We start from the raw sequence: 71,703 nt of genomic DNA, 5'->3' as shown, positions 1-71,703 counted from the left end.
TTTATGATTAGTTGTGCTTATAAAAAAAATTTCTTGTTTAATATAGAAAAGACAAATTAATCGAATAATTATAGTGAACTTGGGTTAAAACATACTGCCTGAATCTTACGCATATAACTAAGGTGCATGTGTTGTCACATGCCGATGGAAAAGTCTTAGTAAATGTTTTTGTTCTTCATTTTAGTACCCAAAAGGCCAAAATAATTATTTTAGAGTTTTTGTTTCCAAAGAAGATTTTAATATTAAAATTAAATTCCATTCCGTCGCCTCTCTTATCCTTCCTACCTCAACCTTCAACAAAACAAGCGTTTTTTCCTTCCAAATATCTTGGCTTGTAAACGGTGTGCGCATCAGTAACTCAAGCTGATTGGGACCATTACCAACTGAAGTGACAGCATTAAATAATGCTTTGTAATCATCGAAAGGCATATTATTTTTAAATACCAAAGTTGCCCATGCCTAAATACTGCCACGATTGGTTCTACAAGGGCAGTATAGTCATCTCCTGTAGAAAAACCATTGGCTCCCCAATCCCTAGACTCCAAAACCACCGGCAAATGCCATATTGTCCCCATGGTTTTGCTGCACAAACTTCCCATGGCTCTCCCAATCTATATATAAGGGACCTCCCCTCTATCATTTGCTTCATCATCAAGTTCAAGCACATATATCCTTCTTGGATCATCAGTTTTGTTAGTCACACAAGGTTTGTTCAATTCGTTGTTTTTAAGTTGAAGAGCAAATTAAGAAGCGAGTTGTGAAGAGTATATATATAGAAGATGAGTCAAACAAGCAGAGCCTTTGTAGCAGCCAGTGTAGGAGTTGTGGAGGCCATGAAAGACCAGCTGGGGATCTGCAGGTGGAATCATGTCATCAGATCAGCGCAGCAAAATGCCAAGAACCATCTCAGGTCCATGTCTCAGGCCAAGAGCCTTTCTCCTTCAAGTTCTGCAATGGTTTTGAGCAAAGCAAGAGAGGAGAAACTGAGGCGGTCAGAGGAGTCTTTGAGGACGGTCATGTACTTGAGCTGTTGGGGTCCCAATTGAATTGAGGCACAAGTCATCCAATTTTCGTCGGGTCAGGAAGATTCAATGACTACCCACCTGCAGACTTCTTGCAGATGCATGGCATGGTAGTGGGAAATGTCAGTCGGAGCTGGTCATGGGGCAAATTGTAGACTAAATTTAGTATTTGGGTGATGCCAAAACTACCCCAAATTGTAAAGCGTTACTGGAAGTTGCTCTAGTATATACACGATTTATAAACAATTTTGTCTTAACTCTTGATGATTTTGTGAAGCCTATATATTGATCGAAAATCAAGCTGAGCAATGTGTTGATTACTGTTTCTTGGTGGCAAATGGTAAGCGGTAAGCCTATAGATAATCAAGTATATTGATTCGTCAGGTTTGGCAAATGGCAGACACATCCCCAGGAAAGGGCTTTCCACTGTTTCACATCCAAGATAGATTGAGAATAAATTTGCCAAGCTAAGTCTATTTTTTCCACAACACTATCAAACATTGCACTATTACAAATAAGATGGATTGAAAGGAGTAGCCATGAGGTGCTTTTTTCCCTGTCATTTGCCACAAAGTCTGTACTATAATAATTAAAAAATAAAAAATAAAAAATCTAAAAATATCACATTAAAACGTTACATAATTTTTGTCACATATACAAAAATGGGAAAGTCACCTCCGTGGGTGGTGGTGAGTTTTCTAACTACCTAGTACCAATCTTGCGTAGGGTGGTTCATCCGGACCTCCACTTTGTGAGTCTAACAAGGTGAGACCACTCTACCTCCATGGGGTGGTCATAGGGGACTCCATTTTCGCAACCACTTCCTCCCAACCTAAGAAGCTAGTCATAAGGGTGGGGGAGTCCAGATGACCCTCCCTCTCCCGTCCTCTGGGGTGGGTCTTGGGGAACTCGATCCCTATAGCAACTCACATAGGAAAAATACAAAATTAAAAATAAAATCTATGGAAAAATAAGTAACATAATGAGAATAGAGAAAGATTATGTAACGGATATATTAGTTAATGGGCTGCCTTAATAGTTTAATGGGCCTTTTTGCCTTGGGCCTTATTAGTTAGTGGCTTATTAGTTTAATGGCCTTTAGGTAGGTCTATATAAACAAGACTAAGTAAATGTTTTAGGCATGAAAATTGGTATACAGTCTTTGACTGAAAATGGAGGGGGAGTACCTTAAATCACTCATGGAGGTTTTAGGCATCCTCGAATTTGCCTAATTTCAATATAATATCATTTTCCAATTTTGTTGTTCTTCATTGTTCTTCCATTTCTTCCTCAGTTCATCATCAAATCTATTTTCATTTCATTTCCGTTTACAAATCCTATACTTAAACCCTAGAAATCAGTAACAAGATAAAATACTTGTTACAATTGGTATCAAAGCCTAGATCCACTGATTTTCTATTTTGTTCATTTCCAAACCCTAGATCTATGGATCTTCACCATTTTGATGGAAAAAACATCTCGGTTTGGATGTTCCAGCTTCAACAAAATTTCCTCTACTACAATACCCCCAACGATCTTCACAAATATATGATGGCCTCATATTGAGGCTCTCGATTGGTTGGTAACAATGGAATGGGGTGGAGTTTTTACAATGGATGCTGATTGGGAGAATTTTGTGCGTCTCATTCACCTTCGATTTGGACAAGAATCGGAGGACCAACAATGTCAGCAACTCAGTGATTTCATGGCAAACTGTGAGCAAGTCCAGAAAGGAGAAGAGGAGAAAAGCGAAGACGGAGCCACAGAATTGGTTGGAGAAATGGTTGAGGCTATTCAAGAACACTTTTCGGTTTCTTAAACCCTAGAAATCAGTAACAAGTAACAAGTATGGGATTTGTAAACGGAAATGAAATGAAAATAGATTTGATGATGAACTAAGGAAGAAATGGAAGAACAATGAAGAACAACAAAATTGGAAAATGATATTATATTGAAATTAGGCAAATTCGAGGATGCCTAAAACCTCCATGAGTGATTCGAGGTACTCCCCCTCCATTTTCAGTCAAAGACTGGATACCAATTTTCATGCCTAAAACATTTACCTAGTCTTGTTTATATAGACCTACCTAAAGGCCATTAAACTAATAAGCCACTAACTAATAAGGCCCAAGGCAAAAAGGCCCATTAAACTATTAAGGCAGCCCATTAACTAATATATCCGTTACAGATTATGGCGTAATAGATGGAACACAAAAGGCCCAAAGGTTTTTTGGTCAAGAGGGTCTTGAGATTGGACAAAAAACCTTTAGAAATTCAAACAAATTCAAAATTGTGTAATGTCGTTCCAACGAGATTGGGTCTTGTTTGAACAAAGAAAATCTCCACATCGCATTCAAAGCATGCCCATGAGAAAAATGGTGGTTGAGATTAAAATCTTAGGTATGTCTTTCGAATGGAAATTGCATCTCCACCTGTCATCGCCCCCCGAGAGCGTTAGGTGAAGATCAACTACCAGGGTTAATGCACGTGTGGGTTAAGTGAAATATGACACTCAATTTAATGCAAGCGCTACTTCTTGTTTGAATGAGGTTGAATCTCGTTCAAAAGATATTAAATTTTCAAGCTTAAATCAAAAGCTTAAAGCATGAAAAAAAAAAAAAAAAAAAAAAAACATTTTCCAATTATTCTGTTCAAACACAAAGAGGTAGACAAGGGAATGGTTGAGAGAGAGAGAGAGAGGTACGCTTGAGAGCCCTAGGTCAGGTGGGGTCGTACACTGAACAACCCTAGGTTTAGCAGGGTCATATGCTCGAAAACTCTAAGTTCAGTAGGGTCCTACACTTGATAAGCCTCTTAGCTCACAAGGGAGAAGCAAGGAAAACCTTTCTAGAGGTCTGTAGGTATGATTTCATACTAGGCTCTCCAAAAAACCCATAGGGCTATACTATTTATAGGATTGGAAAGAGCGAAGCTGAAAAGATGTCAAGGAAATTTAATTTTGAGTATAATCTCGATATCTTTAAATCTCGACTTCTGATGAAGGCAAAATGGCATTGGAAATATGGGGCTTGTTTGGCAAAGACATGTACAAAACAGAACAGAACAAAGTAGTGGGTTGTTAGTTTTAAAATTAGTAAAAAGTGATGATATGATATAAAATAAAAAGAATTTGTATAAAAAAGTGAAAAAGTTTTGTATTGTAGTGAATTTTTTTATTTGAATAGTAATAAAAAATTATTGATGTGATATAAAAAGTGGAAAAAGTGGGAATGTTTTGATGTTGATTGGTGGTAGAAAATATAAAAAAGTGATAAAAAAAAAAAAAATTACATGAACAGTAACAACATTATTTTGTTCTGTTCCGTAACCTATCAAACAAGCCCATGATTCCCAGATCTACAACTTTGTATTTAACAAGATTCTGTAGTCGCACCGCAGTGTCATGATGCCCAAAGAGCTCATCATGACGTCTAGGAGAATGAGAGTTTCTGTTCTGGAACCGGTCATGACACCCAGATGATGTCCAGGTGATCCTCAAGTGATGTCCAAGTACCGTATTTCTTTGTAATACTTCCATCAGCACGTCCAAGTGACGTCTAGGAGAATGAGAGTTTCTGTTCTGGAACCGGTCATGACACCCAGATGATGTCCAGGTGATCCTCAAGTGATGTCCAAGTACCGTATTTCTTTGTAATACTTCCATCAGCACGTCCAAGTGACGTCTAGGTGACATGAGTTCTTTAGAGAACTTAAAAGCCTTCAAACAAGGGACGTCAACACTTCTAAGAATCATTGTCAAAATGATACTCTCTAGCACTCCAACATCATGGCTTCTATTTGACAGCCATCTAATGTCTAGTACTTGTAGTTGTTCAAAGGCATCAAACAAAAGATGTCAAAACGTCTATCTGACAACTACGTGACATTATGCACAAAATATAATACCCAGATTATTAATTTAAGTTAAGTGAGCTTTGTTACTGCTAATGGGTTTAATAAGGATTGCTAGAGGGAAGAGAAAATCTTGACTTTAGTTTCAACCGAACATTCGAAGTGTGATAGTGGAATGCTCAAATCTAACCCTAGTGTTGAACATTTGATGTTGGATGCTTGAACGTTTGACTGTATGTCCCTAGCACAGCCCAGACGATCATATCATGTTTCAGAGAGCACTCCAAACATTCGATCAAACCGACAGACGTTCGCTCAAAACCCTAGGACCGTTGGTCCAATGGTACACTGAACTTTCGAAGGTGCATCCCGAACATTGGACAGGCGGTAGTATTATGAAAAACACTTCATCCTTATCCTTTGACCTTTGGGAATCTATAAGTAACCTTCCCTTTGCCTTTTTACCTTATCTTTGTCCCTTCCAGTCAATTTTCTTCTAGGAAAAGGGTGTGAGAGAGTGCCTTGATGGAAGGAGTGTTCTTGGCCTTTTGTGCTTCTGAAGAGGTAATTTCCTAGTCCAAATTAATAAGTTTGTTGTTGTTATGTTGTTGGTTTGTTTTCATAGCATAAGCTCGTAGGTTTAAGCCTGTAGATGGTTTTGTTGGCCTTAATACTAGCTTAATGATGTATTAGCGTATTGATAATGTTGGACATATATTTTCCTGTATGGGCTCATTATTGTAGGTTAAGACTCTGTTAGAGATAATGTTAAAACCTTAGGACTTGCCTATAATATGTTTTGTTAGTTTTTGGTTCAGAAAATGGGTTTCTGCACAGCATCGAACGTTCAACATCCTCTCAATGAACGTTTGATGTTGTAGCCAAATGTTCGACCTCTTTTGTCTAAACGTTCAATGGTCAGGAAAAAAGAATATTATGAGCATATAAAGATTTAGGGCTTGTTTTAGCTTGGGTTTAGAACTTATGGTAGGTCTTTTTTCAGATTTCAAGGTTGTGGAGCCTCAAGTGGATTTTATAAAGGAACCCTATGACATAATTGAGAAAATCTCGCACGGATACTTGTTATTATTTTCTCCCTACATAGCATGATTATTTTATGTATTAAACGTGCACGTTTACAACTTTTATGAAATACATTTTTATTACTGTGAACTCTATTTTGTGAAAATGAGTAATGAATAAATAAGATGATGAAAATGAAGATTTGTAAATGCATGCATGTAAAAATACTGCGAATAAAAGTGTATCGTATGACATGGTACACCAATATGTGCGGGGTAACGGTCATGCGCTTACTATATAGGTTAACCCTATGGTCAAAGATTTACTTTTATTATTTGGCATTGGATCCAATGATTGTTTTGTAACCGGTGTAACCATGTTTGATTAGTGATCTCTACAGACGGACGTCGTTAGCGGTGTGGGCCACCTGAGGTTGAACTCGGATGGGCTACTAGTGATGGAAGATATGCGTCAATATCCAAGGCGTCTGTATTGTACTATAGGTCCATCGGGACATCACCAAGGAAGGGGTTAACATCTCAGATAAAGCACATGGTGTTGAACTATGACACGTTTATCTTAATTATCATGTATTATATCTATATTGTATCATCAAGTCATATGATCTTTAAATTGATAATCTTACCTAATATTTTGGCATGTGATTTATAAATAACTGAGTTCATTGCATGATTACCGGTACACCATGCATATTATTACTGACTAAGTCTTGGACTTATTACACTTGTATTTTTTTCACTTATGAAACCTGTGTTTTTTTTTTTTGGTTAGACTACCTTTAGATGTTGGATTTGATATGTTTCTTGAGGCTGATGCAGCCATTTGGCGTAGTGACATCGATCTGGTTAATGCTTGAGAACTGATTGTAGGATTTTGAATGCCGCTCATGGTAATTAGTACTTTTGGGTGATGATGTAGGCTTAAGATTTGAGGCTTGAATGTGCATTAAGATTAATTTGGATCTTTTGTAACATTGATGTGTATAGTGATTTTAGCTAATGTGAGGATGCTTAGTAGATTTCAGCTAATGTTGATAGAATGATAGAAAATCATAATGTTTTCGCTTTGTAGTATTCTCTTTTTTAGGAGTAAATATGCATGAGTCTTATTCCTTGTGGAATGAGATTGTGAGGCAAACCATGAAGTTAATTAATTTTTTGATGTACTACATAGAAAGCTCAAAAACCCATCTTTTTCACACCAAGACACTTAGGAGATGAAAGAAATTTACAAGCAAAGTTTTGAATACCGAATGTAACTAATCTATAAAACTTAACAATAATTATAAAGGATCACACATGGCGACAATCTAATGCTCGGTCATGATGTGGTCTATTTTCCATGAAGATAGTCTGGTGTTTGGTTAATAACCGCTTTTTAATAACTGCATAACCACCGATTGCTAATAACTAGACTAGTTATGGTTGCAGTTATTTAAAAGTGATTAACCGAATATTCCGGTTGCAGTTATGAGGAAATAACCGTATTCGCAACTGGTTACACATTCCTACCGGTGACCACCCCATGAAGGTGGGGGTGGTTGCAGGGAGGGAAGATCTCATGCAACCCACCCTTTGAGGTGGGTCGCTGGGGACTTCCAACCCCCGCAAACACCTTTGTGGGGTGAGAGTTTCCAGTAAACCACCTCCGCGAGGGTGGAATTAGATCGCCAGGAGCCTCACTACCACCCGCAACAATGTTTCTGTCCTCACAGCCAGGCCTTCCTTTTTACTTAATTTATATATATATATATATGACAAGATTTTAATATTAAAATTTGGTGTAATTCCGTTTTAACTGCACCATAGACAGAGCTGGCAGTCCAATAAAAACTCACTTGAAACTTTGAAAGTGAGGCAAACTAACTAAAACAAGTGTGGTTTTCGTTTTTGTACGTCTCCATCCAAATCTCCGGGCTTGACGGGTTTTCATATTGAAAACGGTGGACGAATCATTTCAACTGGAGTGATAAGATTGCTTTGTCATCATCGAATAGAAGATTTTTTATATTAAAAACAAAACTTGCCCCTACCTAATTACTGCCACGGTGTGGTTCGTTCTACAAAAAACCACTGGCTCTCCAGACGCCAAAACCACCGGCGCGCAAATGCCATAGTCCCCACAGTTTTGCACAATCTTCCCATGGCTCTCCATATCTATATATACATATCATTCTTCGATCAGTTTTATTAGTCACACAAAGTTTGTTGAATTCGTTGTCTTTAAGTTGAAGAGCAAATTAAGAAGAGAGTTGGTGAAGAGTATATAGAAGATGAGCCAAACAAGCAGAGCCTTTGTGGCAGCTAGTGTAGGAGTTGTGGAGGCCATGAAAGACCAGCTGGGGATCTGCAGGTGGAATCATGTCATCAGATCAGCGCAGCAAAATGCCAAGAACCATCTCAGGTCCAAGTCTCAGGCCAAGAACCTTTCTCCTTCAACGACTTCTGCAATGGTTATGAGCAAAGCATGAGAGGAGAAACTGAGGCGGTCAGAGGAATCTTTGAGGACGGTCATGTACTTGAGCTGTTGGGGTCCCAATTGAATTGAGGCACAGCTACAAGTCAGCTGAAGAAGGTGACCGTACTTACGAGAAGCCAGTGAGTTCTGTGGTAGAACCTCGTTGAGTGAATGAAGATTCAAAGACTACCCACCAGACTTTTTGCAGATGCATGGCATACCAGTGGGAAATGTCAGGCCGATCGAGTTTAGTATTTGGATGATGCAAAACTATTCTAACTTTTGTAAAGTGTAACTGGAAATTGCTCTAATATATACACGATTTATAAGAGATTTTGTCTCAACTCTTTGATGATTTTGTAAAGCCTATATATTGAAAATCAAGCTGAATCAAGCTGAGCAATGTGTTTAATGGTAAGCCTTAAGGTAGGTACGTAGGATCAGTTAATTATTAGAAAGATAACCTAATTAAGCTTAATTGTTGATTTATTGGTAACGAGCCTATAGATAATCAAGTATATTGATTCGTCGGGTTTGGTAAATGGCGGACAAGAATAACCCACATCCTAGATAAGAATAAGGCAGGCATCTCCATGCTTATCCTCTTCCAACCAGGTCCCATATGAGTTTTTTTTTTTTTTTTTTCTTCCTGAGCATTCTAAATCTATTTTTTATGCAACACTATCAAATTTTCACTATTCCAAATAAGATAAAATTAAAGGGTGTTAGTTTTTTAATGTTGGCAAATTCGGTGTCAAAACTTTTTTTGTTTTAATCAAGAAATAAAAGAGCCGAGTGAAGAGATTATTGCAGAATATTCAATCAAGAAATGAAATGGTCAACTATCAGATGTCGTTCAAGAAGGAAAGAGGAGATTATTGACAGGTTATAATTTGGAAGATATTATGAGCTTCCTTACGAGGATTTATGAGCTTTTGCTTGTTAAGCTTTTTCTCCTCGCCAAACATGGTCTTAGGCTTGTTCAATAGAATGTTATCACACACAAGCATGGGTTGACTAGAGCAATTGCTTTACTTTTGTTAAAGAAAATTTTTATCCATTCATCTTTTGATTCTCATGCCTACTTCGCACACTTTGAGCTTTATTGTGTTGGGAATTCATTATTTAACACAAGAGCTCTTAATGCATTTTTCTTGTGTACTATCTGGATATTGGATTATATTTTAAGTGGGATTTTTTTTTTTTTTTTTACAAAATATTCATTTCTGTATATCATGTGTTTTACTGTTCATAATGTTGCATTTCATTCGTGCTGCATTCTATGATTTGCTCATTATCATGGTTGAGATTAACATATAGTGAGAGGTCCATTGTTTTTGTGCATTGAGCATTAATGTTCCTCTCGTGCATAGGTAATTGTTTTGGTTTGCTTTTTTTGCTGGACACTGTGTTTGGTTGTTCTTTTAAAACGTTTGTCATTTCTTGACAAAAAGGGGAAGAATGTTTGAATTTACTTTGATGTCTTTGATAGGGGAGTAATTTTTTTTTTTTTTCTTGTGATTGATTAACATAGTTGTGCTAATGTGTTTATTGGATATATATATATATATATATATTCAATTATTCATCTTTATGTTAATCTAAGTTTTACTATTTCAAATCTCTATGCGTTTAATGGTTTGTTCATGTTTCAGAAAACATGTTAGACTCGGTATTTCATTTAAGTTTATGTTGGGTTTTGGGTTTTATTTTTTTAACTTGAAGTTTTTGTTGTAATTGGTTTTGTCACCGAATTACAAAAGGGGGAGTTAATTTGTTAGTAATTTTAGTGTTAGCAAATTTAGTGTCAAAACTTTTTTTGTTTTAATCAAGAAAGAAAAGAGCCGAGTGAGGAGATTATTGCAGAATACTCCTCAAGAAAGGAAAGTGCCAAGTGAGGAGATTATTATAGAATAGAGTAGTGATTCACTACCACCTAAATATACAACTTTTCACCACCTTGTCTATGTGGCAAGGTGGTCCCCCACTTTAATTTATTTTTAAAAAATAAAAAAACTCAAAAAATAGTGGGGGACCACCTTGCCACATAGGCAAGGTGGTGAAAAGTTGTATATTTAGGTGGCATTGAATCATTATTCTATAGAATATTAATCAAGAAATGAAATGGTCAACCGTTCAAGAATGAAAGAAGAGACTATTGACAGATCATGATTTGGAAAATATTCTGCATAATAAACTTTTCTTAAATTTCCTGATTTCGCTTCTACTAAACAGATTTTCGTATTGTGTCCGGACATATAGTTTCCCTGTCTGGACCGTAGTTACAGAAAGTTTTATTTCTACTTTTTGTCCGGACACGATAATAACCTGTCCGGACACTGTCGCCTAGAAATACGTTCCTGACTTGTATTAAGATTTCTAAAGCCGATTTAAAGAGGTTTTTAGGCAGAAGTTTATTAAGAATTCTACTCTAGAATTCTGTATGCTAAGAGAAGGTTTTAGACCTAAATAGAATTATGATGTATCTCTCTTAGAGTTTTTAGTTCAACCATCAACCTTGAACAATTGAAGCCAATTGGAGTTCCAGTTAAAGAAGATCAAGAAGAAGAATTTTCCAGACGTTCTGGGAGAGAAGCAGTCAAGTGCGTCACTTGTTATAATTCAAGAGTGTGACGACTGTAAAGGTTTTGTGAGTATTAATATCTTGTAATTCGTTGTTTCTTCATATTAATTGATTATGGGTTTGGCTACCCTGGAGTAGTTTTCCTCTTTGAATTCAAAGAGTTTCCACTTCTTAACCAAATATCTGTGTTAACTGTTTTACTGCTTTACACTATATATTATTTTCAATTAATATCTGTGTCAACTATTTTAATGCTTTACATATTTAGTGAATTGTTTGGTTTTAGTTGGTTTGGAGTCTATTTATTATTTTCAAAGGGTAGCCATGAGATTCTTTTCATTCACATACTACTCAATAAATCATTTTCAAAAGTATGTAGAGCAAAAACAATAATAATAATAAACATTACATCAAAACATAACAAGTTTTTGACATATATATAAAAATTCATGTATACCTATAAAATATTGCTACATGCCCATTCCTGCCATATCAAAATATCAATTCAAATCTACCCTTTGATCATATTTTTTATATACATATAAAATATGATTGAAGGGTTGGCTATAAAAGAAATTACCTTCGTGGATGATGGTGAGTTTCCTAGTGACCCAAGCCCATCCTTGCGGAGGTGGTTCATATCGATCTCCACCACGTGGGTGGCACAAGACCACCCCACTTTCATAGGGGTGGTCATAGGGGACCCCATCCCCACAATCACATTCTCCTGTCTTGAGGATGGTGCTGACCCTTCCTCTCCCACCCTCTAGGGTGGTCGCGGGGGACTCCAAGTAGAGAGATTATGGTGTAATAGATGGAATACAAAAGGCTCGTAAGTTCTTGGTTAATAGAGTGTCCAGTTTGAATGAAAAACCTTTAGAAATTCAAAAAATGTGTAGTGTCATTCAAACATGCGAAATCTCCACATGGTTGAAGAGTTCAAGGGGAAAAGTGGTTGGTTGAGATTAAAATCTTAGGTATCTTGTTCAAATATGCCACATTTTCGTTTGACGAGAATGACATCCCCATGCCTTTGTCATCACCTCGCGTGAAGATCAACGTCCAGGGTTAACGCACATCCAGACTAGGTGAGAAATGACACTTAATTTAATGGGAAACTACGTGTCGTTCGAATGAGAATAAATTTTCAAGGGTAATCAGAAGCTTAAGAACGAAAAAATGAAGGAAAAACCATTTTTGCTTCATTCTGTAAAAACACAAAGAGGCAGATGAGAGAGAGAGAGAGAGAGAGAGAGAGAGAGAGAGAGAGAGAGAGAGAGAGAGAGAGAGAGAGAGAGAGAGCTTTGAGGGGAGCTTAAAGAAAAGGCTTCAAAGAGGTAAACTTCTAACCTATTTTTCATGAGTTGTATTAAGTTTTAGATGTTTTAATTGTAAAGTTTAATCGAGTTGTTGGTTGTGGATGTTTTGGTGATTATATGGGATTATTTTTGTATTTTGAGGTTATAATGTTAAGTTTTGAAGAGTGGGTTCGATTATTGTTATGTTTTGATGTTTAGAGTTTTTGTGTTGCGTAGATGTTTTCATTGTTAAGTTGGTGTTTTGAGGTTATGGTTGTGTTATTTGAGTGAGGATAATGATGTTTTTGTGGTTGTCTTTGAAATACCCTGAAAATCAAACCACTATTTTAATAAGTTCTAACAAGTAGCGCATAATTAGTAACTAAAATCTTTTAAATATAAAAGACCCAAATAATTTCTACCTTAATTAGTTAACAAAATAATCAATAGTCGAACGTTAGACTTTACCTTCGAACGTTCAATATGGACCCCCCTCAAACGTTCAAAGCATCTCTGGACCGTTTGATGTGGACCACTTATGTGCATGTTCAAAACAGTACATCAAATGTTCGAAGCACTTCTGGAACATTCGATGTGAACCCCTTCTTTTTTTTTTTTTTTAGAACAGTACATCAAACGTTCGAATAACCTTTGGAACATTCGATGTGGACCCCTTCTCTTTTTTCAGAACAGTACACCAAATGTTCGATGTCACCTGAAAAATAATTTTAACCTACTATCTACCCATTCCTCACCTATATAAACCAACCCTCACGCATCTCCATCCTCTTCATGCATGCTTGCTATCTTATTTCTTGAATAAGAGAGTGATTCTAGAGAGAGAATGAATGGCTTTGGTGTTGCTCAGCTTCATAAGGTAAACCTCGAACCCTAAACTTTTTTTCATGTTGTTAGTACCCTAAACATGTGTTGTACTAAAACCTTAATGTGTTTTTAATTAATCTCTCTTGAAAATTAATATTTTTTCTAAGAATATTGAAGTCTACACTTATTTTTTTATGAAAATTCACGTTGGCATGATTTGACATGTATACAAGTTAATGTAAGTCCTGGTTTTGAAAGAAAGTTGTTGGAGTTTTGAGTTTCGATTTTTATGCATTCTGGAGAATCTCGAACATTCACTATAAAGGACTGAACATTCGATCCTCATGATGATCGAATGATTGACCCAGACACTGAAAGTTAGACAATGGCGAGGAAAAGGTAATTAGGGTTCTAGTGACATATTAGAGTGCTTAAGTCATAGTTAGGCTTTTTACGTACATAGGTCAAAACTTTCGTAGTATTTTGTTTAATACTAAGGTATGATTTTGCAAAAAAGGGAGTTTGAGATGTCCGAACTTTTGGATGACCGTTTGAGGTAAGTAAATACTTGCAAAACTGGCTTCATTTTAACGTGTGATATGTGAGCTGAAATGACACATTTTATTCTTTGTAATAATATGTTGTGAGCTTGTTGTTTTAACAGTGAATTCATGTTGAGTAATATTTACTTTATAATGTTAACAAATAAATTATATTTGCATCGTATGGTATGGTGTATTGGTACGTGCGGTAGAACGGCCATGGGATAACTATACGGGCTTGACCCTATTGTCACCAAGGTTACTTGGAATGATATTTGGCATTGAATCCAATGGCTGTTGTGACTGGCGGAGCCACACTTGAGTGGTGGTCACTATATAAGGACTTCACTAGTGGCGTGGGTCACCCGGGGTCGAACTCGGTTAGACTGCTAATGATGGACGATAGAGTATAATACGTAGGACATCAGTATTGTATTTCTAGTTCCTCGAGACAGCGTCAACTATACCTGGAAGGGGTTAATATCTTATAATAGACCATATAAAATAGAGTGATGATTATATATATAATAACATGAATTATTCACATTAAACAATATCATTGTTATATCGACCCTTTGAAATAAAACACATTTTTGCGTGGGCATAATAACGGAAACTATATACATCATTTGTCAAAACGTATGTTGAAGATTCCTATGATATAAGCCTTAACTCACGGCTCGAAAAAGAAAGAAAATAGTAAGTTCTGTGAATATTATCTTACAAAGTTGTGGACTTATACAACTATTTCTCTTCCACTGTGAAACACCTCAATGTCTTTCAGGTTAGCAGGTCTCATGAAGTTAGAGTGAAGAATTTGTCGGGATGAAAACACAAATGAATGACTCTTACGGAAGGGTTCAGGTACCTAGAATTTAATTGTTGAATTAATCTCTGTTTGGAAGCTTTGAGCCTGTGCTTGATGAAACATACTTTTGTTTTCAATTCAGAACTACAAAATCTTAGATCATGATTTCGTTTCCGCATGCCCATTTTTACTTTGATTTAAGTTAATGGTAAATCCTTCAATCAATTACCATTTAATTTAAATTGTGAAATTTGCCAGTAACCCACCTTGTTAAGTAAACACAATTATCTAATTTTGGGGGCGTTACAGTCTTGTTTTTTGAGTAACAGAAAAATTTAGAAAGACTTTTAATCAAGATGATCTTCATAGGGTAAAAACCAATGAGATTAAATGTAGCACCTGACATAATTGAAGTGCACTTAATGCTGACTAGTGCGTCGCGTTCGAATGGGCTAAATCTCATTTAACAAGAACACTTTCAATAGTCTAAATTCGAAGTTTAAAAAAGAGAAAAACTGAAGGAAGACTATAGAAGAGAGTTAGAGAGTGAGGAAGTGAAGGAGAAGTATAGAGGGAGAAAGAGAGAGAATCAAGTGAGAAAAAGGAGGCTTTGAAGGGAGTTGGAATACAAGCTTCATGAGGTAAGATTTTCTAAAAAATTGAGATTTGGAGAAGTGTCTACGTACAAAAATTGATTACAAGGTTTTCGATCGAACAATAAGGTTTCTATTTGAACAAGACTTCCCCAGAATGCCCCAATCGAACCCTCAATCGCATCCCGTTTGAACGAGCTCGGCATAGAGTGCCGCATTTGAACGAGATAGCCTAGAGTTGAAAAATGAGTAGAGGTCTAAGGTTTTAAATAGTGTAGACCCAACTAATAGTGTGATAACTTGCAGACAATCACGTGACACAAGTCAAAAGTCTTAGTAAAGAACTAAGGGAAAGTAGTAAGTAAATTCCCACTCAAAATTTATGTACTCATTTTACATGTTTTAATATGCATAGAAGTAAAGAAGCATACAACATTTCATCTGTGATATTGTGATATGAGACCATGTTTCACGTAGTTTTCCATGATAACCATTTGCAATATATAGTTTCTTGGTTTTTGAAAAATGAGTTTAAGAACAGTTTTAAGAGAAAAAATTAGTATCAGATTTATGTTTTGGGAACGGTTTCAAGATCAGTATTGTAACGCCCCTGAAATTAATTAACTTGTAGTTAATTCGGTGCACCTCTCCGAACCTATTTACCAAGTAAATCAGCCTCAAAGGATACATCTATTCCTAAAAAAGAGAATATTAAGCCACCTAAATATTTGATTTTTCTTTTATCTATCAACATTAATCATTACGGTAAGAGTTTTTACTAAGAATCATTACCTTAACTAAAAACATTACATTATACACATCTTCACTATTAAGAATATCTATACTAAACCTTAATACACAAACACATCTCAAACCATTAAGTCTGCAATGTCACAAAAAAGTACAAATTACCATGAATTGCCTATGAAATCCTCCAATGAGCTGTCTTCAAGTGATAGCCGGATCAATATCATTACGCCAAACGGCCTCATCTGCCTCGAAGTCCTTATTCAAATCCTAGTTGGCTTCTTTGTAGATGTTTTACAGGTGAAGTAAGTAAAGCGTGAGTCCATAACTTAGTAATTAAGCAAATAAACTGGTGCTAATGTGTAACTATGAACATTTCACTATGCATATAAAAATATTTCTAATGTAATGTTCTTTTCTAAAAATTAATATTTTATAAATATTTCTATTCAAACATTTATTGAATACATTCAGCTTTTTATTATCATCCTTTCATCCGTAGAATATCCATATAAATATCACTTCATACGTAGAGTATCCTATATCTCTACAAAAAAGAAATATTACTTTTATAACACTAATACAACATGAATACAACACCACCTTATAATATGGGCACAACACCCCATGTACCCATGTTGTGGGGGGCGTAGGGCAGCATTCAGTCCTCTATTTTTATATATATATATGTCGAGCAGTGATAGGGAGAAGCAATATTTTCGGATCATTACCCATGCATATATGTCTCCTTCCAAATCTCTTGGCTTGTAAACGGTGTGCGCATCAGTAACTCAAGCAGATGAGATTGGGATCATTATCAACTTGAAGTGACAGCATTAAATAATGCTTTGTAATCCTCGAAAAGCATAGTATTTAAAAACCAAAGTTGCCCCTACCTAATTACCGCCACAATGTGGTTCTACAAGGGCAGTATGGTCATGTCATGTAGAAAACCATTGGCTACCCAATCCCCGGACTCCAAAACCACCGGCAAATGCCATATAGTCCCCATGGTTTTGCTGCACAGACTTCCCGCGGCTCTCCCAATCTATATATAAGGGACTTCCCCTCTATCATTTGCTTCATCATCAAGTTCATGCACATATATCCTTCTTGGATCATCAGTTTTTTTAGTCACACACAGTTTGTTGGATTCGTTTTTTTTAAGTTGAAGAGCAAATTAAGAAGAGAGTTGTGAAGAGTATATAGAAGATGAGTCAAACAAGCAGAGCTTTTGTGGCAGCCAGTGTTGGAGTTGTGGAGGCCATGAAAGATCAGCTGGGGATCTGCAGGTGGAATCATGTCATCAGATCAGCGCAGCAAAATGCCAAGAACCATCTCAGGTCCATGTCTCAGGCCAAGAGCCTTTCTCCTTCAACTTCTGCAATGGTTATGAGCAAAGCAAGAGAGGAGAAACTGAGGCGGTCAGAGGAATCTTTGAGGACGGTCATGTACTTGAGCTGTTGGGGTCCCAATTGAATTGAGGCACAAGTCATCCAATCTTCGTCGAGTGCAGGAAGATTCAATGACTACCCACCAGGCTTCTTGCAGATGCAGGGCATGGTAGGTGGGAAATGTCCGTCGGAGCTGGTCATGGGGCAAATTGTAGACTAAATTTAGTATTTGGGTGATGCCAAAACTACTCCAAATTGTAAAGCGTAACTGGAAATTGCTCTATTATATATGTACACGATCTATAAGTAATTTTGTAACTCTTTGATGATTTTGTGAAGCCTATATATTGAAAATCAAGCTGAGCAATGTGTTGATTACTGTATCTTGGTGGCAAATGGTAAGCGTAAGCGTATAGGTAATCTAAGTATGTTGGTTCGTCGGGTTTGGCAAATGGCCGACACATCCCCATTAAACTTGCTTTTTTTAATCACCCACATCCTAGATAAGAATAATTTACAGGAAAAAACAAGAAATCAGAATCACATCGGCAACGTCTAGACTCTAGAGGCTTATCTTATCCTTAAAGGCCAATCCATTCATTCTTGCCACATCAACTATCATTTTAAAAAATAAAAAATTAAGGGTCGCTGTATGAAAAATCATCTCGGTTTGCATGTGATGTTTAGGCTCAACTACATGACACCTCTCTATAAACAGTTTGGAAACTGCCTCTTGAAGGTCGTGACTTATGGTCCTAACATAATGGAGAAAAAGTATAGTTTTTAGGTCAATGTCTGTTTAATTAAAAACACAAGCCATTAGAATTTTAGGAGAAAAAAAAAATCAGTATTGAGGTACCTCGATTGACCGAGCTTCTCTCAAGAGATGGATCGAGTGAGACTTTGATGCATCACCTCGTTCGATTGAGCTTCCACCCAAAGATCTCCCGAGCTTCTCTGTCTAGATTTTTAAATTTCCCTTGTGAGCCCATTTTGACCCACTAAAATTTAGAATTGGAAACTCTTCGTAAACTATAAGGTTCTATAATTTTGAGGCAACTTTCTAATGCTACCAAATTATGTCTAAATGATAGAACAATTCTTACCCCTCGTAAAATTTGTTGTTAAAGTATTAATTAAATAATGTTGAGATAAATGATGATTTATCTTACCGTTTACCCGGTCAATTTTAGTTAATTATTTTATGTGTAAATTAAATCACATTTTTTTTTTATCAGCTTAAATTTGTAAGATAAATAATGATTTAACATTTACATATACACTTAAAAACAAGCTCTTAAAAGAAACGAAACAACACTAACATCATTGGAATGTGACTCTTTTTGAACCAAATGATTCTCTCGATCGGAAATCCTATAATCTAAGACGAGTAGTTTTTGAATCATAAATAATTTCTAATTTGTTATGAGTATAGATTGCATCCTTATAAGTTTGCATGTCCTTTTGCTATTACTAGCAGCTACGTTAACATATACGTTATTTGCACAATTCTTACACAACAATTGCACAACAATGCTAATGTGTCTAGCATTTTTTTAAAATAAAAATAAAAATAAAATATTAAACACATCAACATTGTTGTATAATTGTTGTCCAAGTTTGTAAAACAATACTGATGTGTTCAATATTTTTTTTTTTTTATTAAAAAAAATATTGAACACATCAGCATTATTATGTAATTATTGTATAAGAATTATTCAAATAACATATCTATTTCGGAAAAGCCTCAAAGTCGTACATGGTTCTGAATATGGTTTTACTCAAAGGCCACACATATCCAAAAGGTCAATATATTCTGCCAATAGTGATCTTCATGATCTTACGTGACCTTTGGTTGCAGTGAAATAAAAAATAAACAAATTGTAAGAGTATTAATCATTGATCTTCGTAGAAGATATTTTGTGATCTTCATATATGTATATATATGAAAAATCTCCAACGTAAGTGTTAGAGCACTTAAAGGGATGGCGGAGCGGCTGAACTCCGGGGACTTGGCGGCCGAAACCAAGGCTTCTCAGGGAGTTAATGGATCGGAATCCAGCAAGTGTTCTCGTCTTAGGAGCTTTCCGAGCTTCAAAGACTTGGCGAGGCTGGTTGGGATGGATGAAAGGCGCAGGTTGTTAAGGGAAGCTGAGAAGGCTGACAAAGTCATGCACCTCATCTGCTGGGGGCCCAAATAGTCCTTAATTGCCTTGTATATTTTGTTTACATGGGAAGTTTAGTAGTCTTTTTTTTTTTTTTTCTTTTTTTTTTGGAAATGATGGGATTTACAACATGGTATGTTTGTTAATGTTTTTGGGGTGTTTTATGTGACATAAAAATAAAAATTATTTTTGTATTTTTAAGAGTGTTTTAAGTTGTTTGTTAATTTATTTATCTATAAAACAGAACAAAAATGCAAACAAACTTGATACCTTTTATGTACCACCGGTAATTTTATAACCAAACTGGTATGCATCCTCTTTTCTCAAAAGAATATGGGAAGATGGGTATTATTTATTCAATGTTGCAATTTTCTTTTTCTGGCCCCCACCAAGGAGGCAAGGATGTTGGCCCCTTCTCACTGTTGGGAAGAACTTAGAAGGGGCCGAAGACTAAAATCCCAATGGTCATGTTTAGATATCAATAGAAACCAAGCAAAGAAGGGCTATAAAGAAGAAAGTTGTTGGTACAGTTTCCGGTATGGTGACGTGTCGCCTAAGGATTCACTGCTACCGAACACTTTGACCCTACAAAAAGGAACAAACAACTCGTCGGGGGTGCCGACCACGCCCACTCCGATGCCTAAGTCAGTCTAAAAAGTTTTCTGTAGAGAATTCTTAATCTTAATCTCAAGAGCTTAGAGAATTCGTCTCTTTATACCTGGTGTGACGGTCTTTATTTATAGGCCGGACCCTCTTGACATTGAGTTGGATTAGGAGTTTGAGTCCTAGCCTGGTTTGAGTTTTAATCATATCTCCTGGGAATTTGAGTAGGAGTGTTGAATCCGCAGTTGATTGCGTTTGTACTTCTTTAAATTCGATTCCATGTCAATAACCATCTTATCCCATAAATCATGGATCTGTAGTTTATCCCTGATCTCCTGGGATTCTATCCTTATCGAATTCTGAGACGGGTATGGCGGATGGCACCTTCTTAGGAGACTGTAGCACATTTCAGCTGACCTCCGAGGTGATGATATCCGAGACGTTTCCGCTCTTACCTGGAGATCTCGGGATATATCCTCACCATAACAGGGTTGTGTAAGTCCGAGATGTTTATACTCTGAGATGTTGACTCATCCAATGGATATCACCCCGAGAAGATACCGCACCGACTCGATATCATACCGAGGTGTTATTACTCCGAGGCACAAATATCCGAGATATGTTCACTCCATCTTGGCTGGGAGATCACGGGATATTTTATATACCGTAACCTGGAATGTTAAGACCGAGACATCGTCATATCTCCGAGATGTCTTCGGACCTAAACGACCTTCCCTTCACTGGATGGAACCACGCGGAACAAGTAGCCGAGACATAACTCCGAGATGTCATTGGATCCACGTGTCTCTAGGGTTGATTTTATCCCTAACAGTTACCCCCCTAATTCTCTAATTTCAGAAATAAACGGAAATAAGAGAATTACTTTCCGGCTACCAGTCTGTATCTGATGTTTGCGCAGGGCGCGTCTTTTCAACAGTTCAAATTTTAAATTTGACCGCTTCTTTTCCCAATGTCGACGTCATCTCTGCACAGCCGCCTTTTTGTCATCATTAAATGGTATTGTCGAGGCAGCGTATTTAATGCTGAATTTATGGAAGGCGCGCCTTTTCACCTTCGGAAATTTTGAATCGACAGCGCCCTTTGGCATTTCGGACACGTGGTAGTGGAGGCGTTTAAAGTTGGGATATTGTACTGTTCACTCACTGATACTTCCTTTTCTCGATACTCCATTGTCGTCTTCCTCCCCAAACTTTTCCTTTCTCTGTATTTTTCTGTTTCTGCCTTTCTTCTTTCTTCCATGGCTCCCAAGAAAGCTGTCTCAGCCTCGTCTCGGGCTCGGACAAAGAGATCCGACGGCTCTGTGGATCTTTCTCCTTTGGAGAGCAGGGTCGATTCCATCATCTTCGCGAAGCATGAGGGTGTCCTTCGCTCGAACTATGAAATTTCTCCAACTGTGAAGATGTTCTATCAGGCGCCTGGAGCTCGGTCCATTAATGGCGGCGATATTACCCTTTATGAGAGGATGTTTCTTGCTGGGCTCCGATTACCGTTTCCGGAGATTGCTCGAGACTTCGTTCTTTTTCTGATGATCGCGCCCAGTCAGATAATGCCAAATGCTTGGCGGTACCTGTTCGCCTCTTACATCCTATGGAGGCTTGTGTTGAAGAAGGAGATGAACATCCTGCAATTCTTCAACATCTATAGGCCGAGGCAGACTGCAGAGGGAATGATTGAACTCTGCGTCTGTCACCCGCCTGTTTTCATCAAGCTCAAGAGTGGGCTGACGAACAACAAGTTCTGGGAGATGCAGTTTTTCAGAGTTTCCGGGGAGTGGGAATGCCCCGAAGGTACTCTCCTTCCTGAAGATCGTATGATGCCTCGGACTTGGCAGTTGTTGCGACCTGACCGAAGTGACCCCCCTTCGCTCACTGTATCCGAACTGGAGGATGTTAAGGAGATAAGTGGGTGGTCCGCTGCCAGAGTCAAGGCCGACAAGTTTGAAGAAGTCGATTTTGACAATCTTGTCACCGAGGAGAATATGAGGCAGTTTCTCGGATATGACATTCCGAGAGAAAAACAGTTAATCACCAAGAGGGGAGCTGTCAAGAAAAGGAATGAAGCCCCTCCATCCCCGAGACCTACGACTAAGAAGAGGTCACCTGAGGAAGTTCTCGGGGATGTTCCTGCACAAAAGAAACAGAAGATTCCTTTGGCCGCTTCAGGTGCGAGGAGAACTCCTCCTTCGGCTCCATCACCTAGGGTAAGCGTTGAAGAGGGGTCTGCCAGCTTTCGGGGTTTCATTCCCGAGGCTAGCCCTGCTCCTTCCTTTGTTCCACGGGATGAGTCTGGCTCCGAGGCTTCGTTCCATGGTGAACAATGTGCGGTACCTGAGAGGTCTAGAGAAGGAGAAGGAAATGTACCTGAGGCCCGAGATGTCCCAGTTGCGCGTAGGGTAAAGCATCCGGCCAGGAAACGGAAGCTTACAGGCCAGGACCGAATGGCTCAAAGACTCGCGGACGCCGGGCGATTGTGGGGCAAAGCGGTTATAATACCTTCCGACAAAGAGGAAGTGCGCCAAGAGCCTGTCGCTTCAAGTGGTGACTTTCTCGAAGAGATGGATGAAGAAGTCGGCACCCCCCGAGACGAGCCTTTGGCTGAAGAGTCTGAAGTAGAAGGTACTCCCCGAACTCCTTCTTCGGAACGTCCAGAAACACCACCACCCCCTGAAGAAAATCGTGAAACGGGGTGCTCCACCCCCCAAGTTTCATGTTCTGCGCCTATACAAACCGAGACTCCTACTGGAATGTCCGAGGCTGAGGACGTTGAAGAGCCTTGCCCCTCTCGGGAAGTGATTGATCAGGAGGTGCCGGGATCTGATCCTGAAACTCAAAGTCCCGGTCAACCCGAAACAACTCCCCATGTTGGAGTGGCTGAGGAGTCTCGGATCGATTCCGAGAACGTTATTCCTGAAGCTGGCGTGCTCCCCGAGACTTCTACTAGGAGCGAGTCTCGTGCTGAGGCCAGCCCAAGCACCGGGGCTGTACCTCAAGTGGGTCCTAGCTCTTCCTCCAGGGTCTCGGCCGGCTTCGAGATTTTGGGCAGGGGTCTTCTGGGTCATCCGATGGAGGCCATAAAGAACTTAATCCCCGAGGGATATCTGGGGAATGCAGGGGCGTCTTCTCCCGAGAAGATCGCCCAAGGCATTCTCATCTCTCATTATCAGGTAAGTTTCTGGAGCTAGGACTTTTTATTCTGTTTGCATCCCGATTCTGACTTTGCTTACTTTTTTCTTGACAGCTTCTTGTGAAGATGACTGCCCTCTGGCAGAAGTGCGAAAATCGTCCTGCGTCTCCGCCCACTCCTTCCCCCGAAGTGCAAGCCCGCATCTCGGGTTTAGAGGATGAAGTTGCGGCGCTGAAGTCTCTTCTTCAGTCCAAGGACGAGGAACTCGCGTCCCGGGACTCGATTATATCCGAGATGCGTTCTGCTAACGCTCGTTTGAGTAACGAAGTGGCGGAGGCCAACGGTCGGTACGCTCGCTCTATTGAAAGTCTTTCTTCCGAGCTGGATCGTGCGGATCAATTGTCTACCCGTTTGTCGGCTGTGCAGAATGAATGCTCCGAGGCGTGCAAGAATGCGTTGAGTGCCGAGGCTGAAAAGGACAAACTCAAAGATGAGGTTGAAAGACTTACAGCCGAGAGGGATAAAGCTCTCAAGGCGCAGGATCACTCGGAGAGTCTCTTGATTCGTCTTAGGGCCAGATATGACGCCGATCGGGCAAAACTCAAACGTTATCAGAAGCAGTTGAGCTATGCGCCTTATCTTCGGGATCAGAGTTGGGGTCGGGGTTGTCATTGGGGTTTCGAAAATTTTCGAACTTTGGTGACAAATCCTCAATATAAATTTGATCCCGAGACGGTTGATCCGACGTTGGTGGGTTTTCCCGAAGAAGCCATTAATGAGATGGAGGAGTTCGGTAAGGACTTCATGCCCGACGTTCCGAATTGGGGTCTTGACGCGCCAGTTCCCGAAGAAGACCCTCTTGACGATCCTGCCAGCTAGAAGCTGTTTTCTTGAATTTTTATCTTCTCTTTTCTTTACCTGTACATTTTTCTTTGTATAAAACTTCGAATATGATATCTTTTGAATGAAATTTCTACCTTTTGCTTAGGCATTTTCTTTTCTGTTTTCGGTGTCGGACAAACCGAAAAACCTTTTCTGCTCTCGGTGTTTGACAGACCGAGAGACTTTCCTGCTTACCTTAATGAGTTACCCCCCATAACCTTAGTCTGCGACCGCAGGCTAAGTCGTTCGAGGTGGGTAGTCAGGTTGTTGAGCTTTACCTTTCTGTTCGGAAATCTTTGTAACCTGTAAGAGACCTCATATGTTACTGAAATGAAATCATAACTTGAAATATTCACCTTTTAATTTCTTTATCTTTGAAGGCTTCAATCTTTCAACATTTGGAGACCTCCAACCGAGAGGTTTTCTTGTCTTAGTGTTCTTTTCATGACCACTTCGGGTTGTCTAAGGAAAGGACGTGGGCAGATTCTTTCCTGGATGCTCTTGTCCTTCCGAAAACCTGCAATCCTGCATTGATAGCCTTTATTGGACTGACTTTTAGGTTTTCCTTGCTCTCGGTTTTGGAAAGACCAAGAGACTTTTCCAGCTCTTGGTGTTGAATGACCAAGAGACTTTTCTTGCTCTCCGTTTTGGACAAACCGAGAGACTTTTCCTGCTCTTGGTGTTGAATGACCAAGAGACTTTTCTTGCTCTCGGTTTTGGACAAACCAAGAGGCTTTTCCTGCTCTTGGTACTGAGTAACCGAAAGACTTTTCCTGCTCTTGGTGTTGAATGACCAAGAGACTTTTCTTGCTCTCGGTTTTGGACAAACCGAGAGGCTTTTCCTGCTCTTGGTGTTGAATGACCAAGAGACTTTTCATGCTCTCGGTTTTGGACAAACCGAGAGGCTTTTCCTGCTCTTGGTGTTGAATGACCAAGAGACTTTTCTTGCTCTCGGTTTTGGACAAACCGAGAGGCTTTTCCTGCTCTCGGTACTGAGTGACCGAGAGACTTTTCTTGCTCTTGGTGTTGAATGACCAAGAGACTTTTCTTGCTCTCGGTTTTGGAAAAACCGAGAGGCTTTTCCTGCTCTCGGTTTTGGACAAACCGAGAGACTTTTCCTGCTCTTGGTGTTGAATGACCAAGAGACTTTTCTTGCTCTCGGTTTTGGAAAAACCGAGAGGCTTTTCCTGCTCTCGGTTTTGGACAAACCGAGAGGCTTTTCCTGCTCTCGGTTTTGGACAAACCGAGAGACTTTTCCTGCTCTTGGTGTTGAATGACCAAGAGACTTTTCCTAAGTATATAGATCGGATTGATTCTTGGATTTCTACGATTGTCAGTAGATACTGGGAATAGACATTCTTTATTGAATATGAAATTGTTTGTAAAAAACTGAAAAGAGAGAACAATGAACTACATGAAATATTTTTTCAGGTGCTCGGCATTCCATGATCTTGGAAGTATCTTTCCGGTCTCGGTCATCAAGCGATAATTTCCCTTCTGATGGCATCCTATTACCTTGTAGGGGCCTTCCCATCCGGGTCCCATTTTGCCTTCCGTTGGATCTTTCGTCATCAAGCTCACCTTCCTGAGTACCCAATCTCCGATTTGGAACTTTCTGGGCACCACCTGTTTGTTAAAGTACCGAGCCGTTCGATTCTGATATGCCGCCCATGTGACATGAGCGTCGTCTCTTTTCTCCTGCAACAGGTCCAGGTGTACCTTAGCATTCTCGTCGTTGAGTCCTGGATTGTAATGAGCCACCCGGAAGCTTGGAGATCCTACTTCCACAGGAATCACCGCCTCGGTTCCATATGTAAGTGAGAATGGTGTCTCGCCCGTTGGAGTTCTTCTGGTGGTTCGGTACGACCACAGCACCTCTGGAACGTAATCAACCCATGCTCCTTTCTTCTTATCAAGCTTTTTCTTCAAGATCTTTACCAAGGTCTTGTTTGTCGCCTCTACTTGACCATTCGCCTTTGGGTATTGTACCGAAGCATAATGGTTTCGGATACGGAGCTCCGAACACCACTTCCGAAACGGTTCACAGTCAAACTGCTTCCCATTATCTGTGACGAAAGCATGGGGAATCCCGAACCGGCACACCACTGACTTCCAGAGGAAGGTTATGGCATTCGCAGTAGTTATAGCTGCTAATGCTTCTGCTTCCGCCCATTTAGTAAAGTAGTCTACAGCTACAATCAAGAACTTCCGTCCGCCTTTTCCTACCGGCATCGGACCAACTATATCCACCTCCCATTTTGCAAATGGCCATGGAGAAGTGAGGGGGATGAGCTTCTCGGGACTTGCTTTCATGATTCTTGCGAATCTCTGGCATTTATCACAGGCTTTGACAAGAAGAGCGGAGTCTTTTTTGATCGTGGGCCAATAGTAACCCGCTCGGATGGTTTTTTGCGCCAACATCCTTCCTCCTGAGTGGTCTCCGCACACTCCTTCATGAATTTCCCTGAGGACATAATTCGACTCGGCCTTGGAGAGGCATTTGAGAAGGGGTTCGGAATATCCCCTTTTGTACAGTGTCTCCCCGAGAAGGCAAAACCGTGCTGCTTGTATCTTCACCCTCCGAGCTGCAACCTTATCTTCGGGCAACAGCCCATGTCTAAGGAACTGGATAATGTCCCTAGCCCACTCTGGCTCCTCCGGTGCTGAGTCTACTTCCATAACCTTGGTCCTCGGACCTATTGAAGGCTCGGTCAGAACAATAATTTGCCTTCTTGATGCTTCCATCTCTTCCTCTGTTCCCGACGCGATCTTTGAGAATTCATCAGCTCGAATGTTTTCCTCCCGAGGTATTTTTGTGATGACAAACCTTTCAAAATAGGACTGGAATCTCCGTACTTCTTCCAAATACCTGGCCATTCTATCTTCTTGTGCTTCGAATTGCCCTTGGACTTGGCCTACGACCACCTGAGAGTCACTCCGGATTTCGACATTGGTTGCCCCCATCTCTCGGGATAATGCCAATCCTGCTATCACCGCTTCGTACTCAGCTTCATTGTTTGTTGTAACGAAGTCCAGTTTCACAGCAAAACCGAACTCTTGCCCTTCGGGATTCCTGAGGAGGACTCCTACTCCGCTTCTGCTCTGTGTAGAGGAGCCATCTACAAACACAACCCAGGTTGACTCCTTAGGAAGTTCTTCTGCTTCAGGAATGTTACAGAATTCTACCAGGAAATCTGCTAGAGCCTGTCCTTTGATAGCCGTCCGAGGATGAAACTCAATATCAAATTGTCCGAGTTCCACCGCCCAGTTGACTAATCTTCCCGAGAGGTCAGGCTTTTGCAACACCTTCTTCATTGGATACTCGGTTAAAACTCGGATAGCGTGAGCTTGAAAGTATGGCCTCAATCTTCTGGCTGAAATGATTAAAGCGAACGCCAACTTCTCGATCCGAGGGTACCTCCCCTCCGCACCATGAAGTGCTTTGCTTGTAAAGTAGACCGGTTTCTGAACCCCTGAATCTTCTCGGACTAGCACCGAGCTTACTGCTGAGGGAGAGACTGCCAGATAGAGATAGAGAATCTCCCCTTCGGTTGGGCAGCTCAACAGTGGTGGGTTGGCCAGATATTCCTTCAATTTTTCGAAAGCTTCCTCACACTCCTCACTCCATATAAATGCTTTTCGTAAAATTTTAAAGAAGGGAAGGCACTTATCTGTCGACCGTGATATGAAACGGTTCAAGGCCGCAATTCTCCCTGTCAGTCGTTGAAGTTGTTTTGTTGTTCTCGGGGCCTCCATCTCGAGGACAGCTCTGACCTTCTCTGGATTAGCTTCAATGCCCCTTTGTGACACCATAAACCCCAGGAACTTGCCTGAAGAAACTCCAAAAGCGCACTTTGCAGGGTTGAGCTTCATGTTGTATTTTCTTAGAGTCCGAAAAGTTTCTCGGAGGTCTTCTATGTGTTTGTTTGCCCGAACACTCTTAACCAGTAGGTCATCTACGTATGCCTCAACGTTTCGGCCAATTTGACTTTGAAACATCCGGTTCACCAGTCGTTGATATGTGGCTCCAGCATTCTTCAATCCGAAGGGCATCATCTTATAGCAGTAAAGTCCTCGGTCTGTGATGAAAGCAGTTTTCTCCTGGTCTGTTTCTTCCATGCAGATCTGATTGTACCCCGAGAAGGCATCCATGAAGCTCAAGAGCTCATGCCCGGCCGTCGAATCCACCAATAAATCAATCCGAGGCAGGGGAAAGCTATCCTTCGGACATGCTTTATTCAGGTCGGTGAAATCTACGCACATCCTCCACTTCCCGTTAGACTTCTTTACCAGCACTACATTGGCCAGCCACTCGGGATAATCCACCTCTCGGATGAATCCAGCTTTCAGTAACTTCTCTACTTCTTCAGCAACTGTCATGTTTTGTTCGGCAGCAAAAGCTCTTCTTCTCTGCTTCACAGGGCGATAATTTGGGTCCACATTCAGCTTATGGACTATAACCGAGGGATCAATCCCCGGCATGTCTTCATGGCTCCAGGCAAATACATCTTTGTTGCGCCTCAAGAACGCCACCAGATCTTCCTTCAGGGGTTGAGGGAGTTGTGAGCCTATATGAATTTTGTTTCCCGAGTCGCCTATCTCGAACTCCTTCAAGGCTTCCACAGGCTCCCCCAACGGTGATTGCTATTTTCCATCCTCCTTAGTTTTCTCCCCCCGACCGTGCTGCCTCGGGGTATCTTTCAAGGACAGATTGTAGCATCTCCTAGCCTCCTTCTGGTCTCCTTTTACCTCTCCAACTCCTTCTTCTGTTGGAAACTTCATGCTGAGATGTGGTGTTGAAGTCACCGCTTTGAAATCGTTGAGAGCCGTACGTCCTATAATTGCATTGTAGGCCGAGACCTTATCAACTATTAGGAATTTCACCATAATGACTTTTTGCCTTGGATAAGTCCCGGCTGTCACAGGTAAATCGATAGAACCGAGAGGCAACACCTTCTCTCCGGCAAAACCCTGTAGCTGGCACGAGACCGGAACCAACTTCTCTAATGGAACACCCATGTGATCGAAAGCTAATTTAAACAGAATATCAGCCGAGCTCCCAGTGTCAATGAGGATCCGCCGGGTCTGATAGTTTGCTATGGTCAAGGTGACCACAAGGGCGTCTGTGTGCGGAAGCAAGACTCCAGCATAATCATCATCAAAAAACCCTATAACCAGAGGGTTATACTTCCGAGACTTTGGGGGCCTCTGGACCGAGTAAACTTCGAAATCATCGAGCTGCCTGGCGTATGCTTTCCGAGCCGAGTTGGACTCGCCTCCTCCTCCGAATCCCCCCGAGATGGTGTGGATGATAGGGATATTGCCTTGCTGTGCCCCCCGAGGCCTGCTTCTACTTCTCTCCCTTCTTTCATCCCTCCGAGGCCGAGGTGCTGGCTCTCGGCTTCTTTCTCTTCTTTCATCTTGTCTCGGTTGATAGTTTCTTCTATTATCCCGATCTTCTTCCCTCCTAGGCCTCGGATAGTGATCTCGCTCCTGTTGATTCCTCTCATTGGCGAGGAATCGGACTAGCTTCCCATTCTCAATGAATTTCTCGATCAACTGCCTCAATGAAACACACTGCTCGGTCAGATGACCGTGTGAATCGTGGAAGGCGCAGTACTTGTGAGCCAAGTACGGAGGGGGATTTCCTTGAATGGGTCTCGGTTTCTGGTAATTCGGATCTTTCTTGAGTTCCATGAGCACCTCGGTGATGGAGGTGTTCAACGGTGTCCACTTATAATCTCCGAAATTTTTCTTCACCTTCTTATATTCTGCGGGACCAGCATCCTGTACGGGCTCAGGATTCTTCTTTTTCTTAGGCTTCTCGGTGGACGGCTGCTGTTGTTGCTGGGAATTACTGAGGAGGGCTCGGAGCGTTTCTTCCTGGTTGATGTACCTGTCCATCTTCACCATAAAGGTTTGAAGATCTTTCGGCGGTTTCAACGCCAATTCCGCCATCAGAGGTCCATCTTTTTTCAAGCCTTGAAAAATTGCACCGTAAATGAAGTCGTCTGGTGCACTCTCTGTGTTCAGCTTCTCCTGGTTGAACCTCCACAAATAGTCTTTTAGAGACTCATTTGGTCCCTGCTGCACAGAGAGTAAGTACCCTCGGGGTTTCCTTCTAGCTCTCCCGGATACGAACTGGGCCAGGAATTTTCGTCCAAGGGTGTCGAAGCAATCAATCGACCTTGGTGCGAGATTCCTGAGCCAGTCTCGGGCTTTTCCTGACAGGGTGAGAGGAAAAGCTCGGCATGCCACAGCATCTGGTGTCTTGTGCAGGGAGACATGGGACCTGAAATTGTCCAGATGCTCCACTGGATCTTCGCTGCCTGAGAAGACAGGAATGTCAGGTACCTTGAATCTTCCAGGTAAGTCGCAGTTGGACACTTCTTCGGTGAATATGGACTCCTTGTGCTGGAAGAGGTTGTCAACAAGGGACTCCTTCCCATCACGCCTCTGGTCAATCGTCTTTGACAGCATATCATATTTCGCGCCCAGATCCTGAACCATCTTCTGCAACCTCCTTTCTGCCTCCGTGGGTGGAACCGGATTGATGGGCTCTCCACGATTCTCATTCCGCCCGGCTCTCTCTCCATGGTTCTCGTTCCGCCCGGCTCTCTCTTCATGGTTCTCGTTCCGCCCGTCATGATTCTCGTTCCGCCAGTTTCTCTCTCCTGAACCTTCGTGGTTTGTCCCATCGGCTACATCATGATTGGGCGGCGGAGTTCGTGCGGCTAGGAGCACAGCGTTCTGAGCCAACAAATCCTCCACATTCTTCTGCGCCTGGGCTAACTGTTGACTCAGTTGGGTTATCCGGGCCTCTGGATCCGCAGATTCTGCTTCTCCACGAGCATCGTCTCGGCTGGTTGGCGGCACTTCGTTTAAGATCGATTTGGAACGTCTCGTCGTCACCATTGCGGATTTGTTTTTTGTAAGAACAATTGATCGTTCCCACAGACGGCGCCAAACTGTTGGTACAGTTTCCGGTATGGTGACGTGTCGCCTAAGGATTCACTGCTACCGAACACTTTGACCCTACAAAAAGGAACAAACAACTCGTCGGGGGTGCCGACCACGCCCACTCCGATGCCTAAGTCAGTCTAAAAAGTTTTCTGTAGAGAATTCTTAATCTTAATCTCAAGAGCTTAGAGAATTCGTCTCTTTATACCTGGTGTGACGGTCTTTATTTATAGGCCGGACCCTCTTGACATTGAGTTGGATTAGGAGTTTGAGTCCTAGCCTGGTTTGAGTTTTAATCATATCTCTTGGGAATTTGAGTAGGAGTGTTGAATCCGCAGTTGATTGCGTTTGTACTTCTTTAAATTCGATTCCATGTCAATAACCATCTTATCCCATAAATCATGGATCTGTAGTTTATCCCTGATCTCCTGGGATTCTATCCTTATCGAATTCTGAGACGGGTATGGCGGATGGCACCTTCTTAGGAGACTGTAGCACATTTCAGCTGACCTCCGAGGTGATGATATCCGAGACGTTTCCGCTCTTACCTGGAGATCTCGGTATATATCCTCACCATAACAGGGTTGTGTAAGTCCGAGATGTTTATACTCTGAGATGTTGACTCATCCAATGGATATCACCCCGAGAAGATACCGCACCGACTCGATATCATACCGAGGTGTTATTACTCCGAGGCACAAATATCCGAGATATGTTCACTCCATCTTGGCTGGGAGATCACGGGATATTTTATATACCGTAACCTGGAATGTTAAGACCGAGACATCATCATATCTCCGAGATGTCTTCGGACCTAAACGACCTTCCCTTCACTGGATGGAACCACGCGGAACAAGTAGCCGAGACATAACTCCGAGATGTCATTGGATCCACGTGTCTCTAGGGTTGATTTTATCCCTAACAAAAGTAGTAGGATAATACCCACCCTCCAAGGCCGTGTTCTAGGGCCCATGGTGCGGAGGTGCTTCCCCCAAAAGGTCTCGTTTTAGGGTGTGTGAAGAAAATGACGATTGAGTACCGTGGTGGTCTCAGGTTTTTGGTGGGTGTGGGTAGCCTGATGAGCATCAAAGAGGGGCGACTGAAGGTAAATTTAAACTAACTCTGTAAGAACAGCTAGCGTAGAGTTGAAGTTTCAGCTTCTCATACATAGATGTAGTTACTTCCATAGCTGAAGCCTCGCTGTCTGGAAGAACTTAGAAGAGTCTAGAGTCTAGATAAGAGAGGAAGCGACAATGGAAAATAAAAGAAATAAAGTTTGACCGACTATTGACCAAGGAGAAATGACTCAAATCTTCAATCTGTGCACTCCACTCTCCATTTACTAGTGAACCGTGAAGACAGTGAGAGTGATTATTTGTCTCATTTGTGTCACTAATTTGTATTGTTGATAAATTATAATAATGTCTAAAGCTTTAAGAGCCGTGTTATTTAGGTAAAGTCTTACGAGAATGCCAAGAAGCATATAATTTATCCAATTGAAATTTTTCAATTTCATTATAGAAACTGAGACTTTTATTTTTTATTTTTTTTTCATTTTCTGAATATTGAGACAGCAGTTTTCTTTACTTTTTATTTTTTTCTTTTTCAAAAAATTTATTTTCAATTTTGCTTATTTATTTTTAATTTGAAGGGAATAATAAAAATATAAAAACTGGGTTATTTTTAATTTAAATTTAGCTTTATATATATATATATACTTTAACTGCTACTTAAAAAAAAAAAAACAAATTATTTGACCCCCTTGTATTAAAATGTTTGACTTCATCCCTGCTCACCATGGCCACCTTTCCATGAATGCGTTTAACGCTGCTGCATGACCATAGGGACTGCTGAAGAACTCCAAACCATATTAACAAGAACCTAAGGGATCGATGTGTCACAGTCGAAAGGCTGCTAAAAGACCATGATCCTGCCATAGGATAAAGCTTGGATGAAGCAAAATTTCCGGAATTCATCCGATAATTTTGCTTCTCCGTAGCACTGCTCCAACCCATATTAACAAGAATCTAAGGGATTGATGTGGCACGGCCGAAAGTCTGCTAAGAACAGTGCTATGTTGAAGCAAAATAATATTTACAAGATTACCATGCTCAAGCAAAATTTCCGAATGAATTCCAGAAATTTTGCTTCAGCCAAGTATTACCCGTCTGCTAAATGGCCATGATCCCGCCAAATGATGCAAACAGTGGCCTACGACCCAGTTAAAGTATAATTGATGAAAGCCCGTGATGCAAGTAATTGACTATGACTAGAAATATGCAAATTAGGCTCATAATTAGAGTAATGCTAAAATCACTCTTTTATCTATTATTATTCTATATTGTTGATGTAATGGTGCCAATTACCCTTTATTTATTTATTTTTAAAAAATGATTGATTAGTACTACCACATCAATAAAGTGGAATAGTGAAAAAATAAAAGTTTGATATAGCATTAATTACTTTTTTCATTATAATAATAATAATTTTTATTACTTTTGCTATTATTACTTTGCTTTCATGACCAATGAAATCAAAATAAGTAGATATAATATAGCTATGTTTGGTCCCATTAAGCTGTTCTAAACTTCTAATTAGGGGTGAATATGCTGTATGCGGATGCAGATGCAGTTATTAGCAATATTCATATCCGCATCTGCATAAGGAGATTATCACTTTTACATATCCGCATATGTATCATGCTATTACTATTTGCATCCGCAAAGTTATTGTGGTTATTAAATGAAGTTATTATCCGCTATCTAGGGTTGGCGTGTCGAGTTCAGGTCAACCCGCTTGACCCACCAACCCGATTAGGCCAACCCAAACCCGACACGACCCGAATTTTTTAAAAACTATGACACTTTTACTATTCTACTTTTTTTTTTTTAAAAAAAATAAAATAAAATAAAATTTAATAGGTAAACGGGTTGAACCCGTCAACATGTGAGTTGGCGGGTGACCCGATTACTAAACGGGTTGTAATCGTGTTTGTAAACGGGTCAACCCGCCAACTCATTTAGCATAAACCCTAATTCTGTAATTTTGTATCGTGTTCATATTAGGTTCACGAGTCCAACCCAAATTGCCCACACTACCGCTATCCTCATATGAAGTAATGAGCATTTTGAACCTTGAAATTGTAATTCCTGCTTCTACTAAAAACAAAAATGCATTATTTATAGTTGAACATTATTATTCATATCACATTTGCTAATCATTTTGCCTAGAAATTCACATCTCACATATAATTTAGCTTCATGCTTCATCTATTTATAGTTGATAAAATGAAAAAATATGGAAAAACCAGTATCCGCATATGAAATAACACCGTAGCAACGTCGTTTTAGTGAATTTAATTTTGTATATATATAAAGGATCTGTAGATGCAATTGCATATCCTAAAACCACTATCCGCATATGCAGATGATGATTTATGCTAACTGCATCCATATATATAAATAACGGATGTGGACGATTATTATGTGATCGCAATTTCGCCTTAGTTCTAATCATTGGCACATGGCGGTCTCAAGTCTGTTTACGGTCAGGATCACAGAATCTTGAAAAGGTGACTCATATTGATCTTACTATTTAGTGCAATTCTTGATTATTTTTTCGAAATTAATTTGTGCTAATTGTTACGGGAACGTTTTAGAAGATTTTCCATTTATATATGTCCGATTTATTTGGCGCTTTCCTGCCGTGTATGGAAACCCAAATATTGTGTGATTGCATATCAATGATCCTCTTTATTTTTTATTTTATTTTATTTTTTTCATAAAAATAAAAATCATAAATGCATTATTGATTTAGACGTACTCACCAAGAAACCATTTTTTTTTTTTTTTTTTTTGTGGTCTTGACTCTGTTGTAAACACTAAGAAAGTTAGATCAAAGATTTAAAGGCAAACGATCCCCAACTTTCTCTGAGATCAAAGAAAGATTTAAGAGCTGAATATGAGTTTGAGGTATCTGAGCAGGATTGGTGTCAGACTAGTTGAAGGTCTAAAAGATCAGGGCTCTAAAGGGTTAACTAGACCTCCTCAATCAAAAATCAGGTCGGATTCTGATAATTCCTCTCAAGTTAGATGGTTTTCCGGCACCGTGGAACCGATGAAGAAGGTTAATATGGCTGCGAAGACAAGGCTGAGGGACGCTGAGAAGGCTGATAATGTTATGCACCTGATTTGTTGGGGACCCAAGTAGTCATTTTTCTCTTGTACGAAAGACGTGCTTTTGAGTTTTGAGGTTTAATTGGTTTTCTGTTCTATTTTAATTCTTGAGTTTCTGTTTTTCATTTTTTATTGGAAAAGGAACTTAATTGGTGATAAGTTGGTCAGTAACCAGAATCAAATTTCGTCTGATTGATCAACTAATTAACCTAGATGGGAGGGGCAATTTTAAGGGAGGGTGAGAGGCCAGGGGTGCCCGCCCCTGCAACTTATTTTTTTTAAAAAAATTTATGTCTATATAAAGTTCATGGCCACTATCCCCCTACAAATTTAAGCCCAATCAACTGGCCTAGCCCTTTAAAAAATTAAGTTACCCTCAAATTTGAGCTGACTTCTCACAAAATCAACATAAGTTACCCAACCAAACTTTTTACCTAGCTACAAACGTATAATATTCTTATTTCTTTAGTCTTTATGCGGCGGTAACACAATCTGATTCATCTGAAGCTATAAAGCAAACAATGAAAGTTATGATTTTTATGAAACAAACCTTTTTATAATCTTCTTTCTGTAAGCCTTTGCGGCTACCGTTGGACTGAAAGTTTAACAAAATCACTCAAGAAGTAATCGAGATAGGTAAAAAGTAAGCCTTCTGTTCTGTAGTTCTGTAAGTCTTCTGGAAATGGACCCTTGGTTTATGGAGAAGAAGATGGATATGGAATAAAAGAGAGTTCAGAGTCGTGCTTGTGTCAGTGTCGACTTTCGTGCAGTGTGAAACGACATGTATTGCAGCTCTAATCCTACGGTTGTTTTTTTTTTTTTTTTTGAAGAAACTAATCCAATGGTTCCTGATCTGCTCGAAAATTCAAATTGTCAGTCACTATACAACATCAATATTCAGTACTTTAATTAGCTTTGATGTGTGTAATGTCAATGCCTTTATTGAGCCCAACTCCCTTATTAAAAAAAATTATTTGTCTTTTGTCATAAACTCATCATAAAGCCTAGAGTCTAGATACATAGACTCATCTTTTTATTTGTCCTTTTCACTCATTTTGTTTTTTTTTTTTTTTTTTTTTTGGTTTAACACTAGCTACACGATCACCACTCATATGTATGGATGTAAATAAACCAGTCCGTTCGACAACCTGCTTGAAACCCACTCGGTTTAGCCCGATCCGAACTCGAACTCAATACTGTAAAAACTCACTCGATTAATAAGTGATACACACCCGACTTGCTCAACAAAATTCAATAGGGGCTCGCGAGCTCAGCTCATTTAAAGTTCAACCGGATCGCTCGCCCGACTCGTTAGTCTAACTCGTTAGCTCATTCATTTCTCTTATATATTACTAAAAATAAGTTATATAAATTTAAGTATGTATATTAGTAATTAAGTAATATATGTTATATATGTTACTTAATATTTATATGTGTATGTATTCGTTAACATACTAACTAGTTAGTTCATAAACTAACCTATTATTTAGTTAATTAACATATACTAAGTAAATGTAATTGACTATATGTTACTTGATATTTTTTGTATATATATAAATAAGCCGCATATAGTATACTAGGTAAGTAAATATTATATTAGATATTAATTATAATACTTTTATAATAGTATTTAGTATGTTAAACTTAGTATGGAGGTTGTTCACAAATTCGAACTTGAACTCCACTTTGATCACGCATTGAAAAATTAAATAGCTTGCTTCAAGCTCTAGTTGAGTTGAGCTTGTTGAGTAACCCAGCTCGATTCGGTTCAACTAGAATGGAATTCTCAATGAGTTCAAGTTCACCCGAGTTTTAAACGAGCCGAAGTTAAACATGGATTTTATAGCTCGGCTCGAATTGAATTGAGCTCAACTATTTAAGCTCGACTCATAAACGAGCCAGTCTTGAAATCTTAAAATTCGACTCAGCTCAGCTCGATTACATCCCTACTCATATGTGTCATCATACATTTTTTTTTTCCTTCATAAATTACAATTTACAAATATGTGTGATTTTGTTTAATAAAAAATTATTTTATGCTTGATTACATATGTGCAATTTTTTTTTTTTTTAATGCGTGGTTGTGTTTGTGTTTTGTAGATCAGTAGATTTAAAGATGTATTGACTATTTGAATAATCTTAGTGTAGTCCACTTGTGGTGTATCATGAATTTATAATTTTTTTTATGCTAACAATTTTTTTGATTATTTATTTTATATTTATGTGATTAGAAATAAATTTACTGACCATAATTTTTTATTATAATTGTTTTCTTATTCAGATAAGAGCAACATTGGCATTTTTTGAGAAGGTTTTCTTTGTACTTTGAGATTTTGCTGGTGTCAACAAGTTTCATTAAATTTTTGTCACTTTCAGGTACGTTATTTATTATTATTTGGTCATTTTATTAAGATATTTGTTAAAGATTGGTTAAATTAATAGTGATCATAATATTGTAATAATTTAATTATACATTGGAATATGTGTTATAAGTCGTGAATTTTTTTTAGTGTAAAAACATTTAAAACTAATAGATAAATAAATTTTCTTGTTTCCAAAAAATCTTAGATTATAACACGGGCAAGCCAAAAAGAATTGATGCATTTTTTAAGAAAAAAGATGCAGATTCCAACTACCTAATTTCTGAAAACTTCCATTCAGATTTGTACTATTGCCTACAAGACAACTTATTAATATATTAATTATGACATATTTTATATGTCTAATATATATACCTTTTGTAATTCATATCTACATATTGTATTATTATTCTTATTTTAAATTGTGTTCACCATAAATTTATATATAATACAAATAAATATATAATAAGAATAAAAATTTATTTTATTATTCTAATTTCACCCCTACTAGGAGAAATTTCTGGCTACACCTATTCTAGATGGTCACATGAGAGCACATGCATGTACTAGATATTGATTGGGTATAAAACTGAGCAATAGACTCTCAGTACTCTCACAAACAAAAAACTTCACTCATCTCTTGATGGGTGGGTAGAGATTTTCTTTCATTTTGATGTTACGATTGCTAGTAATTTAAACAGTAAATATGAGAGAGTATCTACGGACACCACCTATTTGAGCACCATTTGAGGCAATTTAGATACATGGATTTCATGATCCGACCATCAAATTGTTGGAATCCAGATCTCTTGTTGATATACAATACGTTTTGTGCTCGTATATGATTCTACCATTAATCATGGTTCTTCTTATCCTCCCCAGTATCCACTATTTTTGTTCAATAATAGTTACATCTTTGTTAATAATCTGCTGCTTCAGCATCTTGATTTATAGTGTATCAGGGAGTGAACATGTTATACGACTTTTACTATAACTCCCTTAATTTTTATTTTATTTTTTTTATTTATTATTATTTTTTTTTTAACATGTTCACACAAGAAGGAGAGGGAGGATTCAAACTAGTGATCTACGCTTTATGAGGCGTGGTCCCCAACCGATTAAGCTACTCCTTGGAGACACTATAATTCCCTTATAAAATGAAGTAGCAGTCAACATGACATTTATTATATAGACCGTTACGTGTGTGACAGTTACTATATTTACAAATTACCGTCACAGTCCATATGACACTTATTATATTACTTACTAAATTATAGATTGTCACGTGATAATCTACATGACACTGATTTCCTTAAAAAATAGACTTCTACCTTAATTTGTAAGAAATTATAGTAAAAGTTGTTTACACTAAGCATATATTAATGCTTGATCTCTTTCTTAACTAGTTGGTCATGAAGGGTATCATAGATTGCTGCTTAAAATTGTTGATTCTGGTTCATTAGAGCATTTGTAATGAAGTCGTCAAAATTTGCTTTTGACGAAAAAAATCACTTTTGTTAATTTAGCTACCTAATTTTCATAAGCTCTAAATAATAAACTCCCCAAATATTCTCTACTTCAAATAAATATTATTTTTTATTATAATTAAAATAACTACTTTTCAACCACCTCCACCAAACCCAACCCGTTCTCCTTCTCCAAACCCAACCCTTGACGCCGGCTTCCTGATAACAACCGGCAAGATCTTGTCGGCGAGCGCTTCCTCGACGGCTGACTTCTTCTCTACCTTCGCCGACCCGAGAAAATGAAAGATCGGCTGAAGAAGACATCCTCTGCTTTTAGATCCACCGGAACCCTAATCCCTAGCCTCAGATCGCCGCACTTGTAACACCCGGCGCAGCCGTTGCGCCTATCTCCAGACCCAACTTGTTCTCCGGCTTCTCCTCTGGCAAACCCAAGACAAGATCCACTAGACCCTCGACGACCAGCTTCTCCTCTGTCGACCTTGACTTCCTCGACGACCGGAAAGAGACGAAGGCAGTTGGTTCGTCCAACCCGCGAAAATGAAATAAAAAATGGAAAAATAATAAGAGACGAGTGAAATCGACTCCGCTGAAGAGACGGGGTGTTCTGACAATCGGCTGATTTACTATAGCAGTAGAGAGCTTGCTGCATGCGTGTTTTTGTGAAAAATTGGCTGATTTTGGTGATTTCGTCTGTTTGACGACTTCACTGCAAATGCTCTTAATACGTTGTTATAACTCACCTGCTCTGATAGCAAATCAAGGATTATGCAGAAAAGGATGTCACTACTAGAAGAAGAAACATAGATAGTCATATATACACGCGGTTCCGATGTTTCGAACATTATATACACATACTATATTCACAGTAGGCAACACAAAACTCTAAAAAACTTTAGAGTTAGACATCAGTTAGGACCCCAACAGCTCAAGTACATGACTGTCCGAAGGGACTCCTCTGCCTGTTTAATCTTATTATCGTTACTGGTTTTTGCAGCTTTAGCAGCGGCATCACCATTGAAGGCACCCGAGGATTGTCTGACTTGCTTAGAAGCAGAAGAAGATGTAAAAGCAGAGCCCTTTAAAGATTTGACGGTGGAGTCAGTAGTACTCTTAGGAGCCTGATCTCTAAATCTTTGCATCATTTGTGAGCCTGCTTGGAAGAATTCTCTGCTCATCATCAAGATCATCTCCAATCAGTAGACCAATCCAAATGCTATTCTTTTGCTTGTCACGTGTGTGTGTGTGTGTGTGGGAGAGAGACAGAGACAGAGACAGACAGAGAGTGATGATAAGTTCAAGTAAGAGTGTGGGAGGGGATGACTACGAACTGAGCTTATCTATATATATTGGAAGGGATCGACTGAGTGGAAAGAACGGTGGTTTTGCTTTGATGATTCCTGGTTTCAGAAAGTCATGCTGGAAAGTGTATCTCCACTGTTGGATCAAAATATCAATTAAGAGATCTTAATCATACACTTGGCAATATCTATTTCCTTCGAGTTCAATATTCTGCAGCATTAAAGCCCCCTGTTCTATGACCCTAGCTCTAAATAATGACATTGTTTTATATTCTAATTGGAGCCATTGTATATCTAGATCGGTAAATATTTGACACGACTTGCAAATTTAACATGTAATTAAGAGTAATTTTATATGTATATTAAGTGTTCATTAAGTGTAATGAGGTGGCATTTAAAATCATCATTGGACATGTGATTGATCAAATGGTAATTTTAAAAGTCACCTCATTTTTTGTTGGACACTTAATGTACTTTTAAAATGTGGGTGAAGGTTAAATAGTCTGACATGTTACTCATGTATCGACACAATTTGAACCCAACATGTAACATAAAAGCTAACAATTTGGAATAATGCTAAGACTATCTTTTTTTCTTTAAGTTGATATAGCTATTAAAATTATCATTTTAGTGATCCATCTCAAATCTAATAATGATTTAAAAGTCACATCAACTTTGAAATGATAAAAAATGATCTCTAACATTACTTAATAATTTTTTTCATGACCCGCAAACTCAACATAGACCTAATATAAAATTAACGGATTAGAATTAAAAGATCTTACTTGTTTAGTTAAAGAAATTGAATTAAAATTGATATATATAATTTTATATTTATGCATCAATACGACGTGAACTGAACTTAAAACACAAACACAAATTAACGCTGCCGATTGCTGTAAGCCTGTAAGAATGCTTCTTGGCTATTGATTAAACCAAGCGATGATGGATATTATAACAGCATATCACCTGTCAAATATACCTTCACCTTTAGTGGCTAGATATTTATATGTTAGGGTCTAGATTCGGTCGCAAAGATGAGAATGGGCAGAGGCCTTGTTACTTTATATTCAATCAATCTTTACCTTGAAGATTTTTTTTCCTGCTTGTTGCTTTGACGTACAGGTCCGAACTTTGTTTACAGAAAAATATATATCAACTTGTACGTTCCCTCTCCATAATTAATTTCTTCTTGCTTGCTTTGCGATAAAATACCATTTCCTAAAAGATAGTTGCAGATTCAGAAAGGCACCTAGCACGTTACTTCCATAAACACTGGAGCAGAAGGCATATTACCACGTGAGACCTCGGATAGCATGCACACGTTTCACTCACTTTGGATAAGATTGACACATAGCCGCCTTGTTTGTTCTTTTTGCAGTTTTTCTTGTGTGTTGCGATGTATGCTTTGGCCTCCATGTGTATTTGACGGGAAAACAAATATCCAGAGGATTAATCAAAACGAATTTTTGAATATCCTTGTCATTAAAAAAAATAAAAAATAAACATTTTTGTTATCCATATATTTTTGGGTTAAGTTGACTTTTAATTATTGACACGATCTATCAATTCAACACAAACATAATACTAAACTAGTTGGTTTAGATTTTGTATAAAAGCCTTCATATCAAACTGGGTCAATCTAATTAGACACGACTAATAGACGTGTTAAATTTGTGTCAATTAACCCACATAATTTGTATAATTATATTATATTTTTTACCTTAAAAGTAAAAACCCTTAGACAACATTTTGAAACCCTTAGAGTGAAATCAGACTTTCAAATCTCTCTTTATCTCTCTCACACATGCTCACCTTCGTCTTTGCTGGGCAAGCTCCCACACTGCCTTCCTCTTTCCTTGCTGCAAAGCACATGCCGTCACCTTCCTCTTCTCCAGCTGATTGAGCGCTTTGTGTGATACCTTTAAAATTAGATAATTGTATTTACTTAACTTGGAGAGTTGCTCGCAATTTTTTAAGTTCAATTAACTAGTAATTGACTCGAGAAATTACCCTTACACTTACCAAAATAAAAAGGCATATGGAAACAAAAATGACGATTTGAGATTTTTATTAATAATCCACAAGGCATAATTATGTATCATCAATCATAGACGCAGAGCTTCCAAACAGACATTACTATTAACAATTAGATTCTATTTACCCAAACCAGTCAATACGAGTCATCCGCTTTGCATCTTCATCCAACGAATTTCTCACTCTATCAACACGTAACCTGCTATACTCTGCAAAATATCATAGTGTTTTACGGTGGAAGAGAAATAACTACGTAACTCCACGACTTAGTAAATAAATGATTACAAGACCGATCATATAGTGAGCCTTAGGTAATACTTAATATTTCTCGAATTATAAACATGAGTTTTCACAAAATTGTGCATGTGCACTGGTCATTACGCCAAATAAAAAGATAGTTTATTTTAAAGAATTGATGAGACATAATCCCAGTGACAAGCACTAATAGTTTAATGCAGATTAAACCAAGATGTATATATATATGTATAAGTCATAGTTCTTTTTCACATGATCCACTCAGGATATTAACCCATTCTCAGCAGGGTTGACATTGTCCTGAAAAACATATAATGCAACACTGGTGCTCTAGATATTGTACGCATACAAGGATATACTAGCAGTCCGACCAAGTCTGACCACGGGTCGCCCACACTATTAGTGAAACCATAACTGTGACTCCCATTCATAAATCGTGTGCCGATCACAAAAACAACCATTGAATCTAAGGTCCATCATCAACTCAAGTAACCTCTATAACCATAGGGTCAAACTCGTATAGTAACCACATGGCCGTTCTACGGCACGTACTGGTGTACAATGTCATACGATGCAAATATGGTTAATTTATTAACATTGTAAAATAAGTATTATCCATCATAAAGCAGTATAAAAACAATAGGCTCATGATATATCGTTGTAAAGAATAAAATATGTTCATTTCGCTGACATATCGCATATTAAAATGAGATTAATTTTTTGTAAGTATTGACTTATCTCAAACACTCATCCATAGGCTTGAACTTCTCGAACTCCCACTACTATGAAACATATCCTAATATTCAGCATAATACAACGAGAGTCCTAACCCATGCACATAGAAACCCTAAACACGATCTAAGCACTACAACCTATCATTAAAATCATAATTAACTCTTTCTAGCCATTGTCGAACGTTTGGCATCGAGGTTGGGTGGACCAGTAAAAGTCGAACGTTTTGTCAAATGTAGCGAACGTTTGGGAGGTACCTAAATACATGAAAAATTCATAGCTCAAACCCAAACTATCCTCCTTCGTAACCAAGGCTCAAAATAGCTTAATAACATGTTAAATGAGTATAAACTCCTAAGTTTTCAGAAAATATTCATGTTTAAGAGAGATGAATTTGAACATATCATAGTACGTTTAGGACTCATTCCAACAAATGATGTGGACACTAATAACATGAAAAACGAGTTTAAAGTTCAGGGTTTGCCTCAATGAAGTTGAACAATACCAATATCACATCTTCTTCCTCTTCTCTCTCACTCAAGAAATAACGTAGTAAGGATGCATAGAGGTGTAGAGACATCTGAGGGGCGTGGGGGTGGTTTAAATAGACGAGGGTTGAAGGAAATAAGGCTGAATGAGGTGGATAGTATGTTAATTAAAGTTACTTTTCAGGCAACATCAAATGTTCAGTGTACGTGTTTGAATGTTCGGTGTACTATTCTAAACAAAGAATTGGATCCACATTGAACATTTCAAAGATGTTTCGAACATTGGGTTTACTGTTCAATTTGAACACACGCAGAAGGGGTCCGCCTCGAAATTTTCAAAGATGTTTTGAAGGTCCAAGTAGGGGTTTAGATCGAACGTTCGATCAAGGTTTTTTTTTTATTAATTATTTATTTTAAAGTAATTATTTTTATAAGGCAAGTATATTATTGTAAAAAGGGTTTTAATTACTGATTATGTGCTAATTACTATTATTGTAAATTATTGTTATTATTTAAAATTATATTTATTATTATTATTATTAAAAATTATGATTTTGGGGGTATTATACTTTGTGGAAAGGAGCCGTGGCTCTCAAGGGCTCTACTCTTAGGGCGCTAATCGTGAAAGCCACCTTGCACCCCTCCCTAGTCCTTCACCTTCTCTGAGATTCTCGCCTCTGATGGGTGTGAGAACGAGAGATTGTTGATGGGTTGGCTTCGATGTTGTTGCCAACTCTTTCAGCTCGAATGGGGCTTGACATAATGTTCGAACCTGCTCCTCCTCACCCGCCTCCCTCTCACACTCGTTGCCTTGGCCTTCGTCCTCCAATGGCGCAATGGGGGCCTCACCAACTCCACCACGTACCCGTTGGGCCCTTTCAAGGTCTTAGCAAATGTTCCCTCGCATGGACCCACACCCCCCCCCCCACTCCTCGATGTCTGATTACGTCAATCTCAGTTGTGAATCCTCCCCTTCGTTCCGATACTACCAAGGCTGGAAGTTCGACTACAGGTCCAATCCGAGGCCTTAAGGTTCAATTTTTTTTTTAAAGTTAATGTGTTTTCTATTTATTAAACGAATTATTCAAGTCGTGTCGAATCACCCGCTTACTTAAAACACGTTGTGTCAGGGTTGGGGGCTTTTACACAATTAATTAACTTAGCTGTGTTCGGGTGAACCATATAATCGTATACATATAGTTTGATATGACACGAACCTGACTCCTAAACCAAATTACCCCTCCTACTTTGAGCAGTGTCATGGTGAACATAATAATTAAGCTTCACATATAATATCCATAAAAAAAATAAGCTTCACATATAATGAAATATGGAGGACACAATGACAATTAGTTTTGCATCACTTCAACAAAATACCTTAAATGTTGAAACAGCATACTACTTTTCATCTCCAAAACGACAATTTGTGTTTTGTCGCATACCGTTTGTAACACCCATAAAAATCAGTCTTTTGTTTTGAGAATAGAAAAGAAAAGATTGATTTTATTTTTTATTTTATTAAAAAATGGAGTTTAATTTTAATTTTTGGATGGATATCTTTAGTTACTCCTTGAAAAAGGAAATGGAAAACTTGGTACAATGAATTTTGTGGGTTAACAATTTTAATTGTTAAAATAAAGTCCAATTCATGAGAAATTACAAGTAAAATAGAATATACGATGACACGTATCAGAGTTTGAGCTCACCTTCTTTACTTTGTTGACTTAGAGCACATAAAGACAGAACTATAAGCTAAGAAAAATATCCTAAAGTTGATCATGATGCTTTGTTGGATGATTAAAATAAATCTATTTTTTGCGGGTTACTTTAATTCTATTGACACCTTCGGAGCTTCGTTTTTTATTAAAAAAAAAAATCTTATTTATTGTTCTAATAAACTAATTAGATCTATTTCTTGCCGAAATCATTACTAAAAATCAATTACATAAAAATTAGTTACATATCCCAAGAAATATTATTGAAGAAAAAAAGATATTGATTACATGCTCAAATATATATATAACACAAGACATGTAATTGGAGAAGCTAGATGAGGTCTGATGATTGAATTATTATTATTATTATTATATAATTTTTAGAATAATGTTATTTAGTAAGTTATTATATTATTGTTATAAAACTTGACAACGTAGTAGTGAAAAATACCCATTAAATCAGCATTATAAAGAAAAAAAAAGAAGTAATGTTATATAGCACATTTTTATCCAATAACTATCTCACAATATTGACATGGCAGACTCAATTAACATTTACATTTTTTTTTTTACAAAGATTGATCCAATGATTGTTTTGAACTGTTAGGTCAGCATTGTGGGATAACTGTGTAATAGAAATGCGGTATATAATATTACTAAAAAATAAAAATAAATAAAAGAGTCTTATGGTTCACCAATCCTATGGTGCATATTCCATTTTAGAAGTTGGCTTCTCGCAGCTGCACCTTAGCAGAAAAAAGTGAGTGAATAGCCAGCCTCATGCAAGTTTCTCAATCGGTTTCCTTTATCTTGTTGCATAATGATATATAACACATTTTTATTCAATAATTATCTCACAATATTGACGTGGCAGACCCAATTAATATTTACATTTTTTTTTTTTTAACAAAGGCTGATCTCATGGTTGGTTGGAACTGTTAGGTCAGCATTGTGGGATAGTTGTGTAATAAAAATACAATATGTAACATTACTAAATAATAAAAAATAAAAAATAAAAAAAAATTAAGAGCTGATTTTCACAGCTACGTTATCCTAATCGTATAGCAGTTGTTTAGCAATCTGTTAAATAACCTTTTTTTTTTTTTTATCAGGGTATCCTATTTCACTAATAACCGAACAGTACCTCCAGATAGCTGGCCCAAAGGCTAGCGTTATCGAGCATAGAGGCACAGCCTAGATCTACAGACTAACCCCTGTACCCCATGAGAACCTATACCTAGGTGGCTGGCCCAAGAGAGAGGTATCTCCTAGGTGGATTCGAGCTCGAGACCTCAGGGTGTGATATTCCTTCAAAGCCTGATAAAACAAGGATAATTTGGCTATTAAAACCGTACTCATCTATTTGAGCTCTCATTGATATATATAGAAGATTACAAGAGAGTTTGAATAACAACACATAACCGCATCTGCTTCCTATACAATAGGACTAAAACTCTTATCTAACCTTATCTTTTATCTATCTATCATAGAGTTTGAACTCTAAGATAATTGGACCTTATCTTGCTGAACACTAGAGTTTGAATAGAAGTTGATTTCCTATGGAGCCACATAAGACTCACAATTGAACTGTGAGTCTTTTCCGGTAGTATCCTTAATATCCTCCCGCAAGATCAACGGGGAAGATCACATGTTGAGCTTGATTTCTCTGCCGAGAACCAACCTAGAATTTCTCTAGTCCTACAAGAAATCAACCCATTCGATCTTTTCAACCAAAATACCATAAAATCGCACAATTAAACCCTATAGACAACACCAACTGAAATAAAATGAGAACCCATAATACCTTACCCACTCGGTTTTTCCCTTCTATGAGCAGTATATATTCAATTAATCCAGAATACATCAAAGCCTTGAGATTAATAAACTAATCAAACTCAGAATTTAATCTCAAAATTTTAGAAATTCTAACACCCGATAGCTTCTCTTTTCTCCACCAAAGGTCCTTCTAAAAAAATAAGAAAAGTTTTCCCCCAAATCACCATCCTAAACCTAGAAAATCAATACCCATAAATTAATACTCACAGGGGATAGATTTTTCTATACCATGGGGACCCAGAAGTCGCCAGAAATGCCCTCCGGTGGTGTCGCCGGCGCGAGGCCGTGGCCTCTGGGTCAGGCGGCGTTGTTTGCCCAGTCCGATGGCTAGCCCACCGGCTGGGGCTTCTCCCTCCCCCACTCACTCGGCCTCTTCATCTCTCTTGTCTCTCTTTGGTTGGGTAAAACAGAAAAGAAAACAGAGAAAGATGGGGAAAAGAGAAAGAAGAAGGGAGAAGAGAAGAGAGAAAAATATAAATGGGTCTGTGTGCGTGATATCAGAAACAAGCATCAATTATCAAATGTACTTGAAGAATAAGATTTGAGAGAATTACCTGGTAAGTCAGAATTTTTCTAAAGCTCGAGTGTTTCTGGCGAATGGGTTTGCTACTGATGCTTTGAAGCAGCGAAAAGAGTAGTTTGATTAGAAGGGGAAGGAGGCTTGCATGAACTCAACGTGTAATTCATTGGACTGAAATGTGGCTAGGTTTTGCGAAGGTGTTGAAAGCTTTCAGACACGTAAGGAAAAAAATTTGAAAAGTGGCAAGAGGCATTTGCAAAGTGTTGATGGCTTCAAGCCATTCTCTGTCACGTGTAAGGGAAATTGCAGTCTGTCACAAGAGAGAGATGAAAGGTGGAAGATAAGCGTGTGGCTAAAAAAAATGCTTCCTTAATAAAACGACGTCGTCCAAGAGATATTTTTTTAAATTTTTTTTTTTTTTTTTTTTTATAAATCTATAAAAATTTTCATACAATAATTAGAAAAATACCCAATATTAAAAAAAAAAAAAAAAAAAAATTATTAATGATGCTAAAAATATTTTGAATTTTTCTAGGGTGTTATATTGTGTGAGCTCCAAGACACCAAGTTAGAACCAAGAAAAGCACAATATGCACTTGTGGATCGTCGATCATATGGACATCTAGCCCAATCAACATCCGAGTATGCTTGTAACTTAAGAGAAGAAGTACGACTAATAAGAAGACCATGAGAAAAAGTGTGTTTCAAGTATCGAATGATTCTTTTAACTGCTTGCCAATGAGGCTGAAGATGTCGGTGCATAAACTGGCATACTCTATTTACTGCAAATCTGGTCTTGTGAGGGAGAGATACTGTAATGATCCTATAGTGCTGCAATATAGGGTTGGATCTTTCATTGGATCACCAGAGAAGGCAGAGAGACTTGAAGAAGACGCCATTGGAGAAGATATAGGCTTGGCCTCATGCATTTTTGTTTTCTTCAAGAGATCCAATATATATCGTCTCTGAGAGAGAAGGACACCCGTTTCAACTTTATTGACTTCAACACCTAAAAAATAGTGAAGATCACCTAATTCTTTCACTGCAAAATCAACATTGAGAAGCTTCAGAAGTTCTGTAATTGCAGCCGGATCCGATGCTGTAATTATTATGTTATCGACATAAATTAGGAGATAAATAGTTACTGTCTTGGTGCGATAAGTGAAGAGAGAAGTGTCGACCTTAGAACCCACAAAACCAATATGAATTAGCTTATTGTTGAGGCGAGATAGCCAGGCTCGAGGGGCCTATTTTAAACCATAAATCGCCTTTTGAAGCTTGCACACATGATTAGGAAAACTGGGATGAAGAAATCCGGGTGGTTGGACCATGTAGACATCCTCGGATAGAAAACCATGCAAGAATGCATTCTGAATATAAATTTGCTTGAGTGACCATCCTGCTGAAAAGGCAAGAGAAAGTATTGTCTGAAAGGTTGTAAGTTTGACAACTGGACTATATGTCTCTCCAAAGTCAACACCGGCCTGTTGTTGAAAGCCCTTGGCAACTAGACGTGCTTTATGACGTTCTATGGACCCATCAGCTTTCCTCTTAAGCTTGAATACCCATTTACAGCCTACAAGATTCTGAGAAGGCAACTTAGCAACAATAGACCAAGTCTGGTTTTGAATGAGAGCATTAAATTCAATTTGCACAGCATTTCTCCATTCTGGAACTTTTACTGCATTGGAGAAGCAAGTTGGTTCAATAAGAGCTGAATGTGTTTCTGCCACTAAAGCCTGAGGAACTGGGTATCGAATGGTGCCATCTGTAAGTTGCCTTTGCTAGAAAATCTGATTCATTGACCTTATACGCATGGAGTGTACCCGAGCAGGAGGTGTATTCGTGTGAGAGTTGGAATTAGGCATGCTAATCTCTTCAGAGGTAGAAGAAAGAGGACTGGAAATAACATTAGAAGGAGAGACAACTACTGAAATTGGTAACTGAGAAGTGACAGGAGGTGTTGGAAGTAAAGGAGGAAAAACCAGTTCCTGAACTGGTGAAGGAGGACCAGAAACATGTGGGACAGCATCAAAAGGAAATTGGTCTTCATGGAAGATGACATCTCAGGAGATGTACATCTGGCCAAGATCAATGTAAAAACATTTATAGCCTTTATGATGTTGACTATACCCAAGAAAGAGACACTCTTTGGACCGTGAGGAAAACTTATGAGAATTATAGGGTCTTAAGTTTGGAAAACAAGCACAACCAAACACCTTAAGGAACTTAAAATCAGGAATTTGATTAAAGAGTTTCTCAAAAGGTGATTTATTTTGTAACAAAGGTGTTGGCAATCGGTTAATAAGATAGCATGAGGTGAGACAAGCCTCATCCCAGAATTTTTTAGGGAGATCGCTTTCAGCCAAGAGTGCTAGAGTAGTATCAATAAGATGCCTATGTTTTATTTCTACACATCCTTGTTGTTGGTGTGTATGAGGACAAGAGATACGATGAGTTATGCCATGAGTCTGGAAATAAGAATGGAGGTTGCGATATTCACCACTCCAATAAGATTGAACGCTTATTATTTTTGAATTTAGTAGACGTTCAGCCACGGTTTGAAATTGGAGAAAGGTTGGCATAACATCAGATTTAGCTTGAATTGGGAAAACCCAAGTATAACGACTATAAGCATCAATAAAGGACACATAAAACCAATTTCCATTAATTGAAAGAGTTGGGGAAGGTCCCCATACATTGGAATAAACTAACTCTAAAGGTTTACAAATGTTAGAAGTAGAAAAAGAAAATGGCAATTGATGACCCTTTGCTTGTGGACAGATCTTGCAAGGGATGGATACCTTATTTGAATTAAATGGAAGCTGAAATTTAGAAATAACACTATGGACTGTTCGAAAAGCAGGATGACCTAAGCGCTTATGCCAAGAAGCAAGAGATGTATGATCACCAACAAGTGCTTGATTTATTGACGAAGAACCAGACGAAGGGAGAAGGTGATAGAGACCATCTTTAGTGCGCCCTTGATGGAGGATGATCCCGATTTGAGAGTCCTTGATCACAAAGTGAGATGAGTGAAATTCAAAAAAGACAGAATTATCAATGGCAAATTGTCTAACAAAAAGGAGATTTTTAAAGATTAAAGGAACCTGATGGAGTTGATTTAGAATAAAAGAACGACGAGAAAGATTTAAGGAAGCAGAACCAATATGAGATATAGGCAAACCTGTTCCATCACCCACACGAATTTGATCCTGTCCATAATAGTCCTCATGGGATAAATTGAGATGCTGCAGTGCATTGGTCATATGATGGGTAGCCCCAATGTCGGGGTACCAAGATTCCTCAGCTGGTAGAACCGGAGATGTATAGTAAGCTTGTGGAGAGAGATGTTGTTGTGTGGCTGAGTCTGTTCAAAGAAAGACATATCCTGTCTATGGTAACAGCGAACAGCAGAGTGACTAGGTTTGCCACAAATTTGGCATGAAGGTCGAGTGAAAGAAGTTGCATCTTGGGAGAAGTAAGAACCGTGGCCGTGGTTGCTAGAGTAAGACCCATATCCTCGGTTGTAAGGGCGACCACCATGTCCATGGAAACCACGTCCCCGAGAAGGGGAGTTGCAGGTGGTGAAGTTTGTAGCAGGGGAAAGAACATCAACAGCTAAAAGTTGCTGGTCCAAGCGCATCTCATGAGCGAGAAGGTGACCGTAGAGTTCATCAATGGACAAGGGATCGACTCGGGTTGTGACAGACGTCACAAAGGGATCATATTCTGTCCTGAGACCTTTAAGAAGAAAATACACACTCTCAAAATCATTGAGAGACTGGCCGGCAGTTGCAAGGGTGTCGCTTAACGTCTTGATAGTCTGGAAGTACTCAGTGATTGAGTTGGACCCCTTTTTTACAGTGGCGAGCTTTAAATAAATCTGCATGACATGAGCACAAGCCTGAGAAGCAAACATAGTGAGAAATGTGTTCTGGAGAGCAGCAGCCGAGGCACATCCAATAGCATGGACGACGTAGGGCTTGGATAGTGTAGAAATAAGTATACTCAGGATCATCTGATCCCGCTAATTCCAAGCAAGGAAGTTGTGGTTGACTATGGTGGCAGGAGCACCGGCAGCTGTGCTGGGATTGGGAATAGTTTGGGCAGGAGGCAGAGAGGAGCCATCAAGAAAGCCATAGGCGTCTTGGCCCTTAATATATGCGAGAATCTGAGTTTTCCAGGCATTGAAATTGCATTTGGAGAGCTTAATACTAAGGTTGTAATTCATATTTGGGACGATGAAGACAACTGTTGGTGGGATAGGTGGCAAGGGAGGCTGTGAAGCATTGGAGACTGCCGAGGTTGCAGAAGCAGAGGACTCGGAGTCAGAATTGGCCATGGATCACTGTGTTGGTCGGTGAGAGGGCTCTAATACCATGATAAAACAAGGATAATTTGGCTATTAAAACTGTTCTCATCTATGTGAGTTCTCATTGATATATATAGAAAATTACAAGAGAGTTTGAATAACAACACATAACCGCATCAGCTTCCTATACAATAGGACTAAAATTCTTATCTAACCTTATTTCTTGTCTATCTATCATAGATGTTGAACTCTAAGATAACTAAACCTTATCTTGTTGAACACTAGAGTTTGAATAGAAATTGATTTCCTATGGAGTCGCATAAGACTCACAATTGGACTGTGAGTCTTTTCTCGTAGTATCCTTAATAAAGCCACAAGCCAGTTAAATAACATTTTAATAACCGTATTTAACATTTTTAGTTTGTAAGCTAATGTGAGAGATCATTTATGAGACGTATCCTATTGAATTATTTATAAGGATAATTTCATATATGCTCTCCCACATCGTAATAGCTTCCAAAATGCAGGTTACGTGTATCTTAATCCACATTTTCTTTGTCTTTTTTCTATCGATTTCATCTCAACGGGTTCACAATCACTGTCTGAGCTCCCAACTTCACAATCAAAACCAGAAAATCACCATCACACCACAACCATCACATACACCACGTGTCAGTAAATTACAGCCTCCTACATAACACCCTTACAACTTTCAATTTCACACACACTGGATAAGCCTCCTTCCGTGGACCTCTCTCTCTCACTCACTCTCTCTCTCTCTCTCTCTCTTTCTCTATATTTTCCCAAGAAAATTTCTGTAATGAACCACATTTTCCCGGAAAATCTCTAAATATAACCTTCTCTTCTATCTCTATTTCTATACAATGGCAGCTTTGAATTCCTTGTCTTTCTCAGTACCAAGTCAATGTTCCGAAAGAAAAGCAATCGTATCGTCTAATCGTACTTTAGCTGCGAATTCTGAAGGGTTTCGGTGCCGTACGAGCTTTTCGTGCCACTATGTGGGCGTTCGAACTTCGGCTTCGGCTTCGAGTTCTCGTATGGTTATTCATTGCATGTCCGCCTCCACAGGTGATTTTCTATATTTCGTTTGGTTGCTGAGAAAATGAGTGAACAAGAAATATAAAGTGAAGTTTTTAATTTAATTTAAGTTTGAGGTAGTCTATAATTTTCTTTTTCCTATTCTATGGTGCAAGTAATTGAAATTTATGATTGGATTGATGAATTTGAAGTTTTCACATTTTCTCGCGAATGAAATGAATTTAATCTAATTGCCATTGTGAAAAGTATATCTTTTTCTGGGTATTTTATCTTTTGGAGTATTATTAGTTGGAATTACTGGTTTGGTGTTTTGGTTAATTTACTAAAGATACATAATTTCAATAAAACGTATTACTTGTCTAGCTCAAATTCAATTGAAACATATTGAAATTTTATATTTTTTGAACGAAATTAAGCTTGTAATTATTCGGTGCTATTCGTCTTTGAAAATTGTACATGTGGTAAAAAGAATGAATTTTGAGTTCGAATATAGGCATAAGACTCAGAGAGCTTCATTTTGCGAAAAGATTCATAACTTAACCGTATTTCTTGCTAATGGGTATTCGTTAGACTCTTTGTTTTGGCAAAAACCTTATGTTGAGATTTGAGATTATGTTATTGTTTGGGTTAGTTGACAATTCCAAATTAATTTCAATGCCCTGCCTATTCATATGAAGTATAATCTCATATCCTGATCTAATGGCAGCTAGTTGGAAATTTTTTTTTATGGTTATGGAATATTCTTAGCCAATCTTTTAGATATTTTCTGTTTTGAAAAAACCTGGTTGAAGTTTCTATGGTCCTTCTGTTTGTAATGAACTGAGCACTTTTTCAAACTTATGTTTCTACTGGATAATTATTAACATAGCCAGTTTTCCATTATGCGAATGAAATCTTGATGAGGGAGACTATTTTATTATGGCATGCTGAAATTCTCCAGGAGTTTCCATTTCCACATAATCCTTTAATTCTATCAGGGTTAATGCCATGCTGTGTTGTCTGAAATTTTCTTCTTTAGATTCCTTTATTATCCTTAGTCCAAAAGGGGAAAAAAATAGATCCTTAATATTTTTCTCTGTTATGATTCTTTTATTTACTTTTTTTGCAGAGCCAGCCACAGTATCTGAGACTAAGTTGAATTTCCTCATGGCGTATAGGAGACCAATTCCTAATGTCTACAACAATGTCCTCCAGGAGCTGATTGTCCAGCAACATTTGATGAGGTACAAGAGAACATACCGTTATGACCCTGTGTTCGCTCTTGGTTTTGTTACTGTGTATGATCAACTCATGGAAGGATACCCTAGTGATGAGGATCGAGAGGCCATCTTCCAAGCATACATAAAAGCACTGAAGGAGGACCCGGAGCAATATAGGTTTGACTACAATGTTTCTTCTTTTCCTTCAGTGGCTCCTTTTGTTTCTGCAGTTTATTTTTAATTTGTGACAAGATGATGCAGCAATAATCCTTATTAAGACTAGAACACTAAGAAATTTGGTGATCGTGTATGCTTCTTCTTGTGTGCGTGTATCATAATTACTAGAAATCCAACTAAGACGGTAGATGAGTCATACAAACTGCATGACGTTAATATATAAAGCTCTAGCTAGAAGACACATAAGTTAGGGAAAGTGAATAGTGATCTGCCTGAAAACCTAAGATGGATTCTTAGAGGCCCTTCCATTTAAAAAGATACTGTCCGGACTATATGACTATCATCAATTTCCTCTTCAGAAGATTAATTGTGGAAAGAAAGCAATTCTTAGTCAATATTTGGATAAGCTCTTGAGTGAATTGTTATAATAGGAATTTGAGGTGCTTACTTTATGAACGTTTGTGTTTATTTTGTCAAGCTCTTTCAAATATATATATGAGAAGGATTCTCAATCTTGCAGTGAATAATTTCCTGTCTTATGCACCACAGAATTGATGCACAAAAGTTGGAAGAGTGGGCTCGGGCTCAGACTGCCAGTTCATTGGTTGAGTTTCCGACCAGAGAAGGAGAAGTTGAGGGGATATTAAAGGACATTGCAGAAAGAGCCGGGGGTAAGGGAAGTTTCAGCTACAGCCGTTTCTTTGCTGTTGGGCTCTTCCGTCTTCTTGAGTTGGCAAATGCAACTGAGCCCACAATTTTAGAAAAGGTTAGATCATTAAATTTAAAACGCTAGGATCTTAACCTTGTTTCGCCTTGAAAATTGCATCATTTTTGTATTAGAGCATGGGTTTTTATGCCACGTGGTGGAATTTTACTGGTGGATTTATAACAAATCAATGGAATTGCTTCCTCTTGAAGATTATGAAGAAATCATACTCACGAATGAACTTCCACTGACAAATAGCTAAGTGGAAAATCTTTCATTATCCTATTTTAACTCTAGGCTTGCTCAACCAAGAATCACTTCATAGAGTTCCCTGGTGGATATGGCATGTTATATAATGGTGCTGATGCAAGTATTCCCATACATTACTTGGAAACAGTAAGTAAAAGTATTTATTTTAGTTGGGGAGATTAACCTTTAACTATGTTCTACTTACCTGCTGTGGTGGACGATGCTGTTAAAAATATTGATGCCGAAATGGTTTGTGGCATTCTGGCCTTTTTTTTCTGTCATTATGAATTGATTCCTTTACAAGAATTGATACTTCATTGACACAATAAAATTGCCATGCACAATATCGTCTGTTAGTGTGCCAGTGTAGATGTGGCTGTAGGTGTGGGTATGAGGGTGTATTTGCATGCATATCCATATTTGCAGGCAGACAGGCTTCATTCTCTTCCTTTTAATGAGTTGACATTTTTTAGCAATAGATATGCTCAAGTTTGTGTTAGAGTTATAACTAAAATTTGTGTCCAGTTTTACCTTGCACTTTGCATCTTCTATTTAAAAAAAAAAAATTTTAAAAAAAAATTTAAATAGCTGAAGTTCAGATGAAAATAAGGAGAGAGAGGTTTCAACTCATGGTTTGAAAATAACTCTCTTGTTGCTTCCCAACAGCTTTGTGCAGCCTTGAATGTTAACAAAAGAAGTGTGGATCGGGACCTTGATGTATATCGCAATCTCCTTTCAAAGCTGGTTCAGGCAAAGGAGCTACTAAAAGAATATATGGATAGGTAAACAAATCCCTCAGTAAAATCTCTGTTCTATACTTCAATTTGAACTACTATATGATTACACATGGCTGGTATTTCTAGTACACGAGCATGAATGATAATTATACCTGTCTGGCTTCTCTGGACTGGATAAAGTCTATGAATTCATAAATTGCTAACACTGTAACTTCATAGTCTTCTTCTGTTTGAACATTTGTACCAATAGGGAACAAAAGCATAGCTTTTATGCTGTGAATTGTTGTGCCTTGGTAGTTATATATTACTTGGTTTTTGGTGAATAAACCCTAGTATTTATCTGCTATGAATTTGCATTCAGGGAGAAGAAAAAATTAGAGGAGCGGGCTTCTGCACAGAAGGCTAATGAGGCCGTGGCAAAATGTTTGGGGGAGTACAGTATGCAGGCCAAAACAGATATTGTTCTGCTTCCTCCAATTGCTCATGACCCTCTGTGAAGCTTCAGACCGCTAATTTGGCTTTTAGTGGTTTTAAGGTAGAGTTGGGGCTTTCAAAGTTCAGGCATCTTTTATCAGAGCTGGTTAGTTTGCAGTTTTTGTGTATTGTTCGGAATGGTGATATAGCTACATCCTCATGTCCACTTATATATTTCTCCACTAAAAATCTTCCTATTTTTTTTTTTAAAAAAAACCTCCACATGTATTTTATTATTCATAATTGTAATACTCAAAATGCATATAAAAGGGTATTCCCCATGCTAATCCAATTCTCTCAACTACTCTATGTTAAGTTTATTTTTTTAGGAAACTTCACTTACACCCCTCAGAAGTATAAGCAGTTTTGTAATCATAATCTTGAAGTTTAAAAATTTGCAATGTCGGCTTTTCATGTTTTAACCCATTTTAATTTTAACTCTTTTTTTGTTAAAAATGCTCAAAATGCCCCTTTTCTTAAACAAAACAAAACAAAAAACAAAGAAAAAAAAAAGGGGGGTGAAAATTCGTCACAAGACCAACGGGTAAGCAGTGGGGAGTCCAAGGCATTTTTTATTTTTTTAAAAAAATTACTTTTTTTAATTTTTTAAAAACAAGTTGGCATTTTTAATATAAAATGAGTGAAATTAAAAGGGACTTAAACACGAAATTCTAATATTGCAAATTTTTAAACTTTAAGGTTAGATTGCAAAATCGCTTATAATTTGGAAGGGTGTAAAAGTGACGTTTATTTATTATTATTTATTTAATTTTTTTTAATTTTTAATTTTTTTTTACGTTCTCATTCTCTTGAGCTTCTCATTACCCCATTATTTATTCCACAAAAGTACATCCAGATTATTACGAGAGGGTCTTAAAGAGTACCCTCTCAAAGCAAACCTATGATGCCCACTTGGGAAGAATTCCCGTGAGTGCCAAAAGCATCATAATGATTCATGTCACAATCCATATATATTAAGTGCAATAAAGATGGCCACTGAACAGTTCTTAATCAATAACAAATCACCTTGTTGGAGAAAAATATCTAAAGATCTCCTTCTAATGGATAATACAATAAGTGGTTGATATTTATTAGGTTTAAGTTATATTAAGGTTTAACAACCCTAACATACAAGTCACTATTTAGATTATCTTGTCTTGCTATTGAAAAATCATAGCTTTCTGAGAAAGAAACAGTAAAAAATAACTAGTGAATTTAGGATTTACAAAATAACAAGAATATTTTTTGAATTATCCTTTTTTATTTTTTATTTTTTATTTTTAAATGTGAATGCAGATTTAAATGCAAAGATTTAAATGTGAATGCAGATTTAAGCCTAGGTTTTGACAGAGATGGGACCAGAAAAGGTAATAAAAAGATTTAAAAGCAAAACTAATATATATATATATATATATATCAAGTGATTGACATTTTATATCTTCTTGAGAAAATAACTAGGAGGTTAGAAAAACTAAAATAGTTTATGAAGAAATGTAAACCGACTTTCTTTTGAGAAATGATACAAAGGAGCCAGCTTTTCTCAATTCTATTAGAAACTTAAAAGTATTGCAACAGATAGAATGTATAAAACTCCATTATCCTCCGTTTGTTTTGACGTAAAATGTTTTCATTGTAAAATATTTTCGATGAAATCGTTTCTTAAAAAAATAATTTTTCTGAAAAATATTTTTCGGTGTTTGACTAGTATAAAAAAATTACCAACTGCAAAAAACCACCGGTAACGAAATTCCAGCAGTACTAGTCAGATTCCAGCCAGTTTAACCGGAATCTAGCTCAGTGCCAGAATCCAGCTATGGTGGCCGGATTCCAACACAAATGGCAAGATTCCTACACTGGCTAGCCAGATTCACTGGATTCCGACGACAGTGACCAGAATCTGGTAGCCAGTGTTGCCAGATTCTGGTGCCCGAATCCCAAAATTCAGAAACCTTCGGCGCAAATTCGGGTTGTCAACAAACTTAAATGTTCAGCAAGTGACGAATTCTTATGAACGTGCATGCAAGAATAAAGAGTTTAAATTCATAAAACAATTTAAATCGTTTTTCTTTTTCAAAAATTAAAAAGGATTTTTTGATTAAACTTAAAACAATTTCTGTTGATTATCATTTTCGGTTGTACCAAACACTAATTAAAAAATATTTTTTTAAAAATATTTTACACCCAAACATACAGGGCATTAGTTGCTTGCAATAGCCTAATTAATCAAACTATTTTACGCTCTAAATAATTTACACGTGGTCCATTTATAAGGATTCTAATCCCTTAATCATTATTGATATAACAGTGCAGTTCTTCTTATTCCAAGGAAAAAGATATGAGAATCGTATTCAAGCAACCCCAGTACTCTCACCTAGGTCTGCTGACCACAACCTTCTGTTGTATAAACCGCCATGTTAACAATGAGCTTAATAAACTAATACAAAAACACACGCAGGAGATCGAAGCCGGCCTTTTCCTTTTCTCCATGGTTTCCTCAAAGTCACTACCCAAAGCAAAAGATCAGTTGTTACTTAGAACATGGCTAGGTGCAACAACAAAACAGCCACTTTTCTGAACATGATGATTCTACTGTTCTCTCTTCTTCTCATGATCTCCATCACCGACTGCACAGCACTACTCGGGAGTGAGTTCTATATATAATCATATATATATCCAGCTCTGACATTAATACGTACAGTAATCAATTTTGATTAATTTGTTTTGTTTTGTTTGGTGCATATAGTTGGATTCGGAAAGGGGGAACCCGACACTACTTCAGAATGCAAATCAGTCTACGGTGTGCAAGGTGGCGATACTTGCTCTGCCATTATTCAAAAGTTCACTCTCTCCGCCGACTTCTTCGGTGCCATCAATCCCAATCTCAATTGCGACAACATCTTTGTTGGTCAATGGCTTTGCATCAATGGGACAGTTAACTAAGTTGTCGGAAAGTTCATCGATCTTTAAGCAATAAATAAATTAGTTTCAAATAAAGAGAACGAAATTTTATGGTTTTTATTTTTTTTATTTTTTTATTTTTATTTTTTTAGTTTTTTGTTTGTTTTATTTATGTTGTTGTAATTTCGTTAGTGTCACCAGATTGTATTCTTCCTATTCAAAATTTTTATATATAAAACCCCTCCCATTGAGGTTATAATTTGCTTGATATATATATATGTTGAATTGGTCATCATTAGAACTTGAGCCAAAATTTTAAGAGAAACTTATTCGCCTTCATATATATATAGTTTATAGGTGTTGGTATAGTTTTTGATATAGTGTAAACAGCGTAAAATATATTCAATGTATATAAAATAATTAATTTGTCGCACTTAAAGTACGAGCTTATCTAGAGGTGGAGTCAAATCTTATTTGAGGTTACTACTTCTACTTAAACTAAGAGTGTCTAGAGTTTGATACCAGCTTATTGCACTCAAATTGAAACTACTACCCCAATTCACCTGGGAGTATGATTATTCTCATCAATAGGTACGTAGATTTATTTTGTTGGAATTTGAAGAAGAAGGTATAAAACTCAAGTGATTGTAATAGACTCATCGAATAAAAAATTAAAAAATTAAAAAGTAATAATAATAAAAAAAAAAAAAAATGCCCTTTTTCAATTGATTAACTCACTTTAATTTGAAAAGAATTACAATCCACAAAAAAAGGTATGCATAAATTTCATCAGAAGACGTAAGGATGGAAGTCCCCAGGAAAGGGAGAGTTATGTAGGGCCTGCTTCAAATGCATTGACAATGCATAATTGTTGATCTCCATTGTTCTCAACTTCTCCCTGAGCTGAGGCACCACCAGATTCTTCACATGCTGCAACTCTCCGTCCTTGTTCTCGTACTCTTTCTGCCGTTCATGCTGGATGACCACGCCACGTTTGAGAATCGTGTTTTCCTCTGCTAGCCGTTCAGCTTGCTCCTTCAACAGCACGATTTCCTCCTTCAGATGTGCTTCAACACGCGCGCAAACGCTTCTTTCGAAATCCTCCAGCACTCCCGTTGCACAAACCATGGCATCATCCACGCTCTTCGAGGCCATGAGTTTCTTGATAAGACAATCGCTCCATTCTGCGCCGTTCTTCGGTTCCGATACATCAATTTCAGCTGGGTTTGAATTGTTGTGAGGGATTTGCGTGTTAATTGGCGAAGTAGAATATGAGTAGCGAACCCTCTTGCAATCCAGAGGAGAGGGAGACAAGTCTTGGAAATTTCGCTTGATTCCGCACACGGCCATTGCGGTGTTAATTTCCAAAGAGATCGAGTTTTAGCGATGGCTTTGGTTTCTTACTTGGAGGAAGAAAAGTAATATGTGTTGGGTTTCTTTACGGTGAGCTTTGGTTCTTTTATAGGCTCACCTCACGTGATTTGACTTTCCGTCCTAGTAAAGGACACGGCGAATACGAATCCGAATCCAAATCCAAAACGGAGTGAAAAGGGCTTTTCCTTTTCTTTTCTGTTTTTAGATTTATTTGCGCTGTTAAAAGCAAAATTTCCAAAAAAAATAAAAATAAAAATTAGAGATTAAGGGTGTGTTTGGAATTGCGATTTCTTAAACAAAAAATACGATTTAAAACCAAATTACAGAAAATGAATCGTTTGAAAATTGCAGTGTTTAAAAAATTATAATTTGAAAATTCAGAAAACTACTTTTTCAAATTGTAGGCAATGAGTTTTTTTTTTTTTTTTTTTTTTTAATGCTGAATTATAATGGTTAACTTGTAATTTTAAAGGTCAAATTCTGATTTTGCCAAACCTTAATTGCGTTTTTAAAAATCATTTTTTTAAATCGCACATTTTAAAATTACAATTTTTAAATCATACTTTTTGAAATCGCAAATTCAAACGGACTTTAAAAGTTGGAGTACCAAAACTAAATATCTATACAAAATTAATGGGACCAAATATATATATATATATATATATTGAGATGTTTGGGAACATCCCCCTTCTTTTTTTCTCTATTTTTCTCAAAAATAAGTATGACTCAAACATCATTTCAAACATAATGTCTCTACTTTTTTTTTTTTCTTTTTTTTCTTTTTTTTTTCTTTTTTTTTTATCCGTAATTTTCAAAATTGTTCAAAAGAAAAAAAAAAAAAAAAAAAAGACCAAAAAATCGTACACCCAAATGTCTCCATAACCGAAGTTTTATTTCCTTCTTATTTCTATTCCCGTTCCCTCTCCTCAATTCACGTCTCTTTCTTTCATTTCCACAATAAAATAGTATTAAGAGCCCGCAAATAACCCTCAAATATAAAATTACATAAGAAAATAGTAACGCTACATACTTAACTCTAATCTCACTCTCATTTCATTGGGCTGATGTGGCAATGCTCATCAACCCTTAGATCAATCTCTATTAAAAAAGAAAAAACTAATAAGCAATACCACATCAACCCAATAAAACCCAATAAGATGAGAATTGGATATTTAGAGAGAGAGAGAGAGAGAACTTAGTAATATACGCCAATGTAGCAAAAGAAACTACATAATTGATCAATGTGGGTGTTCTATGGAGCCTCTCTCATCTTGACTGTCATAGGAATAAAGATTCCCAGTAATTTTGTGAGTCATATATCGGCTCTCTCACCATTGTTAGTCCAAATTGCTAGCGATTTGTATAAAAAATTGCAAAAGATCCCAACACTCACCCACGATCCTTGCTAACTAAAATAAGAAAGAACAAACACCGTCCACACTTGATCGCTTCAAAGATTCAGTCTTATTAGGAATCCTGTAATTCCAAATTCACATATTTGTAGCCAGTCTATGGCTACAACTACATCAAGAGAGATTACAATGCTTTTTCACTTTATTGCAAAGACAGAAAGTAACTAAATAGAATCACACCTGTAAATTACTACAAGTATTTACTAGTCTGACGGCTGTTATGCTTCAATTGACCTCAAATAGTGAGACCAAGCCATCATATAGAAGAGCTGGAACTCAAAATTATATTGGAACTCCAGGACTGAGACAAATTACTGATTAGGGAAAGGGCATGCTACTGGTAGAAGCCAATGGGTGAACGATTGAATAATTTAACTGAGCTGGGAAATATCAACCTCATCAGGGATCCTAAATGTATCTGCAGCACCAAACTTCCTAAACTCTTCCCCCTCTTGTGTGGAGTCTTCTTCATTGCTATCTTCTTCCTCAGCATTGTTATGGCTAGTTGTTGAGTGATCATGGACACTTTTAGATCTACAATCATGGGTCGCAAGCATGTTCACTTGCCCAAGATGAGAGATTTCTACCACAACAGTATCATCGTCAACTGGGAGGGGTTGTTTCCAAGGTTCCCCATCAATTCTCATGTATGTATGATCCTGTGCGCCTTTGTGAAACTCAAAGCGGATTCGGTGTGCCTGATGTCCAAAGAAAGACAAAGATAAGAAAAAGAACGGTACCATTCAGCGCAATTGAGTTATCCAAAACAATATATGTAAGATGGTACCTTGTGGAAGTCATTCTTCTATACAACCAAACCTTAGACTAAGTGATACCTCTTTCCCTATAATAAAAGGAAGGTCTTAGGTTTAACCCACAACGGCAGAGACATCTCGTCTACCAAGGGAGCCATTCTCCCAAGGACCAAAATAAAAATGGCCAATTCTTTCTGGCAGCGCAAGATCATGTGTTCAATCCCATATAGAGTCGTAGGTTGTGTTTAACTACCAAGTTGTGTTTAACTACCAATCATAAAAGGGGAAAAAAAGAAAAACAAAAAAAGAAAAGAAAAAGAGACTAAACAAGTCAATAGTCGTTCTCCTCATTACTATGATGCAACATATAAGACAACTTCTGATGTTTTTGGACTTTTAACTGGAACTCCCATATACTGGCAAGTACACAGATGTAAGACTTATGAGGCTTATGAATTCATCCGAAGTCATGCGATTTCTTGTGCATGATTCTTTTGTGGGATTTGCAACTTTGACTTCTCTAGGAAACTACAAAATATTGAAGCTAATCAAAGTTTTATTTCTAACCTGTGCAAGACGAGTCCCATGTCCCTTTGGAGCAAGCAAAACAAGCCCGTGCCAACCATCTCTAAATCCAACAATCTCAAGATGGCCATCATCTACATATGGCGGAGTCAAGTCCCTCTGTAAGTCATATACCATCAGGATATTTTATTAGATCTATGTAAGCAGAAACAACTAGCATGAAATTAATCAAGATCAACACATAGATGTTGGGGTGGGGTAAGAAAAAGCAAAAGAGCAAGTGTTGGGAGCAACATCACGCCGCATGATTCCGCTTGGTGTTCCCCAAGGATTTAGTCCACCAGAAAAGCTAGGCAAGTTCAAACATACAATAGACCTGATGCTGTATTTACCAAAAAAGAAAAAAAAAAAAAAAGCATAAAGAAAAAAAAAAAAAAAAAAAAAAGAAGCAAGGATTAATAGAAGCATAATGAGGAGTAATTTTGGAAGTTATTAGATTGAAACTAACATAGAGCAGTAGAGAAAACATAAAAAACAACAACTTGTTTAGTTGACAACATTTATGAAATTGATCTATCCCATTATGATAGCAGATGAATCATGTAATGATCAGAGCAGTGGTCACAGAAAAACAAGTATCATTCTTTCTATCTGCCAGCAACCAAGAAATTGAGAGATTATTTACAGGAGAGTTACCGGTAAAGGATGGTGGACTATAGATTAAACCTTTTACATGGAAAAAACAAAAGAAGAGAAAAGAAAAGAAATTTTATTAATTTATAGGATCCTGTAAACTAAAGCATTGAGGCACCTTAGATAAATAGATGCTTGTAAGGCATTAATACATGGGAATGACTAATAAGACACTTCTTCCATGTCATTGTGAGGGAAAACAGCACAGGATGGAAAGTCCTGCTATACAAGTTCTTTTCTAAATTGTAATATGGAGTAGAGGGGAATTTTTTGACCCGCAAAACAACTTCCAACAACATCTACGAACAATATTTTTCTAAAAAGTAAAAGTAGACAGATGAAATTCATGTAATTTCCCATTGATCACAGTAGCTAAGATTGCATTCATATCTCATATAAATAAAGAACGTATGGAAGGAAGCTCAATGTAGTTAAACGCATGACCTTTTTCTACAAACAATATACTGCCCAAATGGTCTATAAGCTGTACGCAGCAACTAGAAAAAGCAAACTAAACTGAATTTGACGAACTGATACTTTACCTGTGAGGTATGTTGAGTTCCTGCCATTGACCATATTTCTTCATGATCTTTACTTTTGCAAGTTGTGCTATGTTCCTGGATTAAAAGAAAAACAAATTTACTAAAACTGTTAAAAATAGCTAACAAGACCTACTTAGCATACAACCAAGAATATGGACAAAAGGACAATGAAACACAGTCAACCAGATATGTCGCATCATCTATTTTGAAATGACTGGTGGTGGTGCAAAAAAGGGATGAGCGAAGAACAAAACATCCAAGAACAAGGGAGGTGATTCTAAGGACTAAAAGTCGGACAGATTGAATACCCCAAGGAGTCTATCAAAACACACCATTTTTGGGGTGATTTGCCGTCTTTTTCTCCTCCTTTTATTTTTTATTTTTTATTTTTATTTTTTATTTTTTAGTTTTTTATTTTTGAGGCATGGCGTGGCAAACCAGAGTTGTTCAAACGCTTAGCAGACATGCTGACTGTGATATTGTGACACGTGTCGGCTTTTAATTGGCTATTACTTGGCATGGCCATTAATAATAATAATAATAATAATAAACGGAACCTTGGCAAAAGGATGTATTTGATAATAATTGGAAACTTAGGGAGTAAATTGATAAAATTTAAACCTTAGGGAACGATTCGATAAAAAGTGATACCTCAAAGACCTCTGAAACATTTTTCTCTAAAAATAATCATGAACTCGTATCAATCTATTCTACAAGAACATAAACCAACGTACCAAATAGTGGCTATTAGGACAAGATTATACGGAAATAACAAGAAAAAGCATCGTGTTTCCTTGTTTAATGAGCCATATCTTTGTACTCACCCGGAAGGATGAAAAAGCGGAGCCATAAACCATCCTTGCGTACATCCAAGCTTCGCATAAGTACTCTGATTTTGAAAATTGAGTCATAATAATAAAAAAATAATAAAAGAAAAAAGGAGGGAATAAGTAGCACTTATGATTAAGAAATATAATTTTAATGCGAACACATGCAGGACCCCCCATTAATAACTAAATGGTATCAAGTGCCTTAACAAACCAATCAAAACAAATGCACATTTTGCAGGATTTACATCAGACAAGGTTATGTCATATTCAAAATAATCAATTTACAACAAACGAAACAAAATAAAAGACTGAATGGAAATATTGTAAGGAGGTTGAAGAATTCATCTTGCACATAACAAAACTCCAATCTGAGGGCGGATTGGTTGTTTCATGAAATTTAAATGGCTCTATTCATTTTATCTATAGTATCCAAGCCAAACATGTATATCATCTTTTGAGTCCATCAAAAGAAAAAAATTAGTGATCACCTTTAGATAGAACAGGATCAGTTTTAAGAACTTATTAGATGCTTTTCTTTCAAATTCTTTTAAGTTCAGTAATTCTCACTTTATAAGTTGCCTCATTTACAGTAACGAATTTGCTCACAAAATTATATACAGAACATAACAAACCAATTTAAATGTCAATGGGACAACAAGGCAAGCCCTCAGAGGATGAAAGGCGTAAGAACCATTTAAACAGAGTTGTTATGCAATACAATCCCATCCAAGTTTCTCAAAGTGAAGGTAAGCAGATTTGGAGATAGAAACCACACATCCATCATCAAAGTCTTCTAGATTTAGCATAGAACTTAAATGCATTATCGACCATTAACATCTTAATAAACAAAATTAATGCAAAGAAATGCTACTCATCAGAGAAGTACCAAGGAAGCTACATAAACACTGCATAAACTTAGACAATGAAATTATAAGGAAAATTCCTTTGAAAATATTTGACTTTACAAATATGGACAGTGATACAATGTCCATATGTTTGATGTATGATTAAACTCTATTGACCAAAAGTGGCCAGTAGATATTTGATCATGGAAAAGGTACACATATCACTGCATTCTACAAATTCTTATTGTCTTGCAGCTGTTCAAAATGTACATTCCAGGCAAATCCACGCCACAAGTGTCAGCATCTGTTTTAGAAAAATCACTGCACTTCTTCACATATGAATATTTCTCTTATCAATATCTTCCATCAAGCCATCTAATTACAAATATGTGTATTATCAAACTTCAAATAAGTCTCAGTATATCTATATGGAAGAGCAACTCACATCAACAGTTGACATCCTACCCTCAAAACTTAAACAAAATTCTGTAATAGAAGTGTAAGATTTTTTCCCATTTTTTTTCTTCTGAAAATCATAATGTAGTAAATTAGCAAACACTGCAAAAACATGAAAAAAGAAAAAGAGAGATTTGACAAAAAACTTCTACATGTCCATTTTAAGTATAAATATTGTAGATGTTCATAAATCAACATTAACGGTGCAGAAAGAATATCAATACCTGATTAATTAACTGGTTCTTAAATTTTTCAGGATGCAACTTTCGCTCGGAATGAAAAGCATATGAAACTTGAGCGTCCATTCCTATAGACAACAAATCACAAGTTATTCTAAAACTTGATATACCGATGAAGCGTCTACAAGCTGTAGTTAAAAGATTTTAATCATAAAAATCAAGTGGGTTGTAAAGAAAGAAAGAAAGTTATATTTATAAGTTCCTAATCTCTTTCATTTTATTTTAGAAATATGTCATATGAATAACTAAGCTCCTTTTGAATGTTAAAATTTATCTCCTCTACAACATCATATGTATTGGTTTAAGTCTTACACAGAAAAGAAGATAAGTATTAAAAAATCTCAGGAAAAAAGGATAAGAGGAAAACAAAATTTTGAAATGCAAAGAATATTAGACATTGTAATACACTTTAAATGCATTCATAATTAGGAAAAATAAAAATTTTACAGCCTAGCTACATAACAGTTTTTGTCCAGGACTCCAAGGAGTACCCTTACCCATGCTAAAGTAGTTCCAAAATCCCCCACGAAATGTGTGGCAACCTTCCTGAGGAGATGACAGACATATGCATGTTAGAATTTAAAGAGCAAAAGAATGCAGTATACACAAAAAGGAGACAACTTTCACAACATGAAAGTCAAGCAAAACAAAACATGTTATTTATTTTTATTTTTTTTTATGGTTTATTGTTTCTTCTGTATGCCACCAAACAAAATTCAAGTCAGGAATATTTATTCACAGTTAATACAGAAATGGAGATTGAGTTGTTCAACAGGGTTAGTTCAATAATGGTGAATTGGGTTTGAGGGAGATTTCATTGAAAATCTAAAATACTTGTGCAAGTAGAAATTAAGTCATTCTACATACTAAAGAGGTAGGTAAAACCACAAAATATCATAAGAAGAATTATTGTATTTTGAATTCATTCCACATTCCATGCTGTTCTCATAAGAAAGTTGCCACCTGTAACCAATAGGGAAGGCCCTTTAAAGGCCCTTTAAAGATAGCATGACTAGATAGTGCTGTAAATCATATTGTGGTATTTTAATTAGAAATTATAGTTCTGCTAACCCATGAAATTTATTTCGTGCTCAAATCTTGGCTGAAACAGAAAAATAATAGTTGTAACATAAGGCCTACGCATTTTTTAAATCAGCTAATCTATCATATGAACTCAACAGATCACAAAACAAGCATTGCAAACTGTAATAGAGACTCAATCCACTCCAATGTTGCCACTGTAATTTTTTTGTTTTTCTTAACTTTAATGGCATGAGCATCCCACATGAATGACATTTAGCCTACTTTTTTGCATGATTGCCATAGATTTGTACATCCCTAGAAAAAGAATCTTGTATTTGGCTGAATAGTTGTTGTACATAATAACTAGGGTGAACCTGCTAGACAACCGGAGCCATTCACAAAATAGAAACGCATATATTCAAACATTATCGTGAAGATTTTAATAAGAAAAATTATTAAGAGAAAGAAAAAAATCTAATCTAGGGTTTAGGGAAATATGGTTATTTTTTATTTCATATGCTTTCGTGCAAGATATAGTTTCTAGATTTGGTAGCAGCACAGGGTTAGAGATATGTTTAAGTTTTTTTAGGTGCAATATAGTGACTAGACTATTACCACATTCAAGTCGTCTCCCTCAGAGACACGATGAAATGCATGCAGAGAATGTGGTAGCTCAAGAGGTGCAATGGGATCACAGGAACCTTGTTTTGGAGCCCTCATCCTCATGAGAATATGCCAGCTGGATCACAACAAACAAAATCAATAACTATACATTGGATGGAAAAAAGAAGAAAAACAGAGAAAAAATGAATGAATGCAATAATTATGAAATGTGAACTAGGCTATCCCTTTCCATTGTCCAGACTACAGATCTGAGGCTAACTAGTAAATATTACCCGTACACGGTAGACACCAACACCACCCCCCCCCCCCCCCCCCCCCCCCCCTACCCCCCAAACCCATAGAAAACACACACACACACACACACACACATAAAAAAAAAAAAAAAAAAAAAAAAAAAAAAAAAAAAGAAGAAGAAGAAGAAGAAGAAGAAGAAGAAGAAGAAGAAGAAGAAGAAGAAGAAAGAAAGAAAGAAAGAAGAAGAAGAAGAAGAAGAAGAGATATGATTACGAATATTTAATCGTAATTGAGATTCAGGAACTACATTGGACAGACACTCAATGCAGGAACTAAGGAGCACAGCTGCAAAATGGCAGTTTAAGAATCAGGCACTAGATTAAAAGACATCTAGGAATTGATGCTTTGATAAAGCATTTTCCAGCTGCAAAATGACAGTTCAAGATTCAGGCACTAGATTCAATGATATCTAGGAATTGATACTTTGATAGAGCATCTTCAAGAGAGCGGAACTAAAACTTATGAATAATAAATCACCAAGGCAATAATATAACAAAATTAGATCCAAGTCATCCAAGCAGCAACATCATGAGTCTATATTAAATTCTTAAAAAAGAGAAACCATGCTAGCTGCATAACTTGTCCATTTTCATTTCCTTGGCTTTCATTACTTGACCCAAAAATGATTTCACAGAATGACGATCTGTCCCTGGATTCTTCTTTCCCTGTAAAAGCAAACAGGACATTACATATTTGGCATACCCAATTCAAATTGTCAATGCTCTCTTACTGCTTACACATCAAATTGGAGAAACTTCTTGGAATACACACTAAAATACAGATACTGTCAAAAACGTGATGTTTTAGAGGGTAATAAGCAAGCTTCGGAAGTGGATGATGCCTAAAGTATAGATGATAACATATCTTCCAGTTCAGAGGTTGCATTACCAAAGTTAAGAAAATGTTCCAGATGCTACTGCAATATACATGCTGACATGATGTCTTTAAGATGCTTGACTAATAATGACTGTGTTAAACCATAACAGTGACATAGACAAAGCATTCATATTAGATAAGCAAACAGCTAGTTTAAAACTACAGCATTTGAGCTTGGAAAATCAAGACGGCTCTTCCAGTCATTATAAGATTTTACAGAAACCCTGAAGTCATAAACCCTACAGAGACAGGTTATTTCCTACCCATCCAAATGCAAATGGAAGATTATTTCCTGTTCCCAAGGGAACTGTAGCAATCGGTGGTGGATGGGATAATTTTAAATCACAAACAACTCCAAGAAGCCAGCCAGCTGTTCCGTCACCACCTGCAACCTAAAAGGCCAACTACATGTCAGGAAGGTCAAATGGCAACATCATACAAGGTCACTGCAATAATACAATGCAAAATTAAAAATATTATATATAGGAACCATACATCAAAACGTATCAACCATTACTCAACTCACAATTAATCTCAACCTCTCCTCAATGTTAACTGCAAATTCATGTCCATTGAGCTTGAGCCTTTCTAGATTGGCATAGATTCTGCGTAGCACCTTATCAGGAGCCTCTTTCCCCAGATCAAAAACCTGAAAATGAATCACTTTAAAGTCAGCCCCCAAGACAAAATAAAAGATTAATTATAAGAAAGCTACCACTCTTCACATGAGACTAAAGGCACCTGATTTTCATTTAGAAGACTACAAAATGTGACAAGAAGCTCCCCACCCAGCTGACCGCCACTCTTGGAATTGATGAACACTATCACTGGACACTTGGGCACATGATCAACATTCACAACCTCCGATTCAGGTACAAGTATGGAAGTTGGGATTTGGAAATCCTTTAAAAACCCAGACTCGGAATTAGAATCCACCATTATTGCCTCTATCTGCAGTATTACATCATTGTAGGTCATCAAGCTCAGGGACCAACAAATAATCAAAACACACTATCTCTATAAAAAAATAATAATAATAATAATAAATAAATAAATAAGGAAAAAGAGAGAAAAATCATCCATACCACCAACTTATTCGTTAATTAAATACAGCCAAGAACAAAATCTTTATTTCATTTGTTACATGCAACACTGACTCAAATACTTCAATTCCAGGATCCACAGTAGATGAAGAGACGAAAAATAACGTTGATAGTCTTATCAAAATTCCAGTATGAAATAACAAAGTAGATTCATCTCAAGTACGAAAAGGGAAAAAATGAAAAAAGAAACAAACAGTGATAACAAATTAGTTAACTATGAACATGTATTAGTCATAGTGCATACAATTGAAACCCATAAGACCGTTTGATGGTCCTTCGGTAATTTTTTTTCGATAAGTAAAAAGAAATTTTCGTAATAAGAGAATAAACTTTTACCAAATCCGCCACAAAAGACAAAGAGGAGCTGAGACTATTTTTATCTTTTTGAAGAATATCTTGCAAAATTGAATGAAAATTTGAGCATATAGATGAAAATTCTTAAGCACATGATAGTTTTAAACCTACAGAGAGTGAA

General features: G+C 37.5%; 6 protein-coding genes and 1 pseudogene across 8 annotated transcripts in view; 5 read left to right on the top strand and 2 right to left on the bottom strand.

The window, feature by feature from the left end:
- Positions 1-586: 586 nt before the first annotated feature.
- On the top strand, positions 587-1,283 carry LOC133860966 (uncharacterized). The gene has a single exon (XM_062296652.1). The coding sequence runs from the start codon at positions 780-782 to the stop codon at positions 1,044-1,046; it is 267 nt and encodes an 88-aa protein (XP_062152636.1). The 5' UTR covers positions 587-779; the 3' UTR covers positions 1,047-1,283.
- Positions 1,284-7,948: 6,665 nt separating this feature from the next.
- Positions 7,949-8,719, top strand: LOC133861044 (uncharacterized; annotated as a pseudogene).
- A 7,959-nt stretch (positions 8,720-16,678) lies between these two features.
- LOC133861868 (uncharacterized) lies at positions 16,679-17,390 on the top strand. The gene has a single exon (XM_062297687.1). It carries the CDS (start codon positions 16,985-16,987, stop codon positions 17,249-17,251), a length of 267 nt encoding a protein of 88 aa, XP_062153671.1. The 5' UTR covers positions 16,679-16,984; the 3' UTR covers positions 17,252-17,390.
- A 4,378-nt stretch (positions 17,391-21,768) lies between these two features.
- LOC133860241 (uncharacterized) lies at positions 21,769-35,129 on the top strand. The gene is made up of 5 exons (XM_062295880.1): positions 21,769-22,155; positions 22,240-22,570; positions 22,658-22,968; positions 23,205-23,698; positions 34,904-35,129. The coding sequence occupies exons 1-5, from the start codon at positions 21,769-21,771 to the stop codon at positions 35,127-35,129; spliced, it is 1,749 nt and encodes a 582-aa protein (XP_062151864.1).
- Positions 35,130-52,863: 17,734 nt separating this feature from the next.
- On the top strand, positions 52,864-57,026 carry LOC133861630 (protein THYLAKOID FORMATION1, chloroplastic). The gene is made up of 5 exons (XM_062297421.1): positions 52,864-53,227; positions 54,306-54,573; positions 55,123-55,339; positions 56,195-56,310; positions 56,627-57,026. Exons 1-5 carry the CDS (start codon positions 53,023-53,025, stop codon positions 56,760-56,762), a joined length of 942 nt encoding a protein of 313 aa, XP_062153405.1. The 5' UTR covers positions 52,864-53,022; the 3' UTR covers positions 56,763-57,026.
- A 3,400-nt stretch (positions 57,027-60,426) lies between these two features.
- On the bottom strand, positions 60,427-60,987 carry LOC133860240 (uncharacterized). Its single transcript, XM_062295879.1, has one exon. It carries the CDS (start codon positions 60,985-60,987, stop codon positions 60,427-60,429), a length of 561 nt encoding a protein of 186 aa, XP_062151863.1.
- Positions 60,988-62,452: 1,465 nt separating this feature from the next.
- LOC133860777 (diacylglycerol kinase 5) overlaps positions 62,453-71,703 on the bottom strand; it is a 9,771-nt gene continuing 520 nt past the window's right edge. For 2 of the 3 annotated variants that reach the window (XM_062296390.1, XM_062296392.1), the window contains exons 2-13: positions 70,867-71,076; positions 70,652-70,774; positions 70,389-70,517; positions 69,829-69,914; positions 68,947-69,070; positions 67,806-67,854; positions 67,294-67,376; positions 65,763-65,827; positions 64,939-65,013; positions 63,998-64,085; positions 63,746-63,862; positions 62,453-63,121 (exon numbers count right to left, since the gene is read on the bottom strand). In XM_062296390.1, the coding sequence (XP_062152374.1) occupies positions 62,795-63,121; positions 63,746-63,862; positions 63,998-64,085; positions 64,939-65,013; positions 65,763-65,827; positions 67,294-67,376; positions 67,806-67,854; positions 68,947-69,070; positions 69,829-69,914; positions 70,389-70,517; positions 70,652-70,774; positions 70,867-71,064 (1,464 nt within the window). In that variant the 5' untranslated portion in view covers positions 71,065-71,076 and the 3' untranslated portion in view covers positions 62,453-62,794. Of the gene's footprint in view, positions 63,122-63,745; positions 63,863-63,997; positions 64,086-64,938; positions 65,014-65,762; positions 65,828-67,293; positions 67,377-67,805; positions 67,855-68,946; positions 69,071-69,828; positions 69,915-70,388; positions 70,518-70,651; positions 70,775-70,866; positions 71,077-71,693 lie in introns of all 3 variants that reach the window. The other variant, XM_062296391.1, reaches the window with a different exon arrangement.

Source organism: Alnus glutinosa, chromosome 2 (genome assembly GCF_958979055.1).
Source record: "Alnus glutinosa chromosome 2, dhAlnGlut1.1, whole genome shotgun sequence".
In the NCBI taxonomy this organism is placed as follows: Eukaryota; Viridiplantae; Streptophyta; class Magnoliopsida; order Fagales; family Betulaceae; genus Alnus; species Alnus glutinosa.
Note: the sequence above shows the minus strand (reverse complement) of the source record. Positions and strands in the feature narration are given on the sequence as shown.

Excerpts from the sequence above, each read along its gene's own strand:
- LOC133860966 (XM_062296652.1), top strand. The coding sequence starts at position 780 with ATGAGTCAAACAAGCAGAGCCTTTGTAGCAGCCAGTGTAGGAGTTGTG.
- LOC133861868 (XM_062297687.1), top strand. The coding sequence starts at position 16,985 with ATGAGTCAAACAAGCAGAGCTTTTGTGGCAGCCAGTGTTGGAGTTGTG.
- LOC133860241 (XM_062295880.1), top strand. The coding sequence starts at position 21,769 with ATGCCTCGGACTTGGCAGTTGTTGCGACCTGACCGAAGTGACCCCCCT. Across the intron at positions 22,156-22,239 it reads CTTCGGCTCCATCACCTAGG|TCTGGCTCCGAGGCTTCGTT; the intron begins GTAAGCGTTGAA and ends CCACGGGATGAG. Across the intron at positions 22,969-23,204 it reads GTCCTAGCTCTTCCTCCAGG|ATGACTGCCCTCTGGCAGAA; the intron begins GTCTCGGCCGGC and ends CTTCTTGTGAAG.
- LOC133861630 (XM_062297421.1), top strand. The coding sequence starts at position 53,023 with ATGGCAGCTTTGAATTCCTTGTCTTTCTCAGTACCAAGTCAATGTTCC. Across the intron at positions 54,574-55,122 it reads GAGGACCCGGAGCAATATAG|AATTGATGCACAAAAGTTGG; the intron begins GTTTGACTACAA and ends TATGCACCACAG. Across the intron at positions 56,311-56,626 it reads CTAAAAGAATATATGGATAG|GGAGAAGAAAAAATTAGAGG; the intron begins GTAAACAAATCC and ends ATTTGCATTCAG.
- LOC133860240 (XM_062295879.1), bottom strand. The coding sequence starts at position 60,987 with ATGGCCGTGTGCGGAATCAAGCGAAATTTCCAAGACTTGTCTCCCTCT.